This window comes from Thermobia domestica, chromosome 15, assembly GCF_964235325.1.
Source record: "Thermobia domestica chromosome 15, izTheDome1.hap1.1, whole genome shotgun sequence".
Lineage (NCBI taxonomy): Eukaryota > Metazoa > Arthropoda > Insecta > Zygentoma > Lepismatidae > Thermobia > Thermobia domestica.
In genome coordinates, this window is record NC_137468.1 from 23,693,553 (window position 1) to 23,762,045 (window position 68,493).

Consider the following 68,493-nt stretch of genomic DNA (forward strand, 5'->3'; position numbering starts at 1 on the left):
TAACGAAAAAATATTATTAATGTTTAAAGATTCGCAAGTCATTACACAATACAGGGTGAGGCAAAAGTCCAGCATCACTCTTTTATTTTTGAAACGGCTTGAGGAAATAGGACGAAACTTTGGACGTAGGTTATTGGGGTAGGAGCGCACCACGTGGTATCATTCGTCATCATGGTGACCATTTTGAAAGCCGCCATTTTGAATTCAGATCCAATATTTCAAAAAGAAGAGGGGCAAGCGACACCTTATTTTAGGCTAGAATTTTCCCAGAAATACGAATCTCAAGTTATTTTTCATTTAACTTTAATCAATAATAAAATTTTGTGAAGTAAGCATTGCATATTATATCATGTAATTGTTTTGATTGGTCTTTTCAGGTGATGTAACATAGCTTTCATTGTCTCACTCCTGAACTTCTGCTGTTTTCTGTTATTGTAAGATGAATCATATATCTGTTAAATACGTTTCTGTTTTATTTTTTGGATCAAATACAATTATATATGTGTGTTTCAAAACAACAATCAATATAGAACATATTATTATAGTTATTTAGTACAAATTAAATATACATGAATAACATGTAAATTTCAGTTGCAAAAGATGAAAAATGCACCCGTCAACACTTTCTATTAACACCGTACTAACGTGCTTACAGTGAATTAAAACAACTGCATTATGACAAAGTTCATATTGAGAACTTGTTTTCAATACAGTTTTTTATTTGATAAATTCTATAATATAAATTTATCAATGTATCTTGTAACACAAATCCTAATAATCTTTTGCCTTGCAATCTTACCTCGAATGTAGGCTCGGAATAGATGACAACACTTCTGAAGATGATTGGCCTAATTTGAACAACTTAATTCAAAGGAAAATTATATTTTCTTTGGGCTAAAGAAACATTTCTTCGAATTGTTTTATGCACTTTGAAATTACTTGAATAAGGAATCATGCACTTTAATCAACAACTGTGCAAATATGGTAAATATACAATATAATTAATCATAAGTGGTTACTAAATGGTAATTCTTACTAAATGTTTTAATTCAAATTCATTGGAAAGTACTACTCCATATACTAACACATTATGATCTAACTAGATCGTAAAATCCCAAATCTTATTGAAAATAATATATGATAAAGTCACAGACGGTAACAGAAACTGTTACTACTTACATCAATATCTAAGTGTATAATGTAATAAGCATTTGAAAAATTAATAGTGTTTAACTTAATAATGAAACTAACTGTATTGTACCTGTATATTTATCCAGTAATATTGTTTCAAGAACTCTTTTGTTCCCATCATCCATGACGATATACGGAGAAAAATTACCATCAGGAACACACATAATTAATAGTCGAAATTAAATATACAGAATATGATGGTGAGGCAAATAGAGGAGTTCTTGAAAAAAAATTATTGGATAAATACTCAAACATGATTAAGTCAGTTTTATTATTAAGGTAATAATAACAATAATATGCCAGACACTCTTCTTATTAAATATTGTTTGTCAAATAATGCTTGTTATGAAGATAATATTCCCCATAACGTAATTACACACTGTTCAACTGGTTAAATATTCTGTTAATAAATAGAGAAGTTCAAGGAAAATCTCAAGCTTTCAAATAAAGGCTTCTCACCAAACAAGGAGCAACAAAACCGTAAACAAATGAAGTTCGAAACAGGTTTATTTTGTTGCTCGTAACATGGGGATGTTTACTAGTAATACCATTCAAACACGCTATTTCGAAAATTACAGGAAGTGTTAAGACTCTTCCACGCGCTCACCTATATATGTTTAAAATTTTGCAAATTAAGCACTGTCGCAATCTTACGGTATAACTCACGCATACATACAAACTACTACAAATTTTAATAACCAGTTATTTCCGACTATTGGATATTGTTCAGTAATACATCTTCAAACTTTAGAATTTTATTTCAAATCATGTAACTCATAAAAGCAAAAAAATTCAAATTATTAAGTTATTCATCTATCATAAGTACTAATACACTGTGCAGTAAAACTTTAGAATTGTGTGAAAAATGTGACAAAATAGACAGGCGCAAAGAGGATCCCTTAAGATGGTCTACATTTTATAAGATAAGGTTCTGCTGACGTTAGTTTGAATCTATTGACTAGATTTCTTACTTATGTTTATTCGTCTTGTTTCAAAATTGATTGTTGTCCAATCTGTGTTCAACTTGTGTCTTTCTGTTCGATTCACGAAAGTCCCTGACCTGTACTCGGTGATCCAAATATAGAAAATTCTGACCTGGGTCAAAAAGTTATTTTATTTTGAACATACTATGTAAACACTTATTACGGCACATAAGGAAAATATTAATAGATACCATCCATTTAGTTTTCTTCCTAAAATCTATTCAAAATCTGCAGGAATTGGCATTGAGCTATCCCAAAATCCAGGCGGTAGTATATCATTGCTACATAGTTCTGTTTTTCTATTTAAAAGTACAGATTTTACTTCACATTTACTCATAGATTCCACGTTATTATTTGAAGGTCTTGGGGTTACAACAGGTTCCTCATGAACAATAAGAGATTGACCTGCAAAGATACAACAGAACAAGGCATATTACTAACCCTTCAGTTATCGTGCTATGAAAATTTATGGCAACTACAAACAGTGAAAATTAAGAGATTTTAAAAACTGCCATATATGACGTCCATATGTATCTTTCAACTTTGGATTGTGAACTAAAATTTAGACTTAGTTCTCTACAAGATACATATTTTCAGTACATCCACTGAAGTTAGAGCTCTTGTATTACTTTCAGGGGACAAGAAATGTCTGTTCACCAAGTTCCTCAGAGACGTAGAATCTCAACAAAACCGAGAACTTTCCAGCAGAGAAGGATCAAATTTAAGTTAGCATTAATTAATAATGTGATGAAAACGCATCGCCACAAAGGCATGAATACCACAAACCACATAGCCTTTGACCTTCTAAGAGTTGTTGCGCCAGGAGGCAGATTAATTACTAAAGCATTATTTCCAAACATTTCCCTTCTATAATCTATTTTATGAAATAATTCCACTAATATTACAGATCTGTAGTTGTAGTTATTATTATTATTATTATTATTATTATTATTATTATTATTATTATTATTATTATTATTATTATTATTATTATTATTATTATTATTATTATTATTACTCGTATAGTTGTTATTACTGCATTTATAGTAGGATATATCCTACTATTGTACTTAGGATTTCTTTACTAAAAATAATTTTAATCTGGCAAAACAGTTCATCCTTTAGTCATCTATTTTGACATATTTTAATCAAAAAAAAAAACTTTGATTTAATTACCTACAGCATCACGTCAACGAACTATGACAAATCCTACAACTGTTGTTTGTTTCTCATCGAAAATGTATACACAAAACCAAATATTCTCTTGAACTCTCGTATTCGTACATCAATCAGATCAAAATGTATATGCTTAGTTACCAGTGTCTTAATGCATTGCTCCAGAATCTAATACGGGAGAACACATCATAATGAACAGTGCTATTCAATACAACGTGCTATGCTTTACATTTAGATTCCAAACTCCCAGTACGAAAGACAACTTCTAAAACATCAATTCCATCAGGTTTCAGGAATTTATCCATTTTACTTGAATATTTTCTTTGCGCATATTTCACAATGCTCATTATCATAGCTTGGCTGACATATTGTAATACTTGGCTTGCAGGAAACACACATAGTTGACTCCAAAAATGACCTCCGGAAATTTTATGAGTTTATTCTCCTTGAAGTTGGTATTGCGCCTAACTTAAACATTGCCTATGTGCTACATTTTTCCTTACTTAATCTACTTACATGTATTGCATTTGTGAACATTATGTTTATTATTGTGACAATTCCATATAATGGTATATGATATTCGTGTTATCGTGATACCCTAGTAGCCCTTCTAATTCTCACAGGGACATGAACTATACCTCGTTGGAAAGCTTATAGAATACAAATTCCGGCGAGGTAACTTTTGTGTCCGTCGTGCCCAACACGTAAAAGAAGAAGAAGAAAATAAAAAATGGAAGAAAAAATTTGTGGGACACTGGCAACACTGTTGTTTGTCGTACGCCGGAAAAAATAATTTCACATGTACGCCATACATTATCAACAATCATATCAAAAAATGAACGGTGTAAATACAATAGCAAGAGGGATAAAAATTCGGAACTTCATACTTTCGATGGCCACTCATCTGTACTGTATATATTTTTCGATGGACTGTCGTTACGTTGGCAGCCCTAGCGACGCCCCTAATAGTCACAGGGACATGAACGATATCTCGTTGGAAAGCTTATGGGACACCGATTTCAGAGATGTAACTTTTGTGCCCCCTGCATACGACAAACAATAGTGTTGACAGAGTCCCACAAAGTTAAAATTAATTTTTTTTAAATTTTTGTTTTCTTCTTCTTTTACGGGTTGGGAATGAGGGGCACAAATAAGTTACCTAGTTGGAATCTATGTTCTATAAGCTTTCCAACGAGGTATATAGTTCATGTCCGTGTGATAAATAGAGGCGTCGCTAGGGTGCCAGACAACGTGAAGGTAGATGGCAAATATACAAAGAGAGTGGAGAGCGGTACGAGCTTCCGAATTTTTATCTCCCTTGCTATTGCGCCTATGCCCTTCATTATTTTTATATGACTGTTCCCAATCGCTGGCGTACATGTGAGAGTTTTTCCTGCGTACGACAAATAACAGTGTTGCCAGCGTTCCTTAAAATTTAAACATATGGCTTTCTTTTATAACAAAATATACACTCTGGAGAAATGGGCAAATCAAATACCTCCCATTCACCCCTCGTACGCCCAATGACCAAATACAGGGTATCACTAGTTAATATATCCATTTACTTATACTGATACCAATTTTTATGCTTATAGCTCCTTTTGGATACGTTTAGAGACAATTTGAATTTGGTATTAAGGATAACATTTTTTGAAATGCATCTTTAGTTGTAAAACCATTATCATATTTTTAATAAATGTGATCGAAATAAAAATATAATATTAGCATTGCAACAACTTTATTTGCACTTCCTTCATCTGTTGAACATTTGTGTTCCTGATGTTAATCCAGCCAATTTCCAATGACAAATAACGCCCACATCTTCATGTGTTATTTATTAACACTTCTTCATTTCACAAACGAAAATTTCCACTTTTTAAACTAAATTGAATCACTTGAGGCGTAACGTATCGTAACTGTTGCGTTAAAGTTTGCATATCAATTTAAAAAGTAAATCTAATACTAATTGTTTGTTCTTAATTATTGCAATTGGGTATAATTTATTTAGTCACTATCGACTTCTTCGCAGTAATATTTTGTTACAGGATTTTTGCAATTGTCCTTATAAGCACAATAACTGCAGCAAGATGACTGCAGTGGAGAAACTTCAATAATACAGTTGAGCAATGTATCTCTGTACATGTTGTCGGAAACAGTTGGAGGTTCACGGTAAACATCCAATGTCATTCCTTGGTTTCGAGTGTCAAAAATATATTTGTGAAGGCTCCAGTCCGCAGAAGGGCAGTCAAATCTGCCGTGCCAAACATTTCTTTGCCACCACAATCTGTTGTTACGAGAAGGGGAACCTGGATCGACGCTCGTGTTTACTATTGCGATAATTCTGATGTAGTAAAACGTGTTGTTAACTCATTTGAATTACAAGATGCAAAGCAATCCAATGTGCCCAGGATCTGTTTTCCGACAGTGAAGTAGAGTGTCAATTGGCATATATAAAATCGAATCTCGGTTTCCTGCCTACATTCATCATGCCTCTTCAGGAAAAAGGTGCTTCTGTTGCGAAATCCTTACTTGTAGTTCAAGAAACAAAAGCGGCGTTGGAAAAAGTGTCAGGTGATGTTGGCAAAAGTATTGTGTGTAAATTGAAATGCATGCTGGAAACCAACAACAGATTCAATACTTTGTGCGCAATTTCAAGTTTACCTCAAGGTGAAGTGTTATCCTCTAAAGTTGAAGATTTAACCCCCAATGACATGGTTCATTTCAAGTATGCTCCCATAGCTTCTGTTGATGTTGAAAGGAGCTTTTCCAAATATAAGAGTGTGCTAGCGGGCAACAGGCGCTCATTCACTCAAGAGAACTTGTGCATGCTTACAGTTATCTACTGCAATGCTAAATAAGGGATGAGCTAAATTGTGTGACGATTACAAAGTTCCTGAGTTAGTTTGTTGTGTAACAGATTATAAAATGTTTATATGTTGTTTAAATGGATATAAGCCTATATATCTGTAATGCAAATAAATAGAAAATGCTTAGCTATTTACTAAATTTGTCAAAGTTTAGTTTTAATAGTATATTATTGCTTAATTTTTTTTAACCAAAGACAAAAATGTTCAATGGACTGCAACTAACTGAAACAAAACTTTTGAAAATAAGTGAGAAATGGTAATTAAAATCCAATAGAAATTCAAAAAGTGTTAATGTTTAATAAAATAAATGTTTAAAAAACACAAGTTTTAAGGTCAATTTTTGTGAATTTTAGGGTCATTTTACAGGAATGTTAGTGTCATTTTATAGGTCACTTTTTAGAAAATTTTAGATCAACAAGATCCGGACCCTGCTTATCAATAAATTATGGTTTTGTGGTTTAAAGAAAAATGTTTACCTCCTTCTTCAGTTTCACAAATGTCAAGCAATCTTTGTCCTTGGTAGTATACTTTCTTATAGGCAGCAGACCTGCTTACAGTTCTTGCTCCACACCACGCTGAACACCAGGTCACAACAGAAGTAAACACTGCACCTCCAGCTACTTTGATCATTCCATTATACAGCAGACTTCCAAGCACTTGTTTATTCTGCAAATAAATATCAATCAATCGTAAGTTTCACGTGCTTATATTCATACTTGTAATATCTGTTGATTTTATCAATTACATTAATGAACCATGTGATCATACATAACAATATTGCAAAATAAACTTGTGTTCACGTAACAGTTAAATACTTATAAATAGATAAGCTTATTTTCTTTCTCAGAAGCCAATTAAAATCGCTTCACTAACGTGAGGTTTTATTATTATTATTATTATTATTATTATTATTATTATTATTATTATTATTATTATTATTATTATTATTATTATTATTATTATTATTATTAGATTTCTAGAAAGTATTGAGCGTTTGAAGGGCAAAATTGTGGGCAATTTGAAGGGCATATTTATTGTTATTTGAAAATAACATAAAACTACATATCCTACTCTGTACCATTTTGTTCGATGGCCTTCTGTCATTTTTTCCTGTAATACATTAATCCCGTCCCTATGGAAGTAATATTGATTCTGATCAAAAAATTGTGACACGTTTTCACAGGCCCGAGTCTATTGTTATGCTCGGCGGCAGCAGCTCGGGATGCACGATGCCCTTCGAATCTCAAACGCACAGAATAATCTTGCTGGGTATCAGTACAGGCTTTGTCACAGACTGTGGAGCTTCTCGTTTTGACCATGATCTTTCAAGCTTATCGTAGTCGTAGATTATCCACTTTTCATCACTTGTGATCAACCGACTTAAAAGTGGTTCGAATTCGTTACCGTTCAGTAGAGATTCGCAAATAGAAACTCGATTGAGTAAAGTTTTTAAGCCTGATCTTGTGGTACCCAAACATTGAGCTTAATTTTGAATTGAATTGATTTTGAGTTTAACGTCCTGTTCATCAGCAAGGCTATATGAAACCTGGACCTATTGATTAACGTGGAATCCGAACCACATAAGCTCCCACCGGGAATCGAACCCGAGTTTCCCACACCAAAGGCGAATAAGGTAATCGCTTAGCGACGAAAGAACACACTCGAGCTTCGTTTTGTAGCCATCTTTCTCCAAATGGCTTAGCATTGTTTGGTGATGTATGTTTAGGCCATTTTGGTCATTGAGGACGTGATGATTGCTTATATGCCGGTCTTGGTCGACTATTGCCAGAATACTGTCCTCTTTTTCTGTGATTGATCGCCCACTGCGAGAAGCATCTTGGACATGGAAATTTCCAGGACGAAAACGACTGAACCATCTCTTTTGATTACGTATCTTGCCCATAAACAGCTCAATTTTCTTCAAGGACCTGCGTAGCATTTCTGCCTTTATCGAAATAAAATTGTAAAATATAGCGCAATTTTGCGGAAAGTTCATTTATCATTTATCTTACTTTGATTATACGAATTGCAATAGCTATTTCTAGTTTCCACTGTCAGCTGTCAAATGCCATTAGACTTGACCCATTACAATTCTTATACCCTGAGATTTGGGACACTAATGCCATCTCGTGCACAAAAGGCTCCATATGTTTTACACTATCTGATATTATTAAACTTATGGCTCAAGAAATCCGAGCCAAAAGTTCTTTATTGTTCACCGTAACATTAACATTCTCCTTTGCTTACTTAAGAGGCTTTCTCCCCAGGGATTGCATGTTGCCCATGTGATCTGTTCATTTTAAACATCTCGATTAATTCCCAAAATATATTCGTTGACAGATTATATATTGCAGACGGTCTTATTACTTATTACTTGTCAAAAACATAACTTCATTATTATATAATCACATTAGGCATATTTAATTTCAAATTAGAGAGTGACATCCACTTTGTAACAATACAGAAGCATTTCAATTGTCTCGAAAATTAAATGTTAAAATGAGCATTTGTTATTGAGTTTGTGACTTACGACTTATTCTTTAGTTTCTTCATCTTAAAAACCTCAAAATAAATAAATTAAATTAAATTATTTATTATGATCATCATGATTTATTTAATACCATGATAATTTATTTATTTTGATATTATGATCGTCAAAGTCATCTGGGAATATGCAGGTGGACAGCTTCTTTTTAAAAATGACTCCATTAAGTTGAAAATATTTGCGGATGGATTTGCAAATCCTAGAATAGTACTGGTCAGACGCGCACACAGAAATTTTTGTTGGGAGGGTTCCAAGATTTAGGGAGGGAGGTTCAATACTACAAGTCACTACGTCTATATAGTATTGAACGGATATTATTCTGCTCCCGAAAAGACGGTAAGTAATTGTACACTCCGCATCAAAAAAATTGCGACAGCTAACGCCGTGCATTTAGGCCACCCAATATACAATTTCTTATCCATTAATCGTGTCAGGTAAAGAGACCCCTCTCTCTCCTTTCTTCTCTCCCATACTAAAATTAGCTAACAACATGAACGCAATTCTAATTTCAAACTACACATGCATTAGTTTCGATAAAATGAAATAACAAAACCGAGACGAAACAAGATTCATACGTTTTTTTAGGGAGAAACTGAAACACACACAATGAAAAATTGAAACCAATGGATATATATTACACAGAGATTCAGAAATGTGGCAGAGCGAGAGAGACAGAGGGAGAAGAGGAGAAAAGAGGGAAACGAAAAGGAAGAAGGAAATGTGGAATTCAAACGTACTAAGAAAAAAAACCTAACATTATAAAGTTCCGTTTCCGGAAATCCAACAGTAATATTGAAATAACGTTTGTTTTTACCATTTACTCAGAACTATTCGAATATATAGAGGATGCTTTACACATTCATTGAGTAACTTTCATATAGGATAGCATACTCAATTTCCAGTAGAACTGCAGATCTCCGAGACACATCTAGGATAATGTCAAAAGTTTAACACACAGGCTTTGTTTCCGCGTGGTTGGATTGCAAATTCGGTAGTGTTCATTGGACGTACTGATCCAAAATACATTCTAATAAACCCAGTAGAGAGCGTTAGTCATATTCTCCATTTCAGACTACGAATGCAAACAACACAAAAAAGAGAAAAAAAGAAAAGAAAAAGAAAGAGAAAATTGAATGAGTGCTATTTCACTGCTAAATTTCTATCAGAAATATTCTATATTGAAAGTCCAAACTGTATCGTAATGAAAAATTACAAATGTTCGAAAGGAAAAGTTTATGTTCCTCATAGATGTAGCATGTTTCAAATTTCAACGTGAATGAACACATTGGGATGGAAACAAATTTTATGTCCAACTAGTATAAATAAAATTTTGTTTTCTAATAATCAAAGAGGTTGACACTCTTTAGTCTTTTCCGAAGATTTATCTGTTCCGAACTTCTGGCATCGATTTCCTCTCTTGCGGATATAACGTTTCGCACAGATAGAATGAACAGGTTAGAGCTCAAACAGGTCATCGCGTCAGTCGGATGATGTTGGTTAGGTTATAGACCATCACTGGGTTGAGGATTGAAACCCGTAGTGACCCGGTAATTCGACTGAGTCTCGCTAACCCAGAGGATAAAAAGATTTTACTTGCATTTGAACAGTATTTCTGTCAGAGATGACCAGGACTGGAGATGTTATCCCCAGAGCACGAAAATCACGACGCCGAAGTTCCTTGTTAATTAGATTTTCTTGCTCCGTTTTAACTTTGGAGCAAGGAAAAATGCGTGAGAGAGAGAGAGAGAGGGAGGGAGGGAGAAGTGAAAGATACAAAGACAGGATAGAGAAACATCACGAAAGAGAGAGAGAGAGGGGACGAATATAAATATGAAACATACTTATCATTACAGTGTGTGATGTAGAACGCACATATTGTTTACTCGAATTATTGCCAGTGATGTGTTGTAAGTTCTCCAACAGAAGATGAACCTCTGTTTGCAGCCATTATTTTATGCGAAGAAATCATACTACCTGATGATGGGGAATCGAACCAAGATTTCCCATTTGGAAGTCTTACACTTTACCACTACACCACCGATTGCTTTATCGAAGCGCTGTTTAACAAATGGTGTAGTGTTTCTTTCTGAGAACGATAACACGTGAAGTGTATACTACAGATCAATGATGTGTTTGGAATATCTTGGTAATTCCCTTGCCCTTTCCCAACCAACATTCGTAAATCATCTCTATCATGATACAGGTGTTAGCTTCCACATTCTTAAGTATCGCTTATCCAATATGATAAGTCGATTCTACACAATCACTTTGTAAAAAGTCAACTTTGGCGTGAACAAGATTTGAACATATGTTAGATGGCTGTATTATTCATAACGCCAGTACATTACCCTACGCTACCCTATAACCCGAATATTACTTATTTTAGCCCTGATCTTTGGAACGAACCGGCTTTTTCCTGTAAGGTTATTTGAACAAAATTCCTTTATTCGACGCCCTAGAGAGAAATTAGTGCCTACTAATAAAGGAAAAACGTACAATCCAGGAAAAATTAAAGTAATAAAACATATTTTGCAGTAATTTCGCCGTACAAGTTAAAAAGTACGTGAATTATATATATATATATATATATATATATATATATATATATATATATATATATATAAAAAATAACATTTATTATAAACTGGAAAGTAACTATGTTTGTGACTCCTAATCTCTTAAACCACCCAACCGATCTCGATCAAATTTTCAACATAGATGAGGTTTAGGACTAAGATGGAATTTCTCTATTTATTTTTACGATATAGCTTAGGGGATAACTCTTGAACAAAATAATCAATGCCAATCAAATTTTTAACATAGATGAGGTTCGGGCCTGAGATGATTTTGATCATTTCACTTTCACGGAAGAAATTGGGGAGAGGAATGGGAGAGGGAGATATATAAAAATAAATAAAACTTAATGACTCTTGAACCATCAAACCAATCTTGATCTAATTTTCAACCTATATGAAGTTCGAACCTGAGATGGTTTCCGTCATGTCACTTTGACGGTGTATCTTAAAGAGGGGGAGCGACATTTAAAAAAGAACGAAAAATGACCGGTATTAGTGCCGAATCTATAATTTTTGAAGTCGCTGAGATTAACAGTGACACATCTGATGCTGTTTAAATCCAAATTCAAGTCCGCAACTTGGAGGAGGGGGAGGCATAAAAATGATCGAAATAACCAATATCAGTGTCGAATTCATAGTTTTTCGCCTCGCTGAGATAAAAAATGACACTGCAGATGCCGAGCCCCACAACATATGATGGGGAGGGGATATATATATAAATCATCGAAAATGACCGACATCAAAGAGCGCTTCAGTAACAGTAAAAAGTGACTGAGTCATGGGACATATTACTATTTTTTCTCAATTTAACCCAGCGAAGCGGGTAATTGATGCTAATAATAATAATAATAATAATAATAATAATAATAATAATAATAATAATAATAATAATTGACAACTACACTGTGAATGTGAACATTTATTATTATTATTCACGTACTTTTCAATTTGTATGGCGAAATTACTGCAAAATATGTTTTATTACTTTAATTTTTCCTGGATTGTATGTTTTTCCTTTATTAGTAGGCACTAATTTCTCTCTAGGGCGTCGAATAAAGGAATTTTGTTGTGCACTTTGGTGCAAATAACCTTACAGGAAGAAGCCGGTTCGTTCCAAAGATCAGGGCTAAAGTAAGTAATATTCGGGTTATAGGGTAGCGTAGGGTAATGTACTGGCGTTATGAATAATACAGCCATCTAACATATGTTCAAATCCTGTTCACGCCAAAGTTGACATTTTACAAAGTGATTGTGTAGAATCGACTTATCATATTGGATAAGCGATACTTAAGAATGTGGAAGCTAACACCTGTATCATGATAGAGATGATTTACGAATGTTGGTTGGGAAAGGGCAAGGGAATTACCAAGATATTCCAAACACATCATTGATCTGCAGTATACACTTTACGTGTTATCGTTCTCAGAAAGAAACACTACACCATTTGTTAAACAGCGCTTCGATAAAGCAATCGGTGGTGTAGTGGTAAAGTGTAAGACTTCCAAATGGGAAATCTTGGTTCGATTTCCCATCATCAGGTAGTATGATTTCTTCGCATAAAATAATGGCTGCAAACAGAGGTTCATCTTCTGTTGGAGAACTTACAACACATCACTGGCGATAATTCGAGTAAACAATGTGTGCGTTCTACATCATACACTGTAATGATAAGTATGTTTCATATTTATATTCGTCCTCTCTCTCTCTCTCCCTCTCTCTCTCTCTCTCTCTTTCGTGACGTTTCTCTATCCTGTCTTTGTATCTTTCACTTCTCCCTCCCCCCTCTCTCTCTCTCTCTCTCACGCATTTTTCCTTGCTCCAAAGTTAAAACGGAGCAAGAAAATCTAATTAACAAGGAACTTCGGCGTCGTGATTTTCGTGCTCTGGGGATAACATCTCCAGTCCTGGTCATCTCTGACAGAAATACTGTTCAAATGCAAGTAAAATCTTTTTATCCTCTGGGTTACCGAGACTCAGTCGAATTACCGGGTCACTACGGGTTTCAATCCTCAACCCAGTGATGGTCTATAACTTAACCAACATCATCCGACTGACGCGATGACCTGTTTGAGCTCTAACCTGTTCATTCTATCTGTGCGAATTACGTTATATCCGCAAGAGAGGAAATCGATGCCAGAAGTTCGGAACAGATAAATCTTTTGAAAAGACTAGAAAATGGTAACCTCTTTGGTTATATAAAAACAAAATTTTATTTATACTAGTTGGACATAAAATTTGTTTCCATCCCATAATTCAATGTATTTTATTCAAGTTGAAATTTGAAACATGCTACATCTATAAGGAACATCCAATCTTTCTTTCGAACATTTGTAATTTTTCATTACAATACAGTTTGGACTTTCAATATAAGATATTTCTCATAGAAATTTAGCAGTAAAATAGCACTCATTCAATTTTCCCTCTCTTTCTTTCTTTTTCTTTTCGTTTCGTTTCTTTTTTTGTTCAGTTTGCATTCGTAGTCTGAAATGGAGGATATGATCTACGCTACCTACTGGAAACTGAGTATGCTATCCTTTATGAAAGTGACATAATGAATGTTTAATACATCGTCTATATATTCGAATAGTTCTGAAAAATATATAGAAACAGACGTTATTTCTATATTATGATTGGATTTCTGGAAACGGAACTTCATAAGGTTACGTTCTTTTCTTACTACGTTTAAATTCCACATTTTTATTTGTTCTCCCTTTTAGTTTTCTTCTTTTCTCGCCTTCTCTCTGCCTCATTTCTGAAGCTCTGTGTAATAGACAGTGGCGTATTTAGGAGGGTGGCTTCCGGGCTTAAGCCCCCCCCGAAATCTTACTTAGTAAAGTAAATGAAATTTCTTGCAGAATTTTCACATTTCCAGACAAAGCCCCCCACCCGAAAGTTAGCAAAGCCCCTCCCGAAACAAAATCGTAAATACGCCACTGGTAATAGACATCCATTGGTTTCAAAGTTTCATTGTTTTAATTTATCCCTACATCTTATGAATCTTGTTTCGTCTCGGTTTTGTTATTTCATTTTATCAATACTAATACATGTGTAGTTTGAAATTAGAATTGCGCTCATGTTGTTAGCTAATTTTAGTATGGGAGAGAAGAAAGGAGGAGAGAGTGTCTCTTTACACAGAGATTCAGACAATCTCTTTAGCTGACACGATTATGGGATAAGAAAGTTTATATTGGGTGGCCTAACTGCACGGCATTAGCTGTCGCAATTTTTTGATGCGGTGTGTACAATACTTCCACCTATATTTTCAGAAAAAAATATAGAACTAGATTGTTTTTATAAGAGAAAGAATACAGTCGAAGTGTAAGATCATATTTTCATGCTATATCAATCATTCCCTTGTTAAGTATAGTTTTATTAAGAAAGTATAGAAATGTATGTTGTTAAGAAGTTTTTTAGGGGTCCGGACCTGTGAACCGCCGTAGGTGCACCCCTGTGCTGCCCCACTATCTGAAGAAAGCATATTTTCCTAACAAATAAAGGTCACGTTTGGGTGAATCGAGTTGCTGCCCGAGATATAGATATGTGATAGAGTAGTACTAAATGTGCTCAATATGTCAGGGAAGTTTTAGGTGCAAAGCTCAAAGGATTTAGGAGAGACAGCCAAAGGGTAGGTGGTTGAACCAAACGGTAGGTTCCTTGCAGTAAAACCAGCCGATTCTGCTAATATAATCTTAAAATCATTTGCTGGTAAAACAGCGAACATGAACAAGCAGGATCTTAAGACTTTCTATTCGGACGTCATGTGGAAAAGCATCCCAGGTTGTAGGAAGGAAGTTCTCCTGTTAGTTGATTCATAGTCTTCAAACAAAGATGACGGTCTTTCGTCACGGTGTATACCAGAAGGCTTTGCATTGATCAAATGACTGATATCTGGTGGATGTAGTGGCATGATTCATGCTCTGAATATTCACTTCTTCCGTCCATACAAAGCCTTTGTTCGTTTCATCACTGATACAACAATAACAGAAAGGAAAGTGAATATTTGGCATCGTGACAGGTTCATACAACTACAATCGTTCACAATTTACCAGTTCAGTGCTCCTTGTTTTCGCAACGTGATTTGATTCGCTTTCTATAAGGCTGGATACTTGAATGAGGAGCCTGAAAGTTGACTCGTTCCTTACGATTACCGCTTTGACAGAATTGTGAACGACAAATGTTTCAAGTTCGACTTGATTGCGTTTGTCAAGTTTACTCACTGTGAGCAGAGTATTTGTGCGAGGCATACACTCTTTTCTGAACTGCATATTGATTGTAGTAATTGGTAACTTTTCTATGCAATAACAAAATTACTTTGAATTTGCAAAGCAAACAACTTTCTCTTGTGTTTCATCACTTAAATATGCTGGAAACACGAACATAAACTAGTTTAGAGAGGATAAGACTTCTCTCTTATGTTTTGGACTATGTATTACGAATATAACATGTACCTCCATGTGATGTTCTAGTGGCTGTATCTCCTAAATCCTTTGAGCTTTGCACCTAAAACTTTCCTGATATATTGAGCACAGTTAGTACCACTCTATCACGTCTCGAGCAGCAACTCGATTCACCTAAACGTAACCTTTACTTGTAAGATGAAGCATAAATATAATCTGGACCACTTCAGTAAATCAATAACTTGGATTTCTAAAAGTAAAAATGTTTATTAAGATTTTGAACTCTATGGGGTCCGAATTTTATATTTTTCTAGGGAGCCCTCTTTATATTTTCCTATGAACCAAATATTAATGCTTGCCCTCACAGGAAAAGTTCCAAATTATGGCGATGTGTGTATAGTGCATTTACCAAACAGAAGTGCAGTTCGGCAAATTTCTTTCAAGTTCCCATGTTGATTTGTACTACAACTGCATCCCTTCCTCCTTTCAAACCTCGGGGCCGCGGTGGCTCAGTGGTAGAGCGTTCACCTCTGGTGCTTGGAGTCCCGGGTTCGATCCCAGCCCCCGCCAAGTGAACTTTGTGGTGGACAAACATCGCGTGCGTGGGTTTTCTCGGGTTCTCCCGTTTCCTCCCACTTTCTTCATTCCACCATTTCATTCATTACTCATTATCACCGTCTCCTTTAGCCTAACCGGCATAACCGTGGGACGTAAAACTCAAAGATTTCATTTTCCTTTCAAACGTCTTTTGACCGCATTTGCGGAATTACAACGTCGTAACACCCACTATGTCTGTTCTTTCTTCCCAATACTATGGCAAATATGAAACAGATGTCAGGCAATATAAGAACAAGGAAGCTGGTCTTGAGAACAGGGAATCGAGCGCTAACTTAAAGAACAGCATTTTGAACTGTGGCAACTAAGACTCCATGTGGATTTGACAAGAGACTGTCAATTGTTTGTAATGAGGGTTCTGGTTGGCTATTTAGTTATCGGGAGTATTTTCCGCAAGATCCCACGGACAATGACGCACGAACCACGAGTCAACATACGTAAAAGGTGGCATTCTTTATACTGTATATGAACTGCGCTTCGGTTGAAGAAACGAACTATATAATTGGTGTGTAAAATTTCTTTTAAGAGGCTTCATCCCGGCGAAATTAAAATACCGCTAATTTTACAGTAATTATGTGATATCTTCAAATAGATAAGAGATAATTGAAATATGGAACAAGAGCGCCCTAGACAATATTATTTTGCGTGAGGTAGTGTTATCACAAGTCACCTAGTGGCTTTCCGTTTTCAGCTGTTTAGAAACGCGAAAATAAATGCCGATTTTCAAAATGGCTCGAAATCAAAAGCAGATAAGTGAGTCGTGATAAGGGTTTCTCATGTAAAATAATATTGCCTAGGGCGCTCTTGTTCCACATTTCGATTATCTTTTATCTATTTGAAGATATCACATAATTGCTGTAAAATTAGCGGTATTTTAATTTCGTCGGGATGAAGCCTCTTAAAGGACATTTGGAACTGTGACAACAAAGACTCCATGTGGAGTTGACAAGCGACTATCAATTGTTTGTAATGAGGGTTCTGGTTGGCTATTTAGTTATCGGGAGTATTTTCCGCAAGATCCCACGGACAATGACGCACGAACCACGAGTCAACATACGTAAAAGGTGGCATTCTTTATACTGTATATGAACTGCGCTTCGGTTGAAGAAACGAACTATATAATTGGTGTGTAAAATTTCTTTTAAGAGGCTTCATCCCGGCGAAATTAAAATACCGCTAATTTTACAGTAATTATGTGATATCTTCAAATAGATAAGAGATAATTGAAATATGGAACAAGAGCGCCCTAGACAATATTATTTTGCGTGAGGTAGTGTTATCACAAGTCACCTAGTGGCTTTCCGTTTTCAGCTGTTTAGAAACGCGAAAATAAATGCCGATTTTCAAAATGGCTCGAAATCGAAAGCAGATAAGTGAGTCGTGATAAGGGTTTCTCATGTAAAATAATATTGCCTAGGGCGCTCTTGTTCCACATTTCGATTATCTTTTATCTATTTGAAGATATCACATAATTGCTGTAAAATTAGCGGTATTTTAATTTCGTCGGGATGAAGCCTCTTAAAGGACATTTGGAACTGTGACAACAAAGACTCCATGTGGAGTTGACAAGCGACTGTCAATTGTTTGCAATGAGGGTTCTGGTTGGCCATTTAGTTATCGGAAGTATTTTCCGCAAGATCCCACGGACAATGACGCACGAGCCACGAGTCACCATACGTAAAAGGTGGCATTCTTTATATATGAACTGCGCCTCGGTTGAAGAAATGAACTATAGTGATGGTAATGAGCAATCCAAGAAAAAACGACTTATAGTAAACCTCCAGAACAGGGTGCATACATATAGGAGTAACAATAAAAGAAATAATAATACGAAGAATCAAAGTTGTCGACTTTGCAAAAATCTGATAGGCTGTAACTATGTAGTTACGGAATAGAAGTGTTAAAGTAAGGTTACGTTTGCATTATACGTACCTCTACATGTAAACATAAAACATCCTCTCCAGGAAGAATTTTCCCAGCAAGCATGAGTTCAGTTAATGACGGTAGAGTTTTCTTACTCTTGTGAAAAGAGTAGATTTGTTGCCATGCATTGTTAGCACTAGTGTTGCGCTTCTTGGATCCTCGACAATATTCAGCCTCCTTATTACTTTCCATATTTTGAGAAATGGGATTTTGCTCAATAGTTGTTTCCTGTACATTTGTTTCTAAATTCTTTACAGCCATAGTTTCCGAATTATCTACTTCCATTGAGTTGCACAGTAGAGAAATGGATTGATCTGGTATCATAGATGGTTCTTGAAGATTCGAAGTATTATCACATTTACTTCGGGTAGTTTCATGGTCTTGAGGAATTATGTCTGACAGTGTAACTTGAACACCAGATTCATTCGATCCACTATTGCATTGGCTTTGCTGAGATACATTGTCTTCAGAAAACATATCTGTAGGTATTACTTCAGTTCCTGATTCAGTCGTTCTAGGAATGGCGGTTGTTGTAGAGGGACTTCGCATAGTAACTTGAACCTGTGCATCGGTTGGAATGGATGATTTCGATAATGGTGGCATTTGTGTCTGTGATGCTCTAGTGACTTTATGTGGTAGAGGAGACAGCGGACATTCCGTGTATTCAGTTTCTTCAGAATCTGAAGTGTTGAGTGGTGATATCTGAGTCCCTACTTCGTTCATAGTACTAGAATGCTTACTTGCGTTCAAGGCTGTTGGATATTCCACTCTGGAAAGATGTGTCTCTTGTGAAGAAGAATGATGCTTATCGCCCTTGTAACGTCTTTTTATGGGCCGTGACTTTGCTCTAACATTTCTTACACTTCTATTGATATTCTTTACAGGCGAAGTGTTATTCTCCGAGTCTGAATCATCTATAGTTATTACTTCACACCTTGATGAAGGTCGTGGGGAACTGTATGTTACCAAGGAAGAGTTTTCATCTTCTTCGTTCATCCAGCCTTCCAAATGTTTAGATGATCTGGAAAAGATTGAGAGTTATCAATGTAAATAAAGAAAACATTATTTGGCTAGTACGTTACAATTCTAACTTGAGTTCATTGTCATCTTTAATCTATGCTATAACTAAAATTCACTTTATTCCTTTCTTTCCTTTTTCTTTTTTTCATATGAAAAGCGATATTACCTAGCGAAAATACAGAAAATTGTTTCAGGTATATATGATAACGAATTCATTTTGTAGTAGCAGCACGCGTGAACACATCAACGAAACTTTATGCGGATAGTTCGAAAATGGCGTGCGTTGACTTATTGGGAGGACGGCTGTTGTGCGAGTGGTCATATGGCTCCGAAAATTACGGTTTCTTGGGAGATCTAATTTGTGTCCTTTTCGACACTGCTTATATTTGTAGCCAAATAAGTAAACTGTATGAATAAAGGTGTCTCAAAGAAAGGCATTAACGCTGGCTTGAATCGCAACAAAACGGGCACCTCTGTTATTGCAGAGCTTTCCAATATTCGTCATTGTAGATATCGAATGCCCAGACGTACTCTCGTTAGTGATGTATCGCTCGCGAGTGAGCCGACTCTTCTGACTAACTCTTTTGGATGAGTGAGTGAATCGTTGTTCACTAGAAATGAGCCACGATCCTTCGAGAGTCGTTACTCTTCGAGAGTCATTGTTCTTCGGGAGTCGCTGTTCTTTGAAAGTCGTGGTTTTTCGGGAATCATGATTCTTCGGGAGCCGTGGTTCGTCATTGTTTTTCGGGAGTCATGGTTCTTCAGGAGTCATGGTTCTTTTTGAACCACTGTTCTCTAGAAGGGACGATTCTTTAGGAGTGACAATGTTTGGAGAACGTGAATCTTGTACGTCACTCACTCGCGAACCACCCTCTTGTTTTTTAATCTTGTTGGTTGATTCAGTCAGTTGCTGTTTTGGAGGGGTAGTTTCGCTGGTTCTCACTATGGCGAGCGCCTCTTCAGTCGAGTTCGGGAAATGTTCGTTGCCTTAGTGTATTTGCACCTCTGGCATGAATAAATTTAAAAGAGTACCAACACTATAAATGTTTAGCACTTTGATGTGGCAGTTGGACTCACATTAATATTTTTCATATAAAGCGTAAACTTTTAACTATCAATTAAAATCGAATCTGTAGGTCAAGTACGTAAAACCCCGAAAGAGCTGATTCTTTCCTGTTCCCTGGATCCGCTCTTGCAATCGCACGTAGACAATTGAATATTCAGTTGAGAAATTAATGGAAACGAGAGCGCACCAGCAGTAGAGATTAGTTACTCTGCGTTTGTTCGTACTTCAATATTGTGCAACTCTTAGTTTTAAACAATAGTATGTGTTATGCAATTCTTAAGGGAAGTGGTATGTTAAAATGAGCATACGTAATTTAAATAAATTCGTAATAATTACAAAAAAATTTTAAATATAGCTATTATATAATAAGAGAGAATTGATCCTAATTGTCTTAGTTCATTATTTTCGTTGCAAAAGGTAATTTCAGCTTAAATAACGAAGGCCTACTTAAGGGCATTTTAAGATATTTATATAATATAGAACTATATGGAAATTCTTAAGACTGTGATGTACAAAATTCAAAACGTATTTCCCGGAAGTTGTACCTACAACATAACTGAATTTTATGGAAGCACACACGGTTGGGATGGATGGGACCGATGCCCCTGTTAGGGTTTTTTGTACTTAAAACAGTTCTTAAACCGCAATGTTATGTTATTGACACAATACGTCTATTATATAAAAATAACAAGAATCTTGTAATCATGCCAAGGAAAACATATGAACCGTTTAAAATTAATTTTTTGATATAGTTATTAACACCTACTTCAAATTCAGTTTTTATCATGTTACTTTGATTTGATTCAGGTCCGTATCCATGGGGGGCACGAGGGCCGGGCCACTTCTAAATTTTTACTGTCTCCCCTAAAATTTTCATGGTAGGCTTGCAAATGACCTATAATATGGTGATGAACTATAATATAATTGGATCGTCCTCCCTAACATCCACCGAGCCCCTCCTTACATTTTTGGGCTGGCTACGGGCCTGATTTGATTTGGTTTTGAGTTTAGCGTCTTTTTCAGTAGCGAGGCACTATAGCTCAGTGGTAAACTCACTATCGCGGCACTATAGCTCAGTGGTAAATCCCCACTGGTGCGTGGGGTCCCTGTTTCGCTCCCCGGCCAAGTAAGTTCGTGGTGGATATCATGTCCGTGGATTTTCTCAAGTACTCAGTTTCCTTCCATTTTCTCATTCCACCAATTCTTCCATCATCATTCAGCTGCTTTAATCATCGTCTTCCTCAGCCTACAGGGCTTAATCGTTTGCCATTAAACTAAAATATTTCATTTTATTTCAGCAGCGAGGTTATATGAGACGTGGACATACTGAAAACGTGGAACCCGAACCACATGAACTCCCACCGGGAATCGAACGCCGGATCTTCCACGCCAAAGGCGGGTACGCTAACCGCTTAGCCACGGGGGAACTCGTTACTTTGATTAAAATGTGTTTTCTAAGGGGGATTTGGTCGCCAACATTTTTAGGAAAAAATGAGTTTCTCACGATGTTGTAATAAAATTATAAATAATATTTTTGGCATTGAATTTAAAGTTGTAACACTTTTGCAGTAATTCTCAAGTTGTATTGCTATAGCATTGAGTCTAAGGTGTAATATTTTGCATTCCGTATTTTGATTCATTTAGGCTGTAATTTGCATTTGTGATGTATTTTCACACTTATTAATAGTAATTTTATTTAGTCTAATTGGTATGTATATTTTGTATCTGAATTGCATTTTTGTGTGCTACATCTGTTAATTGTAATTTGCATTAGATTAAAAGTGTAACTTCCTGTGATTTTTTAAAGTTAAATTTGTTAACAGCAGTATGCTTGTAATCTAAAATTGGAGTTATACCTTTTAAATTCATTTTATGTAATGCATTTAGTGTGATAATACAATTTCAGTTTTTAACTTCCCCCTCTCCACGTTGTAAAAATATAAGTGAGTCACTGAATCGTTCAAATGAATCGATTCATTTTAGTGAGCGAACTATTGAGCGGCGATCTCAGAGGTGAATCGGTTTGCCCATCACTAACTCCCGTTGTGGTTCAAAAAGTACGTTTCTTGAGTCGGTATGGAAAGCCACCGTCTCTAAGAACAATAACAAGGGTAGTACGACGTACCGCTGCAACCGCAAATCAAATAATTGCACAACATTTATGTCTCGTAAAGAAGCATTAGGCTCGAATTCATGTTCTTCGTCCCTCGCGTGGAGAGGAAAACTAAAAATCGAAGCTGTACGAACCCCATCATGTAGAGTAGTGGTTCTCAACCTAATTCCTATCACGACCCCCATTTTATCATATCCTCTTGCCAGCAACCCCCCTATAATTTCTGGTTTGTCATAAGCTTGTGTGGGATATTTAATATACCTGTTGCGGAGATCTCACGATATCCATCAATTTCTATAATAGTAGAGTCCATTTCGTATATATAGTGAATACAGTGATTTCCTTAAAAGCGAATGGATTAAAACCAAATTTGGTCAGTTCATTCATATTACAAACATCAAATCCGATCCGTCATACTGTTTTGAAATGAAGGCCGTTTGAAAATTTTAAAACTTCATAACGCCTTTAATTTTGGATTATATGATTAAAAAAATAAAGTGATTTCTAATTTTGGTTTAGAAAACTTGGTCAGTTGTTAAGAAAGTTATTAAGTAATTTAATTGACTTGATAATGTGCGTCACGAAGATTGAATTGGACATTGCCGCACTAGTGAAATCACACCATGCCCAGGTATCTCATTAGCTTTCAATTTTAATTGTATTTCAATATAAGGGTTTTGTTGCATTTGTATTTTTCTGGTATTTCAATATGCAGTTCTCATTAGTTTCATATCGTATCTCTTTCATTTAAATTAATTTTTAAACAACTCTGCACCTATTGAAAATGTTTAGTAGGTCTTAACAGTATGTATAAAAGTAAAAATATGCCTATCAGAACAAAATTCAAAATAATATTTAAAGATATTTTCCGGTATCTCTTACGCATATCTTCGCGACTCCCAGGTTGAGAAACGCTGATGTAGAGCATAGGTGAAAGCTTATATAGTGGTTCTGGGCGAGGCACGAGATATACGTATCTGTTTGAATGTAATTCAAGGATATACTGAGCAGTGAAGTTATAACTAGTATGAAAAGAGGGAGATAACGGAAATATTAAAGAAAAGAAAAGGCATGACGCAAGTTGAGTTTGCCATAGATAAGATCATAAGAAATGAACCAAGGAACGGGGAAGTGAAGTTATCAAATGAATTAAAAAAATGAAAATTACGAACTTTGGGATATCATTTTGAAATTACCGAAATGCAAATCTCAGGATAATATAAGATCTCGTAGCGGTGGATAAGGAGACTGATCGCTAAATAATAACGACGGATTTAAAGAATAGAAGACTGGACTCTCTTCACCTTCCACAGACTATCTTCTAACACTTTATAAACCAGTAAAAAACAAGACAACGAGAAAGGCAAATCTCTAATAAACCTTCAAATGTTTTCGTTAGAGTTTTCCCTAAACGTGCACACCTTTTGATATTTACTATATGTTCCATTGTTCAAACGGTGATGAGGTATCACAATACCAAAGTATACTATCCGCGTCATGCGCCTTACTGCAAAATTCGTAAGTTTCCTTAAGAAAATTTCCCTCGACTGTCACAAAATTTTCCCTTTTCTTATCAATTTTTTCCCTAATTTGTTGAGAGTCCAATTCGTATTACAGAAGTTATGTGATAAGATTAACTGGAAGTGCAAAATACATTTTTGTTCATTTGCTTTCTACTCCTACTATTCTTGCTTTTTCCTTCACTTCTATTTATTTATTTATTTATTTATTTTTACAAAAAATACAAATACAATCAGTCACACACACTATTGCTATTGTATTAGTTGTATTGTAATGGTTTATTTATGAAGAACACAGAAAAAATTAAGCATTTATATTGCTCAATCAATCAGCGCCAGAATTTCTCTCGATTTTCACGTTTTATCGAAAAAATCCTTTTTCCCTTTCTACTAAATTTATTGATGAAATTTCCCTAAATTAGGGAAATTTCCCTCAAACTACGAACACTGCTTACTACCTACAGCAGAGCCGAAAGTTTCTACGCTTGTTCCCAAGACAATATGCAAGATTCACATTTATGAAAAACTTCCATGCCAAACTAAAATCCTCCCCCCCCCAAAAAAAAAAAATAAAGTTTCGTTTCCTTTGCGTAGTGTGTAGTTCAATATTTCTCTGTCTTAATGCTTCCTCAGACAGTTTGAGGTCTTCGTTTGAATAACTTTTTATCAGGCAAGAGATGATACACTATTCATAATTAAGCAAGAGGAATTTAAGAATCCGAAAAAAAAAAAAATTGGTAAAGTTTACATTAGTTGAAACAAATGTTATAACTGTTGAAACTCCCTTAGTTTCATTATTCATCCTTCAATTCCCTTAAGCTTCAAATAATGGATTGTCACATAACGTTGAGAAGTAATCCCTGTCCAATATTTAATTTAATTTGATTTGATTTTTCACATTAGCGTCCCTTTCAGCAGTAAGGCTATATGAGACGTTGACCTATAGCTTAACGTGGAATCTGAACCATATGAACTCACACTGCGACCTCGTCCAATGAGGTAGCCTCGTCTATAATTCAGCTCTTTACAATGCTTTGTCTACTTTTAGTTTACTTTAATGCTGGGAACATCATATCATTCAAATCTCAGTAGATCTCTTGGAAAATCAAAATTCTAATAACTTATCCCTTGTATAGTAATTTGTTTGTACTTGTAAAAACTATTATATCCGTATTGACACGTACAGACTTATTTTTTAAAAGCCTACTCATTCGTTAATTTTAAAAAGCAATAGTTTTGCTATAGTACTTAGGAAATTTTAGTAAAATACTTTGGCTAGAAATAGATATCTTAATTGACAACACAGCGTCATTTTTAATTTTATTTTGCTTTTTAAGTTTTTTATAAAGCAGCCGAAATTCATGGATAAAATTACAGATCCTTTCAAGGAAATATGGATGGCCGGAATTTTTTGAATAAGACTATACTTATTATCTATTCATCTTCTTGCTATTACATTCCTGTTACCTGCTTCGTAAGTGTTTGTGTCCTTTCTGCAGGTGATGAAGTAATTTCTCCGAAACTTGAATTATTTCAATCAATCGTTTCCTCATTGATCCCTGTAAAAGGAAAGATAACGTTATTCGCCTACTACAAATTCGTAGCAGGAAATATACTTATATATTACTTCATATTTTAATACTATTTGACACACATAATGTTTTGTAATATTTGTTCCATGAATCGATAGTTGTCGTATTAGTATTTGAGTAATATTGTACAAATACTGTAGTTTGTTGAAACCTAAAAGTCTTGTTTCAGAATTCGATTAATTTCTAGTTGAGAATAATATCAAGTATAAAGCTGTAAGAGGATCTCATTGGTTTTCATCCCAAAATTGCTATGGTGATGCTGAGACATTTCGAAATGTAAGTTTGAACTTGAACGTGTCAGGTAAAAGGAGTAATACAGATGTGTTACATGCCACTTACGATATTCATGCAAAGCAATCAGAATGCATATTGTAAGGTTTCATACCCTCACGTGTAGCACCTATAATAAACACATGCTTCGATCACGAACACTTGTTATTGTGTTCAGAACATAAAGACCAGCAGACGATGGAAGACGGGTACGAAGAAGGAACGGAAGAAAACCGAAGATAGCCGATCTCCCCTCAAGGACCTCTTCTTCATTAGGACGTCTATAAAAGAAGACTGCAAGAAGACGGAGGCATCAGTCTACAGCTGATCAATAACCTATCAACACCCTTCTACTTGGGCCGCAATGAGCTATGGAGAGTTCCATTAAAACCTTATCTCTAGAGGCTGCAATCAACAAAGGAGTTCCTGTCATAACCTAAGACTAACTGAACCTTTATTCCGAAGCCATTACTGTGTGTGACGAGGACTCATTGAACTCTGAAAACATTTAGGAATTTACAAAAAAAACTTTGTAAAACTGTTATAGAGATTTATTTTATAAATAAACAAGTGAATTACTTTATGTCCCAACAACCGAAAAAAAAACATTGCAATATATACCACAGATCTTGCTATTTTTTCTCACATTACTCTCAGTAATTCCAAATAATGTACGACAGTTTGATATAATAATCGATTAATGAGTCATATGGGGAAACTATGAGACACAGCTACGACGATAAACAATGATCAATGAAATGATACACAGTATATGAATACTGGTAATGAATTGAAATAATATAAAATGATTTAAGGAAATGAGTTAATGAATTGATTCTTATAGATAGACATGGAACTCTGCGAATTAGTGTCTTTTTATGTCCGAGGGTTGATCAAAATTTCATTCGATATTCAATTGCTGAATGTTTAATTTTCTAAAATGATCGTGATTGACAAGTCAAGAGGAATAAAGGAGAGGTCTAATCTATTTAACGTTGCATATGCAAAGCATAATCTACTTTATATGGTATATATATGTTCTGCCCAATCGTCAGTGACAGAGATCTCTAGAAAAATCTAATTTTTGAGGAACATTTTCTTACGATTCTTTAAATATCAGTCTGTTTTAGCATTAATTATATATCTGATCAACCAAGGAATCTTCGTAGTGCTACCGTCCCCTAACATTTCCCATTTTCCGCCGAAACGTTCTGTGTTCACTGTTGCCAAGTCTTCCTTTTGCCTACTTTGGACCTACCTTGAAATGAGATCATATCTAAGAACTCTGTTGAAAGCATGTATGGTAATTATACGCTGTAGAAAATCTCTTGGACACCCATTGCACATTGATGAATTATGTATTTTTGGATTGATTTTGATGTAAGGATTATCTCATAGTTTGTCGATGTAGTTCATTAACACCATTCCGATTTCATTAACACTATTATGAAATCTGTGACACGCTTTATTTTTGATAAATTATTGTCAACTCTGAGACACCTTCCGACAAATTATTGTTCTCTTATAACTCCTTTTTTATGTTTTCACGAAGTTTTGCAGTTAGATGGAAGCCTGCTAGTGATCAACAGATATCAATTAATGTCCCTACGATAGAAGATACTCTGCTTTCAAGTCTCAAACAGCCAGATTCTTCACAGTTCCTAAAGTCTTCACAAATTTTTCTTATATTTTTTATAAATTATTATTTAGCTTCTGCAAAGGGTACAACTTTTGAAAGCAGCCCATCTAAAACTTACAAAATGCTATTAGAAAAATTAAGAGTGGTTTCCAAGAAATTTTACAGTCGAGAAATATGAGTCTGATGGTATTGTGGCTATGTGAAACACATTCTCAAATTTCTGATAAATATAAGGTCCTGAAATTAGTTATCTTTGTTGTCTTTGAGTCACTTACTTAAAAGGAAAAGTAGTGGTTGTCAAAGAGAGGATTTTACTATTGGTTTTACTACTTCATAAGCAAGAGATACAGAAAATACAGTTTATATTAGTTTATCAAGAGTATAGCTTTAACATAGTATTAACAATTTAAAAAAATATAAATATTACATACTGAGGAATTTTTTGCGGAGAGAAGTTCTGTAACGTTAACTTTCACAATTGTCAACCACTTGGTTAGTTTTATTCTTCGTGCAGTGGAAATTTGGTGATCGCTTCCCTGTAACCATTCCAGAACTTCATCTTGCACTGCTTGCAATTTGTTCATTATATTCTGCAACACTTCCCTCAGCTGTTAAAATAAAATTGAGTTAATTAACTAAAATCACAGTTTGGCCATGATATTAAAATGCTAAATAAGTAACATTTAATGTATAAAATTAAATAAAATTAAATCTTACACTCTAAGTCCCACAATCAGTGTTTCTTTCAGACATGTTTTTGAGGAGTGCTGCTTTCCCGGAGCTCTGTGAGAATCCCCCGAAGGAGACCAAAATAATACGTCTATAATATAATAATAAATAGAATAGTATCATGTGAAAATAATATTGCCTCTCCGAATATTATGAGTGCCCCCCGGAACATATTTTCTGAAAGGAACACTGCCCACAATTACGCCCTTTAGGCTAAGGGAGATGGGTGATTAAGGCAAGTGAATCATAATAAAAGAAATGGTAGAATGATAATATTGGAGGAAACGAGAGTAGCCCGAGAAAACCCACGGATATGATGTTGGTACCACAAACTTACTTGGGCGGAGTCGAACCAAGGACCTTACGCATCCGAGATAAGCACTCTACTACTAAGCCACCGTGCCCCTCATATTTAATGTATAGTAGTCTTCGATTAAGATTTAGATGCTAAGAAGCAACTTCAATTTCAGAATCCTTATAAAACTTTCACTATGAGGTACTCCTCTAATTTTTTATAAAATTTCTAAAGTTATATTTACATAACGCGATTTCTGACGATCGCAAGCGATTTGTCCTTGCTATCCGGATTCATCAAATCACATGAAATTTAGCACCAAAAAAGAACCACAAGCAATAGAGACCTAGGCGTTCCTAGCAGGCCCATATCCAGGGGGGTCTAGCCCCTCCTAAAATTTTCACGGTGGGCTTACAAGTGAATTATGGTGATGAACTATAATGTGGTTGGATCGGGCCCCCCCAAACTTCGACCGGGCCCCCCTAAATTTTTGGCCTGGCTACGGGCCTGCCTCCTAGTGTATTAGAAAGGAACTGTAAATACAAACAAACCAAATGGCGGCACAAACTTCTAGATGTGAAAATATATCCATACTTTAAGAGAAATATCTATGGTTCTGCATGGTAACTAGGGAGAGTCATTTAGAAGGTGGAAGACGGGGCAATTTCCCCCCTGAATTTGAGTATGTATATCAATAATGTAACTTATGCAGTGTACTGCTGGGGTAGGCATATGTGTTAATATTAAGTATAGCAGAAAGTCGTAAGTTTAATATAGAAGGTTGGAAATTGTTTGTTTGTGTACATGAGTAATGTCGCCTAGATTATTGGTGAAATCGTTAAATTCTGGTTCCCTCTGCATTGTTCCGAAGACCTTCATACATAGGTATAACTATAGGTTGTGCCAAATGTGTCTGTGCACATCTAATAAACTGCTTTGATTCTATTTCTCCTCCAATTGTCATGCATTCTAAAATTTTGTCATCCGAAATTTTTAAATTCATTGAATTAATTTTTATTGTTTTTAATACGCTTAAAACTCAATAAAATGAGCATATGAGAATGTTATAGTGAGAGAGAGGTTTTAATAACTTTAGTACACTCCTATATGAAAAGTTCTCCTTTAATAATCTTTCTCCATATCCATATAAAGTATTTTGATTTAATAACCCTTATGAACAACTATATGAATAGTTTTGCTTGAATAACCTTTGTGCATATCTATATGATAAGTTTTGCTTTATGGACAGGGAGCTAGCACATGAAAAATCACGCCATAAGGTATAAATTGTTTCACCTCCATGTCTGTGCGGGTCGGCCGAAACGTAAGAAAAACTTTGTCTTGCGTGCCAAACCGGGGGATTTTGGCTACAGTGAGACCCCGAAATTTTGAAAAAGGGACAAAATTTACGTCATAAGGTACAAGAAAAAACTTAACGGGGTTTGGTGCGGAAGGATGCCCAAAACTAAAAACAGATACAAGAAAATAAGGTACAAGAAAAAAATTATTTCGCCAGTTTATTATTTTCCATGTGCCAATCACCAAAACACTTCGTAAAACAACATGATTGGGGCCAAATCCCCTTAAAACAGGATTTTTTTAAAAATTGGCTAAAAATTACGTTATATGGTACAAGAAAAAAAAACTTAACTGGGTTTGGTGCGGAAGGATGCCCGAAACTAAAAGCTGGTCTGTAAGACAAGATTTTCGGGGGCTTTAGTCCCATAAGACAAAAATTCAAAATTCGAAAAAGGGCCAAAATTTATGTCATAAGGTACAAGGAAATTTCTTTCGCCATGTAGTTTCTTTCCATGTACCTATCACCAAAATACTTCGCTAGTAAAAAAAAATGGGTTCCAAATTCCCTTAATACAATATTTTTTAAAAAAAGGCTAAAAATTACGTCACATGGTACAAGGAAAAACTTAACGAGGTTTGGTGCGGAAGGATCATATCAGAGTCTACATGTTCATATATACTATGTGAAAGTGGAGTTCTTGCACAAACTTCTGTCAAAGGGATCGTTTCTGACAGATATTTCAATACATCCAAACTTCTCCATTCTCTTTTTGCAGTAGCATTACAAATTCAATATATCAAACATTTCCTCAATCGCTCTAATACAGAGATTCCACCTGGATTTGTGGTCTATTTGATGAATATCTATCATGATAGAGATTTTTATGCAGCAAATAAATACCCAGAAGAAATTAAAGAATTTCTTGCTGAATATGAAGTATTCTGCAATGCTACACGCACAGGTGAGCATGGCTGTACAGCACAATTTTGGTTCATGTACATAGATTACGTAAATCTATTCCTTAAAATGTCAAGATTTGTAAGAATGAATGATGTAGACCTCTTTACTTTCTGTTTGCCAATGATGACAAATCTCTTTATCACAAACTATTCAAATTATGCTCGATTGATGGTTAAATATGAAGAAAACTTGAAAAACATCGATGAGAAGTATCCTAAGTTGAAGGCTCAGCTTCAAAACTGTGGACTGTCGGTTAAACGCTCAAACATATCCTTTGTTGGTGCTCCACTTGATCAAACCTTAGAACAAACCGTAAACAGAGACTCAGCAAGCAGACTGACAGGGATTTCAGCGATGACAAATCAACCTTTGGCTCATTTGAGTTTCACTGTGAGCAGAAGTATGAGATCAGAAATTGTTACTATCTGAAAGAGATGGCAGAATTAAACATTATAGTGAACTCAGAAAACTAGAATTCTTCGAGACAATTCAGATCTCCAGGCAGTATGCCATGCAATTGAGGGATCAGCTAACCCATTTACCATCGCACTTTAGGATGATGTACTTTACAATATTAGAACAGGTAAAGCAGCAAGTGATAAAACAAAAGAATATCTCCTGGGAACAATAGATCGAGGAAATCAGTTGGGCTATAGAATTATATCTTGTGTTATTAATTGTAGTTCTTTTTCTTGAGTAACGTGAATTATCCACACAGATCTGAAATTACTTTTTGACTTAAGATTTATGTATATGCACTTTATGTATAAAATCATAAATCATTTTGTCTCTACTTAAGAGCATTAGTTTGTTTACTTCCTTCTGCACTGAATATTGCCAATAGATACGTAATATTTTTAAGAAGTCATATTATTTATAAGTACAATATGTTTTGTCCTTACAAACACACAGTAAATATAATCATCGCAAACTTCTCTCTACACACTCTCTGATATCAAAAGTGACTTACTGATAATTTGTCAGTATTATAAGGACAATTTTGGTAAAGGCAAGGGTAAACTGATATTGTACAATATAGAGCCAAAGTATACGTGCCCATGAGATAACGCGAAATACGGAAGGCACGAGTAGAAATGATGAATATGACTTCGCAACCTGTCACCAGTTCTTATTTACATTTCAATATCCTTCGACACCAAACCCCGTTAAGTTTTTTTCTTGTACCTTATAACGTAATTTTTTACCTTTTTTTCAAAAAATCTTGTATTAAGGGAATTTGGCCTCCATTTTTTCGACTAACGAACTGTTTTGTTGATAGGTACATGGAAAGAAACAACACGGCGAAAGAAATTTTCTTGTACCTTATGAAGTAAATTTTAGCCCTTTTTCGAATTTTGAATCTTGTCTTATGGAGCAAAAGGTCCCGAAAATCTTGTCTTACGAACCAGTTTTTAGTTTTGGGCATCCTTCCGCACCAAATCCCGTTAAGTTTTTCCTTGTACCATATGACGTAAATTTTAGCACTATTTAAAAGAAATTTGTCTTAAGGGGATTTGGCCCCAATTATTTTGTCTTACGAAGTGTTTTGGTGATTGGCACATGGAAAGGAACAAAATGGCGAAATAAATTTTCTTGTACCTTATGACGTAAATTTTGGCCCTGTTTCGAATTTTGTCTTATGGGGCTAAAGTCCCTGAAAATCTTGTCTTACGGACCAGTTTTTAGTTTTGGGCATCCTACCGCACCAAATCCCGTTAAGTTTTTTCTTGTACCTTATGACGTAAATTTTGGCCCTTTTTCAAAATTTCGGGGGCTCACTGTAGCCTAAAGCACCGGTTTGGCGCGCAGGACAAAGTTTTTCTTACGTTTCCGGCCGACCCGCACCAGATATGGGGGTGAAACATTAGTAATCTCTGTGCACATCCCTATGAAACGTTCTGGTTACATCTAATCTCTCAGGAGTGTACAAAATGAAGTTGTAGCTCGGTTTTCGAGAGGGAAACACATGTTCATAAGGACATATACCTTAAATTTTAAATAAACTACTATACCTTTTCGCGTTGAGTATTATGTCCTGATACTGTCCCACTGCTCATTTCTTTATAAGACAATCTATTGCGTTGACGTTTATTTCTGCTTTCTGATGTATCAGTATGCTCCTGCTCTACAACCCTACTAACTGTATTTCTTCGTCCTGAAATACAAAGAAATAAATGCAATTTTCAATAATTTGTTTTATATATATAAGAAAACTTCGAAATGAATGGTACAGTTAATATTGTCTCGGAATTAACAAGGTCATCTAATGTTAAGACGTAAAGCCTTACATGGAAATTCGTCTAGAATTTATGCTCTACTGGTGTAAAATTATTATAACACTTAATATACTTGAGAGCGGCACTATACAGATATAGTAGAGCTTTCTCGTGGCTTAACGGTTTGTCCGTTAGTGCAGGAGGCTGAGTTCGATTCAAGCAATATATATAAAGCTGTTGTAAATGATCTTCCCGATTTCAAAGTTTAAAAACTCACCTTCATTTGTTTACAATGGCATGCAACTTATCAGGGAGGGGTGAAAGTGGATCTGAAAAGGTACGGGGACGCATGACGCCACGCCGTCCCCCGTGCCTATCTTTGCTCATTGTAATTTTTTTAGAAATTAGAGGGATATTTTCTGGAAGTGGGGAGACGACGTCCTCCTGCGTTCCCCTAACTTTTACCCCTGCAACTTATGTTAAATGAAAGATAAACTATTTTTAAAAAAAATACATATGTGTTATGTTCTACGTCAAAGATCTCAATATGAATCCCTTTTGTAATTCGGCATCGGCACACATTAATCCGATAGTCTAATTCTTGCCACACTCTTTCTAACATCTCAGAGTTCATAGATGAAACTGCTTTCACAATGCACGATGATCAGGTAAATTTTTAGGTAGGGGTGGATGATACATTTGGTTTTTAACGAAATCCCACAAAAAAGTCACACGGGTTCGGCCAAGAAATGCGAACCTGATCTTTACGACTAGCTCGTCTTATCCATTGATTTGGTGCTACCTTCTGTTGAGTTCTATCCTGACATCACGATGTCAATGTGAGGGTGACCCATACTCCTATAAAATAAATTTTCCATATTCTCATATCTGCGGGAAAAAGATATGTCTGCAGCATGTGAAGGTAGGAAAGATCGTTTACAGTGTCCTCTCTGAAACACACAGATCCATACACTTTTTTACGGGTGAGTGCACAAAACACGTTCACCTTGGGGGAATAATAGATAATGTTCTTCATAGCCATGAAGATTTTCCAAAGACAAGATCTTCGTATTTTGTTTGTTTACTTTCCCCAAAAACTGGAAGGTAGCCTCATCACTAGGGCCCGAAAGTTGAGAAAATTCTTTTTTACGAGTGCCCGAAGACGAGGCTTAACATATGTTCATTTTGGGTCACTGTAGCCCAGTAAATGGTGGATTTTATTTGTCTTTTTATGTCTTTTTTTGCCTTTTTCGGCGTTTTTTTTGTTTATTGGTCTTTTTAAAGCTTTTCATAGGTCTTAACGTCTTTTTTTTTTTTTTTTTTTTTTTTTTTTTTTTTTTTTTTTTTTTTGCACTTCATCTTTCCACAATAAATTTCTGGCCATTAACTCGAATGGCCAACCTCTTAAAAATTTTTTCTTTAGTAAAGAAAATTCCAATGATAAGACATTCTTCAACGATAAGACCAGATCTGCAACAATCACAAGTCAGATGAGGAGGCGTAACAATGTCCTTCAGCAAGGGGGTGGTGAGGGTGGAGAAAGTTTTCTTATTTGAGTTTGTACTTCAGTTTGTGGAAGAAGGACAGACCATTAGGCTACCAGAAGCTTGTATTTCTTGAGCATTATATTCATTAAATATGTAATTCTAATTAAATTGAATCTTATTTTTTAGTAATTTTTTCCAATTTTTAGGTTCTTTTTCAGATATTTTTTGGTCTTTTTATAAATTCTTTTTAGGTATTTTTTTTTAGATCTTCAAGTTCCGAGCCCTACTCATCACTAAACATAACTCGCATAACTTTTCACATCGTAACTCAGAACTCACGTTTCTTAACCTTGACATTAGGTTTAAGAACCTGCAACAATTTTCATCGGTATGGGTGAAATTTCAAACGTTTTCGCAGAATATTCCATACTGTTGTTTGCTTCAAGTTTAATTTCTTGCTTGTATGAACTGTTTGTTTTTTATGATCTGGCTACAGTCGCACGCACAGGATCAACGATCAAGTGTTTCCTCATCAACTTCCGGCCGTTCTGTTTAATTTTTCTTGCAGATCTAGATAGACCAACTTTCTTTAAGTTGTCTGTACCGCTTCCGAATTGTGTGCTTACTTGATGGATCTAACCCGAACTTCGACCTGAAATTTCGTTGAACACTAACAACAGACTGTTTTACGTGAAACTGGAGAACACAAAATACACTCCTGTCTTTGTTTTCTTGCTGTTTTAATTTACTGTCGCCCTAACGGCGTAGTGCATAACTAAACATCAGCTATGATAGCCAATAAAATGTGTTGAGTTTCTCTTTCAATTTAGCATAAGTTGCATGCCATTGTGAATAAATAAATATGAGCTATTACTGCAATATAAATATATAAGCTGGGTGAGAGTGCTCGAAAAATATGGAAGAGGTCGTTTTATGTCAAAAAGGGTAACTTAATACATATTCTGTAGTTTTTTTCATTTTATGCCTAATGTATAAACAACCCATTTTGGTGGTGGTAAGCCAACTCTTTACTGCATATAAAAAATAAATCCATGGAACATAAGAGCTAAATGCAAGTAATCTTCCAGGGCGAATTTTGAATCTCTGGGAAAATCCCCTGTATTTATAACTCTACGAAACTATTTGCCTTATGTTTCAGTCTCGATACCGACAAGAGAAATTAAACTTCAAACAAATGAAACACATAGCAAAAATAACATTTAGGTCCAATGCAAGACTAACTCTACTACTTTCTACTCTCTTGCCAATAGAACGTATGTAACCTATTCATACGTTCTATTGGCAAGAGAGTTGAGAGTAGCTGAAATCTAATACGTAAAATATAGAATCAAACTATTCATACTCCGAAGTTGGTCTCAAGTATGTTCTGAAAGCTAATTAACCATCCCCTTACACGATTTAATGCCATAAATTACATAGATTATTGCATATATTAATATAGCATGCATATATAACATGATTTTAAGTCATTTTTTTGTTTAATGTCCCACGATTATGCACTGCAGCTCAGCGGTGCAAATCTGTCTTCAACATTGGGGGGGTGGGCAGGTAAGACCGTTCATTTTATTTATTATTATTATTATTATTATTATTATTATTATTATTATTATTATTTTTTTTTTTTTTTGGGGGGGGGGGCGATGTTCAAAATATTTATGAAGTTGAAGAACAATGCTGTGGAGGATCAGGGGAGCTGATTTGTCTTCAACATTAGGAGATGGGCAGAATTGAGGGTTATTCTTGGGGGATGAGACTCATATTACGGTAGATGAATCTGATTTCTGAGGTAAACCTGTTGGATATTAAATATCAAGCGATGTCTCCCCAAGAAACACATTTCAAATCGGATTATTGGGGAGGGGACAATTCCCCCAGTTCCAAGATTGAGTGGGACATATCCCCCTCTTCCCCCCGGGATTTGCGCCAGTGCTGCTGCTAACTGAGATGAAACAATCATATTGGAGACAAAACTCAAAAATGGAGTTCATATTGGAGACAAAAATGGAGTTCGTATTTTGATGACAGGTTTACTTTTTCATTTAAACAGTGGCGGGTCTTGAGGTAAGTGACTTCGGTAAAAAGTTAAATTTCATTGCTCCAAACTAAGGGATATTATATACAAGAGTTAGAACGGTATGTAAGGTTTCTTGGCTTATCTAGAAGCATTCAATTTGAAACTTTTAAAGATGTGATTGTCTTGAAGATCTGTCACTAAATCTAACAAGGGAACCTTCCGAAAATGATAGCTGCAGTGAAAGGTGTGGCCTATGCCAATTGAAAGAGCTGTAACAGAGATGAGCATTCCCAAAAAATTAGCTGCCCATAGCAATAGGCTCAAGAAATATAAGGGGTGGAAGTTCGGGAAACAGCAAGGCTGGACAAGGGGGAAAAGTGCAAATTCCACGAAAAAAAGGGGGCACGGCAAAATACAATGCTGACAAGTGATGTATAGAAAGGGACTTGCCACAATATGGAACAAATGAAGGCCGCCAGTGGGGTTAACAGTGTTGCCAACTGCAATGAAAAGTACATGTTTGCAAAGAGCACTATATGAAGTGAATGCAATATTCAGTGTCAACCTGTCATGTAGAACATAAGATATGGCGTGTCTAATCAGTGGTACAATCTAACAAAAGAAAATAGAAAAAACAGAAGTACGAAAAATACGGAAAAAACGGAGTTGGCCATAATGCGCCACATTTGATCAGGGCTGTACATATTAGAATGAACAAAACAGGAAGCACCGAATATGCAGGAAACCGACGTACCTAGAGTCGAAAAGAAAAACGAGTTCCAAAGTTGGCAACACTGGCCATGGACATCCAGACAAGTCTAATATAGTTAGGCCACTCGCTTCAGAAAAAGAAAATTCCGGCAACAGGCATCACTCGGAATGCATCAATGTTAAAGTGATTGAGGCAATGTCAAGTCGGGGAACATGAAATGGTTGGGTTGAGCCAACAACCGATAATAGAAGTAAACATTGTGTCATGGTTGGGTCGTATGTGGGAATATGCAGGGTGTCCCACCAAACTTTGTGACCTGAAAGATTTGAGAAACGAACAAAAATGTGACGGATCCAGTTGGGCAGGAATGTACCATTGTCAGGGGGTGATAAAAGTCTGTGAGAAGCAAGTGCCCCCAGGATCCCCAACATAGGGCCCCAGAAGCCAACTTCAAATTTTCAAATGGAAACAGGGACCGAGTGTTACCTTTCTCGATTGATCATGGAATGTGCAACAACATATATAGGAAACATTCGTTATATGAAACATGTTTTTCAAACTGGCCGCCACAAATATGTGCTGCCTTAACATGGCATCGAATAATGTGATCTCAAATTGCTGCGAAGCAAAAAGAGATTTTGCAAATCCAATTGCACAGGAATGTACTCATGTCGAGGGCCAAGAGAACTTTGTAAGAAGCAAGTCCCCCAGGGCCCCCATCATAAGGCTCAAGGGTCAACCGCAACATTTCAAATGGGAACAGGGGCGGATGATATTTCTCTGGATAGATACAACACCGTCTATAAAAAAAAAAAAAAAAAAAAATTTGCTATATGAAGCACGGGTTTCAAAATGGACGCCAAAAATGCACGTTGTTCTTGTCACCCAGCAGATATTTTTGGCGGCCATTTTGAAATCCCATATAGTAAATATTTCTGATATGCGTTGTTGCATATTCCAAGATTTATCGAAAGAAATATAACTCTACCGATGGTGCTATTTGAAATTTTTAAGTTGGCCCCTGGGACCCTATGATGGGGCACTTGCGTCTCACAAAAGTTTGTCGCCCGCTGACATGGGTACATTCCTGAACAACTCGATGTGTCACATTTTTTTCGCTTTGAAACTATTTCAGTCGCAGAGTTAGGTGGGATACTCTAGATATAACATATAGGCGGTGATAGTACTGCAGACAGCAACACACAGCAGATCAAGCCTTTGATTATATTTGCTTTCTACAGGTGTGGATATGTGATAGAAAGACCACCAAAGGTTCCGACACCTCTAGAGTACTGTTTCGAGACATTCACTGGCAATCATTGTACCATGTGTGACGGATTGACAGTATTCCGCTGTGCTCACTGCAAATGTATCTTCTGTTTGGACCATAGTCTCATCGAACAATTGCACGTACAATGTGGACGAGCATGTACAAATGATGCGAAGGCTAATGCCTGTTGCCGGAATTTCCTTTTTGTGAAGCGAGTGGCCTAACTATATTAGAATTGTCTGGATTTTTATGGCCAGTGCTGCCAACTTTGGAACTCGTTTTTCTTTTCGACTCTAGGTACGTCGGTTTCCTGCATAGTTGGTGCTTTCTTGCTTTGTTCATTCTAATATGCACAGCTCGTGATTAAATGTGGCGCATTACGGCCAACTTCGTCTTTTCCATATTTTTCGTACTTCTGTTTTTTCTATTTTCTTTTGTTAGATTGTACCACTGATTATACACGTCATATCTTATGTTCTACATGACAGATTGACACTGAATATTGCACTCACTTCATATAGTGCTCTTTGCAAAACATGTACTTTTCATTGCAGTTGGCAACACTGTTAACCCCACTGGCGGCCTTCATTTGTTCCATGTTGTGGCAAGTCTCTTTCTACATCACTTGTCAGCATTGTATTTTGCCGTGCCCCCCCTTTTTTGTGGAATTTGCACTTTTCCCCCTTGTCCAGCCAGCCTTGCTGTTTCCCGAACTTCCACCCTTTATATTTCTTGAACCTATGGGCAGCTAATTTTTTGGGAATGCTCATCTCTGTTACAGCTCTTTCAATTGGCATAGGTCACATCTTTCACTGCAACTATCATTTTCGGAAGGTTCCCTTGTAAGTTAACACTTTCGACCCTAATCCTGAGTAGGACTTGGAATAACTTACTAATGCAAACGGAAGAAGCCAGAACATAGCTCAGTAATATTGTAGCAATTCTAACCAAACAATACCAACAAATGAATTGTACTTATCTTAAGACATAATATCTAAACATTTATTTTCCATATACAGGACCCGACAAAAACATCTCCCTATTTTGGAGAGGGTCCTGTGCGAGTTGTGGCGGGAATACGGTGGCGGAGGGAATATCGATTGATAGCGGTATATATACCATTATCAGTAGTCGGAATGGCGTGGCGCGGTGAACATCGTGCGTTTTCTTGTGGAGGAGTATATTCGGTGTGGGGGTTCTGTGATTACTACCCCACGGGCATTTAGCAATCGGTTCGGACTTGGCCGACATGATTCTGTACCGGATAGAAAAACTAATCAATTTTGGGTATTAAATTTTGGTGCAACAGGTTCTGGACTGACAAAAAAAAAAAAAAAAAAACTCCTGGAAGACTTCGGACTGTAACAACGCTGGAAAATGTGACTCGTGTCCACCCAGCAATCTCCGATTTTTTCTCAGTGAAGAACCTGTTGCTCTAAAGCTTGGTACCCAACCTTGAATACTTTTCTATCCGGAACAGAATCATGTCGGCCAAGTCCGAACCGAATGCGAAATGCCCACGGTGTAGTAATCTCAGAACCACTATTCTGAATATACTTAACAAAAAACGCACGATGCTCACCTCGCCATGCCATTCCTACTACCGAAAATCACATGTATATCGATCAATAGATACTCCCTCCGCCACCGTATCTCCAGCACAACTCACACCGCGCCCTTTCCAAATACGGGAGGTGTTTTTGCCGGACCCTGTACTTCACATGCCCACATTCTTTCCTGCTACTTTGACACATATGTTTTAAAATGCACTAAACTGGTAGGCAGCTGGAATTTGTTATATAAGCCTAGGAGCGAACGAAACTGTTAACGAATTTATGTGTGTGCAGTAAAGGTAGATTCAATATGGCTTCTGATAAAATTTATACTTTATCAAAGTTAAATTTTTTTTGGTACAATCTTTCCAGTGATTATTTCGTATTGATGTTAATGATAATGGCAACTTCACACTTTGTGAATTCACCGTTGATAATTTATGTATATACGTACCTCTAAGCTTCACAGTAGCCACATTGCGTTCACTGGGTTTTGAGACTATCTGCCGGGTCTTTGGTCTTCGTCTGCCCTTCTTTCTTCTTCTTCTAACTTGCCTTGTGTCTTTTGATACATTTAAACTTTCATTAAGAACTTCAGTGCTTATATCAGCATCTGCACTATTATTTACCAGTTTGTTTTGAATGTCACTCACTGTAACATTACTCTTACCCATTTCGTCATTTTGTGATTCTACTTCAGGAAAACTTGTACTAATATTAATATCATTTGTATTGGAGGATATATTTAGCATCATCTGTAAGTCGGTTAATAACTGATTGTCAACAACAACAGACGAAAAGGTATCATACGTTTCCTGTGTTGACATGAAGATGGAATCAGTAGCTTGACACGTTTCTGCCGATTGTGAGTTAGGAACTACTTCCGTATCATCTATAGGAAAGTAATCTGCAAATAAATCTGGTGTAAGCTGAGTGTTCTCTTTAGATTCCATATTCTCATCCGCTTGTAATGCTTGACTCATCTTGTCCATAGGACTAAAAAGAGTAGCGTCGGAGTCATACGTCTCATCGTCGAAAATAGCCTGTTGAGTTGTTTCTTCACTATTATCTATTGACATCTTCCAGCTGAGTTTCGGTATGACCGGAGAACGAGGCATAGTAGCATCAGATAACCTAGAAATGAAAGACTTAAATTAATTGTCAACCAAATCCACAGTCAACAGTACTAAGTGAAGCACAGCCCCACAGTAAATTATCCCTATCTCTGTAAATTATGCTAAACACTATAGTACTCGCGCCGAGTCGTGAAGATTGACCTAGATCTACCGATTTCACCACCCAATAGAACGCGAGGGTATGTTCCGGTCGTCAACCCCCACCCATCAAATTTTGTCAGTGTCGTCTCTCGCGCTACACGGAAAACATCTCCCGAGAGTACAGTGTTGTCGGATTGGCGTCAAGTTCCGTTTTGTTAATTCTTTTTTGTTGCGGTATATTTGCGTTGTTACTATTCGTGTTATTGTTACCGCTTTAGAATAGTTGTTACAGTGGTTATTGTTGTGCAGTGTTGTTATTATTGGTAATTTTTAAATGCCTTTTTTATATACTCATTTACTATGTCATCAAAGTTTGGCAACATTGTTGGAGAATTTCAGCTGTTTGACTTTTCCCCAAATGTGCGCTCGGGAAGCGGCTCCACGAATTGTGCCGAAGTTTTCCGATGTGTTAGAGTTCAAGCAAAATATTTCTATGATTGGTTTAGAGCCCAAGCTTCACGACTCGGCGCGAGTACTTTAGCATGAAGATGAGAAATTTATTTTTATATACAAAACAAGACGTGAAACATAGTAACGAAGAATCGAGATTAGATGTACATTCATGTCCAAAATGATTGTCGCATACCTATAACTGTCTTCTTGTAAGAATATAATGTGATAATGATGTTGCAGGGCATTTTTAATACTGATACTACGTGTATAATCGGAAAATGTATATTTGTGGTAAATTTCATAGGAAAAGAATTATAAATATGAAAATTAGAATGAGTAAAACAAAATATTGCTAAATGGACAAGAAAGTTTTATTTTCGTTTTATTGTTCTTATTTACTGCTCTTTTAACATGAAATTTACCACATACATGTCTTTGCCGATTATAAACATACAGTACTAACATTATAAGAAATACCGGGCGAATTCGTTATCAAATTATATTCCTACAACAACATATTTATAGACATGCGACAATAATTTTGGATATGAGTGTACATGTTTAAATTCTCGATGAGACTAGAAACATGGTAATTCTAGTCTCGTGGGCAACGCTAGTTACATTGAAGTTTTAGATTTAAAACACTATTTTTAATGTTATATAATTAAATAATTTAAAAATTATAAATTGATATACACTGTAGGAGAATTTATCAAAGTTTAAAGATACACAAGAAAGTGCACGATAAATATATTCCAATCACAAAAGAAAATCGAAAAAGTCTTTGTACTTTTTTTTTTTCGAATATCTAACACATTTTACCTCAAAATTGAAATATAGGTTAAATAAGTAGAAGCTTTGCTTTGTTATAATTAAATACAGAGCGTTCAAAAAGTCTCTATACACCTGGATCGTTGCAAGTCTCATGTTTGGAGGCTCATGGGGGACATTTCCAACATTTGCTGTGAAAATGTGTGTGTATATGCTACGCCCTGTACATAGTGCTTTTATGCCATAAAATATAATAAATTTTGAGTAAAATAATTTTCTCGTTGCTTTGAATATGTGACAATTCAGGTGTATAGTGACTTTTTGAACGCTTATAAACTAATTACGTGCTGAGCAAAACTATATATTTTCATTAAGATTCAAACTAGATGTCTGATGAAGCCAAAGACTTAGTTGGCGAAACTGTAACACATGTTGAATTTTAATGAAAATATATAGTTTTGCTCAGCAAATAATTAGTTTATATGAAATATAGGGTATACTAAATGTGATTTATATATATATATATATATATATATATATATATATATATATATATATATATATATATATATATATATATATATATATATATATATATATATATATATATTGGATAATTTTGTTAGAAACAAAGTAATAAGCTCACATAGAATTTGATTTAATCTTTACAATACTGTCCTTGGCTAGCAATACACTTATCTCAATGTTGAATTCATGATCGGAAGTCTTTCTGGAAAGCTTTCGGAAGGGCGTTCAGCTGCTCTGTCGTAGCGCTTGCAATGTCAGGAATGGTGTGAAAACGTTTTCCTTTAAAAAAATAAAATGAAATTTTTGAATTTTACGTCCCACGGTTATGCCGGTTAGGCTAAAGGAGACGGTGATGATGAGAGATGAATGAAATGGTGCACGGTTTTAATTTTTGGGAAGAGCTACAAGTTGCATGGTGATATATCTGGAAAGCATAGCGAATTTGAACACAGAATTTCGGTCCAAAACTCGCGGATCAAAAGGAATGTGTAGCACGGTGTGTTTTCATGGTGAAGAATGAAGCAATTTGCCCATTTAATAGGCGGTTAAAATGCTTTTCACGGATCCGTACGAGATGTTTTGTTCTTCGGAAAGCAATCAAATAGTAATTCGTCTGTTTGAACAAATCATTTGTGCCACTGTTTGCACGTTTTCATCTGTTTTTGATTTCGAAGGACGTTTCAATCATTGTTCATTTTCAATTGACTCTTTGCTGCTTTTGAATCGTTCATATTACTTGTAAAAGTCTTCAATGCCACCGTTTCATCGGCATACACTGATTTTGACATTTCGTGAGCTTCTTTGGCACTTTTTGTTTGCTGTTGAGAACAAAATTTAATGTTGGTGTGCGACAGACACTCTTAACATGTCCTCACTCTTCTACCTTTGGAAGCCAAGTACAACTCGTTCAAACTCGATATTGACTGTACCAAAGGTTTACGCTACCGGACTAACTAGTTGAAATGCATACAACATTGAAAGATGGCACTGTGCAACTATATTCACCATACTTTTTGATCATACCTTGTACGAGGAATGAATCAAGGCGCACGACAGTGCTCCAGCCAATTTCTCTGGTTGAAGGACGCAGTGAATATATTACACGAAGGAATTTAACATTTTGCGAAAGTCCATAACTTTGCTTCCATTGAAGATGGTGCAACGAAAATTAGTTCCGTCATTAACCTTTACCAGGTCATGTCTATTTAGTATAAAGTTTCACTGGAACCGTTTAGGAGACAGAGGGTCATGAAATCCTGAGAAAGCCTAAAATTTTGGGACTCACTCGTAAAAAATATAGGACACTTTTTGCAGAGTCAAAATTTGAAATTGGCACATGCGTAGGATTTGTTTTACAAATAAAGAAAAAAATCTGAAAACTGAAAATTTCCCTTTAAGAAAGAAAATTAGGGAACAATGCCAAAATTCCATCATTGCACTCAAAGCCTAAAGGATACCTTCTATACATATACAAACTTTAAATTTCGCACAAAAGTATGGTTTGTGGTACAAGTAAAGGGAAAAAATTGGAAAACTAGAAATTTACCCCTCTAAGGGGAAAAATGAGGGGGCAATGCCAAAATTACATCAATGGACTCAAAAGCTATTGGCTACTCCGTTTCCACTAGAAACTAGAATATTGGCTCAAGTGTGGGGTTTGTGATACAAGTAAAGGGAAAATCCAGAGCCTGGAAATCTCTTCCTCCACGGGAGAAAATTAGGGGACAAGGTCAAAATTAAATTACTCAACTCAAAATCTATGGGATATTTCTTGTACACATAGAACTTTGAAATTTGACACAAATGTAGTATTTGTAATACAACTAAAGGGACAAATCCGAAAACTGGAAATTTCCCCCTCCAAGAGGAAAAATCAGGAGCCAGGGGAAAGTTATATTTTAACCTACTGTTACGTCATTTGATTCAAAACCTATGGGATACTTTCAGTAGCCGTGGATACTTGAAATTTGGAACAAACATAGAATGGGTGACACAAATAAAGGGAAAATCCGAAAACTTTAAATTTCTACATCCAAGGGATAAGTGCAAAAATTACATTATAGTTACGTTACTTGATTCAAAACCTAGGATTTTTATAGGGTACTTCCTACAGACATGGGTACTTAAAATTTGACACAAACGTAGGATTTGTGGTAAAACTAAGGGAAAATCCGAAAACTGTGAATTTTCCTCTTCATGGAGAAAAAAATATCAGGAAAGAGTACAATTAAAAGCATTGATTTAACATGGGACATAAATATTTTTCATTATATATACACCTCGCGCTTGTGAAGCTACAGGGTGATTTAAAAAAAAACACGAGTTTTATTTGGGTCTAGAATTTCTAACTGAAGTCCGATTTTCATACGATTTGTGCCAAATGATCAAGGAAGGATAGGAGATTTGTGGGACTATGTTTACTGGTTTGAATTCATTCGGGGTAATATCGACCACACCTCATGAAAAACAGCAAATATTCGCCAGTGTACCTTACAACTGGAATAAGAAGCGATGCGGTGTGGAGATTCAAACTTCTTCGTTAGATGGCAACCTCGCCAAAGTCAATAAGAAACAGGAAACTGGGCTGTTGTAATGGGAACTCTGCTGTACAGTTGTGTGCTACTGTGTGAGTATATGATCATGACACAGTGATAATAATGTACTCTTTGCAACAACATCAGTTTATCGTTAAAAGTTTTTGCAGAAGGAATCTGTTATTGCTACGCAAAGGTCGTTTAGAAATAGATTTGTCTCATGTTCTGCCCCAGACAGAAACATAATATGGTCGCTAGTGAATAAATTGGAAGAAACAGGATCGCTTCTGCAGTGGTGCCCACCCCCCCTTATGTCCATGACGCACCCCCCCAAGTGTCTATCCGTAGGTGTTCTTCCATGAAAAAAATCTTCTTTTCGATTAATTTTACCCCCCCCCCATCAAACATATTTATATGGATTTTTAACCCCCCCACAATATTTCAATGACGCAGTTTGCGTCATAGCCCCCCCTTGTGGGCACCCCTGGCTTCTGAGTGAGACAGGGAAGTATCGGACCCCGCAGGCAGGTGTTATGGAACGTGTCAGTTATCGACTAATTCGGTCACCCAACAAATCTCTGCGTCCTCTGTCGCAAGAAAGGGGCTATAGCCAAGCCCGTATCAAGGGGGCCGGGCCCTCCTTAAATTTTTACCGGCCCCATCTAAAATTTTCACGGTAGGTTTGCAAAATGAACTATAATATCGTGATGAACTATAGTATGGTTGGATCGGGCCCCCTTAACTTCTACCGCCCCCCCCCTAATTTTTTCGGCTTGCTACCGGCCTGGCTATAGCTATTCAATATCTGATTTATGGGTGTTGCCACTAACATCTAATTTGTATTCTCACTAACACTTAATTTGTATTCTGCAGTTTCGTTTCAAAAATCCAAAACCTCATTCCAATTGTAGGATACACTGGCGAATATTTGCTGTTTTTCGTGAGGTGTGGTCGATATTGTCCCGGATGAATTTAAATCAGTAAACATAGTCCCACAAATCTCCCATCCTTCCTTGATCATTTGGCACAAACCGCGTGAAAATCCGACATTAGTTAAAAATTCTAGATCCAAAAGAAATCCGTAAGTTAAAAAAAAAAAAAAAAAAAAAAACTGTATTTGTAAAACATGGCAAAATAGCTCAGGATATAACAGTTAAATACGTTAGCACAGCTGAACCGATGAAAGTTCCATGCACATATTAAAGTTATAATCGATATTCTTGCAGATTGTTTGATTATTAATATAATAAAGTGCCCCATGAACTTTATTATATTATGAACTCCTATGGGTACAGTTGCATTAACGTATTTAACCTTTACGTTCAATTGTTGTGCCATTTTTCAAAAAGAAAAAGAAAGAAAAGAAACAAAGAAAGAAGAGAAAAAGGAACATTATACGACTCATCTAATGAAAAGTGTTTATATCAAGGATGTTATAAATAGAGGATCTGCCCATATGTATCTTCATCCTATTAAATCGATGAAGCCAAAAAACAACCGAGCATCGGTACGTCTGATTGGCTACTCTCGTTTCTGCCATCGTCTGATTGGCTACTTTCGTTTCCGCCATGATTGTTGGCTCAAAACATTGCGATCCTATTGGGCGGAATGGGCAGAGTAGGAGTGGCGAAATTGTGACGTATGGTTTCAAGATTTTGTTGAAAGGGCACATCCTCTATTTTATAAGATCCTTGGTTTATATGGTCTATGGTAAATCGAAGCCCTAAAGCGAATAGGAGAGAAGAGGACGCTTTAACCAAGCATCCTTCGTCGGAAGACCAATTAGATTGGGTACATCTTGTGAAGAAATTTCTTCTTATTACTGCTATAGAAGGAAAGATGGAAGGAGAGCGAGGAGTAGGAAGAAGAACACAATTGATCGATGATTTGAAAAATAGAAGAAAATATTGGGAGTTAAAAGAGGAAACTGAAGATCGACAAAAGTGGAATAAACACTTCCAGGTCCAAACTTAAAAAAAAAGTCCCAGAACCTGCTAAGAGGCAGAATACTTCTTCTTCTTCTTCTTCTTCTTCTTCTTATTATTATTATTATTATTATTATTATTATTATTATTATTATTATTATTATTATTATTAATAATAATAATAATAATAATAATAATTTCCATATTAACTACATGCACTGTTCTTTCTCTTATGATCCTTCCTGAATAATGAATATTTTCCTTTCTTCCTAATTCTACTAATTAAAATGTTTTTATATCACAAATAAGCAGTTACAAAATGTTTTACTACACAGTTAATTTAGTCATATCTTACATTATTTTCAACACATTTTTTTTAATGTATCTGTTGTGCGTGTTATTTCTACGCTTTCTGTATGAGAATTTTAGAAATTATTTCGAAATACACTGTATACGAGCAGCTATCATTAATATAAGAGGAAGCCAAATGAAACTCGCCAGAAACAGAGAAAACGAAGCTGTCCTATCAACGTAGGCACGTATTTGATAACAACGCGCTGGTAACACTATGAGCAAGCGCCCTTCCAGAGAAAGAGGGGTGACTAGCGCGCGTACCTTACTATGATGAATTAATAAGTTCGTCAAGTTGGTACACAACAGGACCCACTTTTCCTCGCACTATTGTTGCTGAAAGATTATATGGTTATAAAGAATAGACAAATAAGGGGCGCACCTCGCATGTATCATAATCATTATAATTTATTTTTAACTTTTTTTTTTATTTGTAGGTTAGGGACGTTTTTCCTTCCACGTACGTTATAACATTAGGAACGTGCTCAGTGTGCATATGCGGAGCTATGGAGGGCATTGCCCCCCAACTTTTTGGCAAAAAATAAAAATGCAACCTATAAGATCCTTCAATTCTCATTTGTATTTACCTTGCCCCCCAACAGACAAAATGTCTGCCTCCCAGGAGACAATTCCTAACTCCGCCCATGTCAGTGTGCCTGTACATAATGGCAGGCTTGTATACTTGAGGGAGTGAATTGAAATCGTCAATACCAATGAATATATTAACACGCATATGGTTGTGACAGAAGACCAAAACCAAGAGTCGAGGTCTCGTAACAAATGTTTATTCTCATTCAAGATAACGATAGTTCTCACATAGCCAAGCACGCGCCATTTAGAGATGACCCATACAGCCTACATCCTTGTTCTGTTCCCAATTTCTCACCTGATTTCCATGTATTCAGAGAGCTGAAGAACAGTTTGAATACGTTCTAATTTCCATCACAACAAGATGTGCAATAGCTGGTGAATCATCGATCATCGACTGTATTCACCACCAACGACAAGAATTCTTGAGCCGAGCCATGACATTGGGAAAAGTGTTTATCAATGATGAAAGGTATTACCAAGTTTGGACATCTCTTTCCTTCTAGCGACTTCCACAGAGTTTGATTTGACCCATCCTTCTGAATAAATTAAGTAAACAGGGTGAAGCAGGGATATACGCAGGGTATTGGACATGGAGTCCGGACTCTCTCTCTCTAAAATCCTGACTTTCAGGATTTTAGGGGTGATTTTACAAACTTTTATTTAATTCATCCTCACATTAAATTTGGATCTTTCGAAAAGTTTTGGACCACTCCCGAAATAAATTCCTGCGTACGTGCCTTGAGTGAAGGGATTTAATAATTATGCATAGGTTAACACTTACCCAGGAAGTATTGCTCTATATATAGGATCTTCATCTCCCGCAGAGTCACTGACTATGGTATCTACATTTGATGTTGACATCTGTGAATAAAAAAGACCACAAAACATTACGAAAGCAAACTTAATTTGGTTCGAGGTGCTTGTTGATCCAAGTAGAATTATAAATTCTGCAAATAACTATTTACACCGGCAAAAACGAGTCAAATCGTTTGCAGGCAATTCCAATTCAGCAAATCGATCGACTCAACCTATTTCATGGTCCAAAATTCATTTTTTTGATTGTTTATTTAATTAATTTTACAGCTGCTCATAAATATATTCTTGCAAAGTTAAAACACGTAATTTTCATATACTTGAAATCAGAAGATTCTCACGTTTACTGAAAATTATTTATACAAAAGTCTTGTCCAGCAAAACAAAGTTTTTCAAACTGAACCTCAAATGTCTTTTCCCATTCTTGAAACTTAGTCAGATTAACTTTTTGCTTGGGGCTCAGCATTTCAAAATAAATCTGATAAGAATAATGGAAGATCTTTTGGTAATTGTTTAGGAATGGGGGGCCAAAATTAGTGAAAAACAGGATGATTTACAGGATAAATCAGTTGATAGTGTTGAGAAAGTATCGTACACATTTTTTTTTTTAAAGGCAGTAGGTAAAGGTAAGTGGAAGTGAATGCCCACTTTATGTCAAGTGCAGACGCCAACGAACCCCTGCAAGGCTTCTAACCCGTTTCTACTACTATTACTACTACTATTACTACCCGTATTCTTCTTCCTCCTCCTCCTCCTACTACTACTACTACTACCATTACTTATACTATAGATCCTAATTTAACGTATGAAACCATAAAACGACCGAATCGAAATATCGCAAAAAAGTAGGTGAAAAAGTTGCCTTCCCCCCCCCCCCCCAAAAAAAAAGCTAAACAATAGCCGAACTTTTAATCTCTTCTATCCTTCGCAGTAGCAAACTCTATTTTCAGGGTATATAGAGAACAGTGGTACAAAATTTCTACTTCCTAGAACGAGAAAATGCTTAACCTCCTTTATACCCTATTAGATGCTGAATTTCACAAAATCCCGTCTTCTCTGTAGTCTAGAATTTAGGAGAACATTTGTATAAAAATCCAATTTCCTACGCCCAACGGTTTCGAAAATCTGGCAAAGGTTAAAAAAAAAAATCGCCTATTCCCTTAGATTTTGTATTTCGCAAGACCCTTCCGTCTAGGGTTCAAGGAGAAGATTTACAGAAAATTTCATATTCCTATCCCTTATAGTTCCCGAGATCTAGTGAACAACGAGAAATTATGTCAAGTACCCTCTTATTCTCTCTTAAGATTCGCATCGTGCAAATCTCCATCATATCTATAGTCTCTGATTCAAGAATAGTGATGGTTGATTGGTTGGGAGTTAACATTCTGTTCAGCACAGAGGTTATATGAGATCCAGGGCCAGCTCTAAAATATGTGCAACACGTGCATTTGCATGGGGCGCCAAGTTTTGAGGGGCGGCAAAATCTGTCATAACTATATTTAAAATAAATATTTCTTGTTGGAAACAGATTTCATGATGATGGTAGTTAAATTTACTAAGCTGACTTTCTATTTGAATACTACATTTATAAATCATGTTTAGGTCGCATTAGTTTAAGGGCATATAGACAGTGCTAAAGCAAATGGTCAAACAAATCCCAGCATGAATTACTTGATTGTTGCCAAATACAAGAACTTAATTCTCAAGCAGTACCGAATACCTGTTCCATTTAGTTAGTTGTCATAGTTTTGATGTGAAAACTAGTCTTGTCTTTGTCACAAACGAGTTCCTTATCATTGAAGGTGAAAACAAGTTTTTTTTAAATTAACAACTGTAGAAAAATCAAGAAAAAAAGATAAAAAGCTAGTTGCACTGGGATTACAAACTGATATATTGAGATTGATGCATGATATTGAATTCTATGAAAATGATTACCATCTTTCCTCTGCAGGTGTGTTTGCTTTACCTCACTAATGTAATAGCTTACTATTTAAAGAAAAAAACAGATACACAGGTCAACGTGGGGTCTGAATCACATGAATTCCTATCGAGAATTAGATCGGAGAACCGAAGGCGCGTATATGCTAACAATATAGCAATAGGGAATTCAAGAACTGATTGTTTCAGGGAATGATCCAGGCGAATTACCCGTATGTTAAGAAATTTTCCTCCCCTTCGAACCATATCTCCAATCATGCTAATGTGGACTACCAGTATTTTTGGAGTACTACTTTTTACGTCAGATATGTAGAAAGTACCCCGGGGATGAACCTGAAATCACCACTGAAAATCATTTGTACAACATTTAAAATGTCTATGCCTAACAGCTTCGGAAATCTGGAGATGAGTCAGTGAATTTACTCCAGTAAATATAATAACATTCTGGCCCCTTTGAGATGAAATGGATAACGTAGATTTCTAGCCGCGTATTCACGTCTTTAATTCTGTGCTTCTAAGACGAATTCTAATAGTAGTAAGAATCCCATATTTATTCTTTATCTTTAATAAAACTTTAAGTCACAAATTAACAGTTGAAATTGTTGACACTTCATAATACGAAAAATATAAAACTCGTGTTTAATATATCAAATATAATTTTAAGCATAAACATGAAAAACTATTTATTACATAATGAATAACAAATTGAATTTGTACGTTCTAAACATATACTAGAGATAATGCAATATTTGTTTTGTGAGAAAAGTTTATAAATGCTTCAAATAGTATCGGATGTTATTGATGTAGTTTAGCATAGTTCACTTAATAATTTTGATAATTAGATCTTAATGTATTGAATTGTTATGAATCGGAAGAAAAATATATTGTACAGATTATATTGAATATTGTTGCAATCCATAGCAACACAACGAAATAAAATATTTTTCTCTTTATTAAGTAAATAACAGTAATAAAACCTTGGAATTACCTCTGAATTAGGGTTCTTTTTCAAGTTCAAGTCAGTGGTAACAGATTTACTTCAGAGATAGATCTTCGGAACTCGAAAAAAAATTCCTAAATATTCCTAGAGACTTAGTATCTTAGATATTCTGCTTTTCAAACATGAATGTTTAGTTTCCAATTATTTTCAAACTGCAACTATTTTCACAATTAATTTGAGGAAAAATAAAGAAGATAATGTATCAATATTTCACTCATTGCTCCGAAATTTCCCTCTTGAAAATATTCACATTTGTATGTATACAGAAATATAGCAATACGTATGTTCTATTAATCGTTGGAACATTTAAATTAAGAAGTGTATACTATATCTTAATAGTTTTTGATAAGTTTACATTTGAGATTTATACCATGATATTCTCTTTCGAATTTGTTATAGACATTTCATGACAATTTATATCTAATATTGAGAAATGTAATAAAAATGCTGCCTAAAGAGTGTATACTTGGGAAATAAAATCGTGCTTTACATATCAGATATACGTTTCAGGTATACCATTATATATACCAAAGTAAATGGATACTACATGAGTAATGACGGCAGCCATTTTGTGGGTAGGGGTCTTTGTATGTGTGAAAAATTTTGAAATCTTTTCATTCCTTCCAATTCAATTTTTTAAAATATTTTTAAAAAATTTTTCTCGATTTGTTCATAGAGAATTGGAACAAGTAGCTAAAAAAAAGTTAAAAACCCTATCAGTTTGCAAAAGTATTTTTGCACGGACTTGTATCTGCAACTTTACATAATTTTGTAGGTGTTGAAATTAATTTTTCCACATTGTTATACAGAGCTAGATTTGTATAGATTGAATATAACCCAGCATACACATGCATTTTAAATAATTTGTACCTTCAAAATCTTTTAAACTATTAGCAATTTTCTACTTTTTTCAGGTACTCTTTCACCAATAAATTTTGTTTCTTAAGCCAGTACAGTGTTATAACCTGGGTGGGCGAATAGGTTATCAATGTGATGTGAGAGGTTCTTTTGATGTCATGTGCCGTGTATCTTTTGGGGAAGTGCACATGTGTCGGTTAAGAATATCCATCGAAGCATTACTTACCTTCTGGAAGATTGTATTATAATCTCCGTGCAGGTTTACAACAGCCTAGATCGTCAAATTGGAAAAAATCATTTCACTCGCTTTTCTTGCTTTGCGTGATTCTCTAAGACATTTTGCATGCTTATCTTTTTGGCACATGAACAAATAATTGCATTCAGATTGATAATATGCGAGTAATTTGTTTCGGTCAATTAAAACACACACCAGTCTGCGCTAGGTAGTCACTACAAGAAATAATTGCATCTAGGCAGGGCAAAGCTGGCAGACCCACACAGGGGTACATCCGTAGAAACATGATGGGCAGTGCATATACGCATAAAATAATGCAGAAGCACTCATCTGGCTGTCTAGGTGGTCAGTGTAAGCAAGATGTTTATTTAATTGAGTTCAAGACAGGTAGAAGATGGTGTGTCCACGCGAAGTAGCACTCACGAAACGACAGTCGTCATGTATATAAACTATTCTTTTTATCATGTTCTGTCACTACTATAAACTTCTTCCCCTTCTGTAACAAATTTCAGGTAGCTCTAACTTTCACTTCAATTTTATTTCGGTATTTGCAGCATTTGCTAATTCATCCATTATTCACAATTTCACGATCTACCAAGGATGTTATAAATATCCTTACGATCCACTTGCGATCTACAACACCAGTGTTGCCAGACTTGGTACAATTGTACCAAATTCAGCCCTTTCTGTCATTCATCGGCCCGTTGGTACCACTTTCAGCCCCTTTTGTGAAAAAGTTGGTACAATTCTACCAAATTCAGCACTATTTAACAAGTACTTGCCACGTTTTCAAAAGTGTCAGTACGACTTTTCCTACATCTCACGTTACTCATACTGTGTGTTGAACTTTTTAAAATGCTGTTGAGCATTCGTTCTGTGATATTGCACCACATAACGATACAAACTTCGTACGGAAAATTCGAACTATACAAGTAAACAAATGACCAGCCAACAACCTCTGAGGAAAATAGGTTATATGGGACTCAGAAATAAGCTTTTTTACGCCAAAAATGGCTTGATTTTGAACTGTTAACCTACAACCCACATTGTAGATTTTAAACCTCTTTTTATGTGTAGGATAAGTGAGTTATAGTAAAATTTGAAATGTTGAATTTAATTCGCTGAAGGTTAATAAGAAATATACATGATTCTAAATTACAATAAAATCCATCCACAACTCATCTGATTTGTGAAAGTCATGAGCTATATTACCAGCAGAATTGAAATAAGTCGTCAGCGATGGCGCCGCAGCTAGCCGAGACGCTGGAACTGGATACACCATCGTTGGATTGTGGATTGGCTGTGTTTGTGTAGACTGCCATTGTCCCAATTTACTTTTCTCGGCAGGTGAAAGTTCTTACAAACACTTTTTATTTCTCCGTACACCCAAATGAATCATCATGATTGCATTGAGAGTTTTAAAGCTAATTAGATATCCTATTTGTTTCTTTTAATAAACAAAAACAATCTCTGTGGCTTGAAGAACCGAACAGTTTAAAATTTGTATTAGAAAACTTTCATTCTTACAATGAAATGTGAAAATTAAAATAATTAAAAAGTCGCAAACGAGGCCGTTACGGGAACGACATTATGAGAAACAAGTGTTTGTTGCGTAATAGAACACCCTCTATCTAGAGAAATCAATTAATACGATAATATATAATGAAAAATAGGCTTTTTTTTTTAAAAAAAAATTACACTTTATTTTTAAAGAATAAGTAGTTTTAGAATTAATTTAACGGCTAATCAAAAGCCAAAAATGGCAAAAGAGTTTCGTAAAATAAGCTATATTTAAGGATATAAGCATTTCGTAGATTTGTATGGCTAAATGCCTCTCCAAATAGGCTAGATTTAGCCAAAAATAGGTTAAATTGGAATCACTGCAAATGACGCTAGATGCGCGCATCTACGCCGCCCATAAAGGAGATGAGAAAGAAGCTGTGTGGTGTAAATTGGAGTGCAATTATTGGAACAAGGTGCAACAATTTATATTTTAATATTATAACGCACTGTTCACATACGAACTCAGAGATAATTGATTTGTTCCTCGTTATATATATGTATATATATATATATATATATATATATATATATATATATATATAATATATATATATATATATATATATATATTTCATATATAGCTATAATATCGTTTTCGTTTATTGGTTACTTTGAAATAGAGGCGCGTTTAGTTTCCTTACAATACATACCAAAGATGATAACTGTTTTCCCTTCTAATTTGCGGCGACTGTTATACTTCCTACGTGTGAGAAAAATGCCATCTACTTCCACGGTTGTTTCGGCGTCCTCCTACTTGGATTTTTTTAAGAGCCTTTCTTGATTTGGAGTCTTGCATAGGGTTGCCATGTTTCAAAAACGCAAATTCGGCATGTTCCACCGATGTCCGTTTTGAGAGGTTTCACTGTATTACTTAGTTTAATACTAATAAATGCTCAAATGTGTAAACTTCCTCTATTGAACTTACTACTGCGAAGAGCTGATATTATTATTATTATTATTATTATTATTATTATTATTATTATTATTATTATTATTATTATTATTATTATTATTATTATTATTATTATTATTATTATTATTATTAGTAGCAGTAGTAGTAGTAGTAGTAGTAGTAGTATTGCAATAGTTGCACAACAAAACATACTGTTTTCTTTGAGTTTGTTTAAAAATATACCGGTATATCACTATTCTGAGAGCACCCCCTTTTATTTTGAACACCCCCGAAGTAAAAATTTCTGGTGTACTTACTGCACAACACTACGGATTGAGCACGATATATTCAATATAATCTAAGTATCACCACCGATGAACATTTTACAACCCCTCCTTAAAATTATCCCTAATAGCATGTTGGTTTGCAACAAGTCTTTCACTATATTTGATTTTAACTTACTAGACTTTCCTTGCACTGTACACCTGCTGCAGGCTTTTTGAAAGATTTACCCGCAAATGTCGTAATTTGATTTTTACTTGCTGTATTTTATTTCCCTCGGAGGCTTGCTGCAACTTTGTAGCAAGTGTGTCAGTTCTAATTTCTACCAACAGGTGGCACAAAAGTAATCTTAGAAATCTCCCCACCAGGTCGCAATTTGTAGTAGGTGCGAAGTGTGTGAAAGGAAGTGTGTTACAGCAAAATAATTTTTAGATTATTTTGTCACATTTACAACGAGATACTTTGTATAAATTGATAATTACTTGTATTTTTGGGCAGAAAGTGCTTCTACATAAGCACTATACCAGTTATAATGTTAATTTAAAAATAACAGAAGAAGAATGTTTTTAATATATGTAAGAAATAGACATTATTATATAGTTGGTTGCTATGTTGTTGTTGATGGATACCTAACTAACATGTACGATTGTAATACAGTCTATGTGCATATTCGTTCAACGAGAATCAACGAATAAAATTGTTTAAAACGTATCATCGTTTTGTAATTCCAATATAAAAGGTGAGAATACTCGTAAATATAATCACGGAAGATATTTTAATGTGTAAACAATTACTACCACTCAAGATTTACTGATATTATTAGCCGAACCAGGTTGATGACTACCTTTGGTGAGTCGTTATAAAAATTTTGGTTTGCCGAAACCCGGGACCCTTGTAAATTCATATCCCGAAGTAAAGTAAGGGTGAATTTACTTCTGTAATAAGGTTAATGATTACGAACTTGACAAGACTTAGAAGTGGTAGAATAATCACACGAAAAATGAACGGTGAGGCCATGGAGAAGGAAACCAGTGATTGTGATAACGGTGAACAAAGTGCAGCACCAGGAATGACATTAGAAGACCGAATTTTGCTAGCCTTACAGCGGCAAGAACAATGTCGAAAAGATGATTCGGAAGCCATGAAGCGATTAGAACAAAATTTGGTTCAGATGTCCACAGAATTCAACAGACAATATGAGGAATTAAAGCAGACGATGGAACAGAAGTCCGAGGAATTCAACAGACGATTGGAGCAGAAGTCAGAAGAGACGAAACAATTTATTATACAGGTGATGAATGACATCACCGCGCAGTTTGATGAAAAGTTAAAAGGAATATCTGAGGATTGCCAGGATAATCAAAACCATCTAATCCAAGAAGTCAGTGGTGTAAAAAGGGATTTGGAAGTAATAGAATCTTCTGTACAGCAACAAAAGATTCAGATCACGGATAACTCCAACCAGATACGCGCGAATACTCAGTTGATAGCTACCTTACAAGAGAAAATCAGGACACTACAGATCAAGGACAACACATACCACAACAACATGGTTAATGATCGTGTAGAATTCCCTTGTTCACAAGAGATGACTTCGCCTTCACCCGTATCTGATGAGGACATTATTTTGGAAGAAATTCATCCGAGGAGTACCGATGTGCAGAAAAGAGATGGTGCAACTACACATCACGCCATAGGTAGGAATTGTCACTCAACAAGAACACGGAATGATAAAAGGAAGGTAAAGTTAAGTGTAAAGATGAGTGAAATACGTGCTATGAGTAAGTTCAGTGGTAAATGTAATGAGAATGCTACTTCTTTCCTAGAAAAATTCCAGGATGAGTGCAATATAATGTGTATAGATAAATCACAATATATGAAACTAATCCCTCATTTATTACTCCCACCATGTTCTTTATGGTTTAAAGCAGTGCGAGATCACGTCAGTACGTATGACGAGTTCAAGGCAGCGCTAATCGCAAATTACGAAAATGACTTTTTGCTTGCAAATAGAGATGCCACAATTAGAAATCAACAGTTCAATCCTCGTTTGCACAAATCTGTTGTCGAGTTTGTTGTAAATACATACAACGAATTAAAAGTCGTAAATCCATTGCAATCAGAATCTAGAATCATAGCATCAATTCGAAATTTGCTACCGTTTAAGTTACAACAGATCCTGTTTTCTACCCAGTGTATGAGTTTTAACCATTTATTAATGCTTGTTCAATGCTATGAAACTCAATACCATGCTCTGAATCAACAACCTGGAGTAGGTAAAAGTAAAAATAATTCAGATCATTTTGTACCTGTTCGGAATCTAAATATCCGTAGTGTGAACGATACGGAACACAACCTAAACCGAGTAAATTCAAGCCATCAGAATGAGCAAAATAGGCAAAGCTATGTAGGGAATCTGCCTAACCTAATTAGTCGTGGCAATCCTTATGTAAGACCATATACCCAAAATAGGTTTAAAAATAGACGAAATACATGGCGAAATTCCAGGAATACAGTAAATTATGAGGATAGACGTAATCGGGGGTCAAGAGATGGCACTTTGCATCAAAATCCAGATGTTGATGCAATTCCTGTACAGAACAGTAATACGGGACATAATCATGATTGTGCTGTACAATGTACTTTATTGGAACCATACACGAGTATGAATTTAAACTAATTGCAGCTGATGTGGTAGGGGTTAAACCCATATCAGCTATAGATTCTCATGAACATTTATCTTCAAATTTATGCGATAACGTCAAACTCACGCCAGCTATTGATTCTCATGAACATTTATCTTCAAATTTATGCGATAACGTCAAACTCACGTCAGCTATTGATTCTTATGAACATTTATCTTCCAACTTACATGTTCATGTTAATGACGAAAACGACCTTTTACATGACGTATCTGTAAATAATTATTCGAAAATAGCAGTTAATAGATGTCAGTACCAATTTATGCCTGTAGTAAATCGTTGTTGGTCCAAAGACGATACTGTCAATGATGGTTTTGATGTTGAAGAAAATTTTGTATTTTTAAAATCATACAGTACAGCTAAAATAACTGTCAAAATCAATGGGTTAAGCACTGAAGCTTTACTTGACACAGGAGCAAACGCCTCTTTATTATCGTATTCGCTATGGAAAACAATTACTAGTAATTATTTGAATCCTAAGTTACAAAAGGCTGAGAATCTTATTATAGTTGATTTTACCGGTAAACATAAAAAGAGAGTAGCTGGAATTACTCGTGTGACAATAGCTATTCAAGGTTTTGAAATATCAATCCCTATTCTAGTAATAAAGGAACTGAATGGAAAATATATATATAAGGGTGTCTTCTGTTTGTGTAGAAATAGATTTATTTTCTTCCTTTTGTTCGCTCGAACGTAGGTTGCGTTTAATTCTTGATTTTTATTCAATTTAATTTTCTTTGATTTTCATTAACCAACGATAATTTTCCAATGATTTTAATTCTTTCTTATTAATGTGAAGGATTATAATTTAATTCATGATTGATTAAACACAAAAATTGTTTACATTATATTAATTTGTGTTGAAACTTTATTGTCAAAAATAAGTATTAATGGAATAAAAGATTTAGTATAAATGTATTCATGTAAAGAAAACTAAATAATGTTATATATACATACGAGGGTCGATCAAAATGTATAGAATATAATTAATGGAATATCGTTCTTATAAACGGACCAGTGGTTCTTAAATATAAAAACCAAGCTCCCTTGTAACTTTTATATTCAGTCCCATCGTCGGGCGACATTTTTATACAACGAGATACTTTGTATAAATTGATGATTACTTGTATTTTTGGGCAGAAAGTGCTTCTACATAAGCACTATACCAGATATAATGTTAATTTAAAAATAACAGAAGAAGAATGTTTTTAATATATGTAAGAAATAGACATTATTATATAGTTGGTTGCTATGTTGTTGTTGATGGATACCTAACTAACATGTACGATTGTAATACAGTCTATGTGCATATTCGTTCAACGAGAATCAACGAATAAAATTGTTTAAAACGTATCATCGTTTTGTAATTCCAATATAAAAGGTGAGAATACTCGTAAATATAATCACGGAAGATATTTTAATGTGTAAACAATTACTACCACTCAAGATTTACTGATATTATTAGCCGAACCAGGTTGATGACTACCTTTGGTGAGTCGTTATACATTTTGCTGTTGCAGAATTTTAGGCCATATTGTCATTTTCTTTGATATCAATTGGATTCTTGTTTCTTGCTGGTATGAGTGTAAGTTTGCATGCAGTACCTTCTGCAAGCGTTTCACTTCCATAAGTCTTGGGTAAGTCAGCAGGCAGTGGTGAGGTGTGCATTAACCTTCTATACCTGACTTAGACTTTCCATTGTAAAAGAAAAATGCATGTTTTACTATTTCTTTTACAAGTACATCACTTGGTCTCGCCAAGTGGTATATTTGTATTATAGTAAAATAATGCACTTTTCTTCTGCAATGGAAGTGCAAGCTGTACTCGCTAATGCATGCCTCAATGTGATATCACTAGCAGAAGACTTGCAGAGGAAGCAAAGTTCTTGCTGCAGGCTTGCTATGCTAATTTCCCCACACTTGCACCAGACTTGCAGTGCAAGTATATACCTGCAGAAGACTTACTATACTCGATGAAAACCTGCTGTAGACTTGCAATGCAAGTATATACTTGCAGAAGACTTACTATGAACTTGCTGTTGACTTGTTAGGGAATTGCAGTGCAAATGGTATGCTTGCAGAGACTTGCTTTCAACCTACACAAACTTGCTGCCAACTTGTTGTGCACTTGCAGTGCACGTGATATTCTTGCAGATACTTGCGTCAAACTTGCACTAACTTTCTGCCGACTTTCTGTGCACTTGCAGTAGGCTTGTTGTGCAAGTAAACCCCTTTCAGAAACTTGCTTTGCAAACTTACCATATACTTGCACTGCAGGCGTGCTGCAAGTTCGAAGAGCGTCAACTAGGAAGTTTGCATTAAACTTGCAGACTTGCATCACAAGTCTGCTGCATATATGACTTGGATTGCATATATGCTGCAAGTTTGTTGCAAGTCATTTTTGCTATCTGGGATGTGTTCAAGGGTTTTATTCTCGACTCGTGTGTGACGTCAGATAGAAGCGACGGATAATAATTCCACGTGTGGCCGAAGTCACCATGGAATATTCCAAAACACCAAATCAGTTAGTCCTCCAAAGACCTCAGGAAATCCAGTACACATGTCCTCATGACCACTAGGACATGACCAAGCATTCTCCTGCCTGGGACAGAAAACTTACTAAAAACACAAGCTTGAAAGGAATTCCAAGCTCAAAGTTCTCCTGGACATAGATTTAAAACATCCTTCAAAATTAGTATAGGTGACATTACCAAAAGATACCATGAAACATGACTTGTGAAACACACGAGCAAAGAATAGACCATTGACCACATACGTAAACTAAATTAAAGCAAGAAAGCTGAATTGCGCGGAACTGAATAACAAAGATACAATTAAGTAAGCAAAGGTGAAGAAGAGGAATGTTGCTGGCCAATGTTTATTACCATATACTTACAAATCATTAATTCTTTCAATATTCATTTAACAGCAATAGTTGATAAATCTTGGCTAACAATAATTTCCTGTAGAAACGACAGAGATAGATGAACTTCCACGCAGACGATGAACTCAGTATATTGTAGAATTAAAGTATGAATGACTTTCCTGTGTGTATTTGGACTTCAAAATAAAGACAAAAATATCCTTGTCCCTTGATCCTTGGATGGTGATATGTAACACAATCGGGCCCGCGCTAGTTCCGGCTAATCTACGCTCCAGTGCCGTTTTAACAGCATATTCGGTTGTAGAGCAAACAAGTGTGTTGTGGTCGTTATGACTAAATTTTGCTTCTAATACATTCCATTTGCTCCTAATTAATACGTGAAGTCCATGGAGGTACCTGGCCAAGTGGTTGTGGTACCGTTAAGATAGTTCTGCTACTCTCGGTTGTCAAGTACACACAACAACATATTGCAATACAGGTACCTCCATGGACTTCACAAGGTAGGGTATGGCCTCTTCCTAACAAGTAAATGAATAGTTTGTTTTAAGTTTCCAGGCATAAGCAAATATTTTTTGAATTTAATGCTGCAGTAGTTGCTTTAATTTTTTACGTTTACAACTTCTGTTGTAAAAATAGATATTATGTCCAGAGAGTATTCTGCACACCCCCAAATTTCCTCACACACACCCCTGGGCGTAAAAATATTGTTTTCTTTGAGTTTGTGTAAGAAAATTTATATCATTATTCTGGGTGCACAGCCCCTTTTATGTTGAACACCCCACTAAGTAAAAGATCCTGGCGTTTTTTACTGATTATGGCATGGGATACTACCGTAAATTCCGAGATGGTATCAAGTCCGAGCCTCAGTGTGACTTCTTTGCATATCCTTTCTCTTATTATAGCTACAATAAATATACAAAACCAGAGGACAAACTTTTCCCTCTCCTGCGAAAAATCCCGTGGATGCATTTTTTTTCTTTTAATCAAGTCAAGAAAACCGAATTTATACTAGAGCGTACTGAATACTTGGCTGCTTATGAAGGTTTGTCTTCTAACTAGAATAATCCAATGGAAAATATGTCATCATTTTCCATCAGCTCCTTAAGGTTTGTAATCGTCTTATCATTATTTCATTTTGTCTGCAGTCGATAATGATTCCAAGCTGATTATATGTTTCATCAGTAGCTACCTACGATTTTCTCACTAGCGTACATCAGGTTTTCCTGACTTGACTTATTTTCAAATAGATACAGTTGTTAAGAAATCTTTGAACCAATGAATTCATATCAATGTGCATTTCATTATGTCCTACAAATATAAATTTTTCGTAAGAAATGATACGCATGTGTTATGTTTTATTCAGTCATATTAATACACAGTGCAAGTAGGACCTATTATTTTAACCTTAAATTGCAAAATAACTTGCGAAAGTCAATTCGTGTAAGGCCAAATTGACAAAGAAACTACGATATTTATAATTATTATGACATTTAAGACGTCATTCTTTTATATTTTCCATTCGATCCCAGCTCGCGCCAAGTGAACTTTATAATGGACAAACACCATGTGTGAGATTTTTCTCAGTGTTCTCCCGTTACCTCCCACTTTTTCATTTCACCATTTCATTCATTTCTCACCATCACCGTCTCCTTTAGCCTAGCCGGCATACTCGTGGGACGTAAAATTTAAAGATTTCATTTCATTTCTTATATTTTCCACAATATAAGGATTGTTGGAAGCTTTTGCTAAATTTTTAAAACACGTCTTACAGTATAATTGTTATTGTATGCATGGCCGCCCGCAGAGTGGAGCAAGAGGGTCAGTTACATCTCTTATATTTTCGAAAAGTGTTCAATTCTTCGAAGTTCATGTCAAAACTTGTTAGTGTTTGGTAATGTGAGGACTGTAAATGCAAGTTTAGGTTTTATTTTAAACAACTTTTCAAAATTTCAGGGGGTAACTAAAACAAGTAGCATTATAACTATGTCCTTTTCAGGTATAATACACTAATATTGCTAGTTGTAGATTTACATAAATGTAATTTTGTACTGAAATGTACCTTATATATGTTTAGTCTATTAACTTTAATGCACTATTTAAGCGCATATTTTGATTACCATCCATTCTGACTGCAAAATCTCTATTAAACTTTTGAAATGAAATGAAAATGATATTTTTGTTTATTTGACGTCCTAGGTTTTGTTCTTAGAAGATGGATGGTTAATGAAAGGGAGTGATTAGGAAATTAAATTGTACACTACAGGCGCACGCGCTAACCACTAGACCAACAGGAGAGCTATATGGACAACCAGGGCGAGAGTGAACACTTTTTGCAAATCAAAGAATTGCGGTGTAATGGTGACAGCGAAAGACGCAGTATTTCTTTGATATGAAAGCCTGTTATCTCTAAAAACATATACAGTCTAATTACGACAAAGCAAGCAAAGGATACAGAGGAATAACATAGTTTTGGCGAAGGAAAAATGTTCTACTCTTGCCCCATGTGGTGGGGTAAGAGTAAACAACGGTTGGAGCAACACTGTACAGTCGAATGAAAACATAGAAGCGTAGACATAAACGCCAAGAAACACGTTGAATCATAGATGTGTATGTACTGGTTAAATGGAACTACAGGAAGTTATAAAATACCAAACATATTAGTGTCAAATGGAAGTGCCAACAAAAGTTACAGTAATATATCATACATGTTATAATGACAAAATATGAAAATAGGAGGAATCAGCTCAACATTCGTCACAAAACTGTTACGTGCCCTGCTACATACGTACACAGACTTCCTTTGATGAAAATTTGAATATTGTTCGTGAAACTACTCATTGCATATGATACAGGAAATCTATATTTCAACGTTTGGGGTATCTGAAAAATAGTTCCCCACAGAATGGTACAGATCCATGGTACAGATCCATGTCGTCTGGTACAGATATATTTGACTGATGAGTGATGCTTTGTGATTGGTTGGATGACTTTGATGGGAATTACTTGTTTGCTGTTCCTAGCTTCTTTTGTGTTCCAGCGCAACATTGCCTGTCGACATTCCCATGCGGTATGGCATGTGCTCAGGCTGTGAAATTCTAAACGATAATGCAAACGTTTTGTTAGTAGTCTATGGCCGCCAATTTCTCTTACTTCTGCAAATGCCTTTTACTCAATGTTACATCTTGGCTCCTATATTTTCTTTAAACAACTATACCACAAAGGACAAGAGTGAAGTTCACGCTTGCCCCGTACACTCTTGCCCCGCCTCAGGCATCTTCCAATCATTGCCCACCATCCCCCGTCTAAGCACTTTTTCCAAGCAAAATGTTCCCAATAGGGCCTCGCCCCACCTAAGACCAGCCCTGGGTGAAATAACGGATATCACCTACAAAAACCAAAATATACTGAAGCAAAAGTTAATAGCGACTTAATTTCTTTTATGGGAGGGAGGAACTTTTATTGCAGTGATTGTAGTGTCTAAGGAATGCCTGGATTATGCGCATACCCACCGCGTGTGCTACCTACGGACGCACCCGTCACGAGCCCACCCGTTTCGCCCTTTCTTAAACCAGAATAAATACAAATCTTGCTTGTTACAAACTAAACAGGTACCTTCGTGCTTTTGTTGTTTACAATTTTATGATATATATTTGCACGCATATTGTAGATATGTATGGAATTGGTGAGTGGCATACTAGTAAAGATGCATAACAGTCTGTTTTAGGGCGTCTGCGACAAATATCATTGAATAAATCTGCATGTATAGGCAAAACAGTTAGGTCCTCCTAAAGCTATTCAGAACCGACGAATGCAACGCCACCCAGGTGCTATATCATTATATGGGGCATAAATTTGTAACACTTACGGAGAAAATATATTACTTGATTTTACAAGTCAAAATATATCTAAATATTACCTCTCACATATAGAATAAAGTGGAAATACGTAATGCAAAGTGAGCTCTCCCCGTTACTTAAACCTCTGCCCTATCTGAGCGCCGAAATGACAACTTGTACCGATCGATAAACGAAATATTTAAACTAATAAAGCAGATATAAAACATCTCAAGCAATTTGTGTTGATCTTTTACTTGTGGAACACAACTAAATTTTGAGGGGTCCAGCCCCTGTGCGCTTTCCCCTAGCTTCGGGTCTACCTCACCAATGTTGTAATGTATTGTAGTTTAAGTAATATAAAACTATTATTTTCGATATACAAATGAACAACTGCTCCCTCCACTCGCCCTTCCAAGAAATTAAAGCTGGAGTCGTTCGTCACTGCTGGAGACAATCGAATCATCTACGAGGTGCATTCAAGTTATAACACATAACTTTTTCCCTCAGGACTGGTAACAGATAGAAACGCGCTCTTGTTTTAAAATTCGCGAGCATTCGTCAATGCATGCTAGAGATGACAACACCGTACGGCACATAGAGCTCTAGCTGCAACGGTTAGAGTAACGACTTCTTGATACTTACGATACTCATGATATGGCTATGTTTTCATTACAAGAACAGCGTGTAATAATTTGTTTTCTCCATTTGTGTGCTGTGACACCGCTTGAAATTCATTGCTAGTTGAGGAAGAGATATGATGGTGTCATGGATGTATCTAATGTGCGTTCGTGGGTGTAACAATCCAAAGAAGACAGAACGTCGTGGGACAACCCTCGCACAAGCCGGTCTGACGACATGATCGAACGTGTGGAGAAAGTTATTTAGGAGGATTGTCTAATGAGTGTGGAATACATAGCCTCTAAAGTTGACATTTCCATGGGATCTGCGCACACGATTCTGCATAAAAACCTGAAAATACGAAGTGTCCTGCAGATGGGTGCCATGAACGCTGACGGATGACCACAAGATTGCGTGTGGCATGTTGACAGGCAATGAGACTTTCTTTTCATCGATTGTGACAATGGATGAGATATAAATGCCGTTTTTCAATCTTGAACGCCAGTCTGCTTAATAGAAGCATACAGATTCACCGCCACCCAAAAAAATTTCGGGTAATCGCTAGTGCCGAAAAAAAAATGGTGGTCATGTTCTGAGATAGCGATGGAGTAATCTTTAATCCTTCCGTTTCACAGGACACTACAGTAACAGGTGCATCCTACGAAGATGTTTTCAAGAAGAAGCTCTTTCTAGTATTGCGTGAAAAATGGCCGGAAAAGACTGCACTTCTGTTCTTCCATCAAGACAACTCACCAGAGCATCGGACGAACTTGCCGCAGCTGTTTCTTCGTGACAACTTCGAAGTGATTTCTCATGCTCCCTACTCACCTGACCTAGCTCCTAGCGAGTTTTGACTCTTTCCAATTATGAAAGACACTCTCCGAGATCGCACATTCACTAGCCGTGCCGCAATTGTATCAGCGATTTTCAGATGGTCAAAACATACTCATAAAGAAGCGTTCACTGCGGCCAATGAAATCATGGCGCCTACATTGCAAAAAATGTGTACGGCTGCAGGGAGATTACGTCAAGAAGTGACACAAGTTTCATAGTTTTCGTGTGATTAGTTAGTGAGAAAAACATAGGAGGTGTTATAACTTGAATGCACCTCCTAATACAAATATGGCGCGGGATTATGAGGTATCCTTATTATGTGGATTATAGTACTTTTTAGTGCAATTCCATAATATGGGAAAATACAATGTGGTCCAAAAGTGTGGAAACACCCTAATAAGTGGTAAATGCTGGAACATATAACCAAAGTAATAATGTTGGTGAGGAATAGGGATGGGAAAAATGTTTGAGGACACATCGCAATGACGTTCGCTATCTTGAATTTTTACGTAAAAGTTTTAAATGGAAACCATAGAATCCCACATTTCATTTTATTAGTAAATTTTAGTAGGATATTGCAGACGATTTTAACCACCGTCGTCCGGAAGGAACTAACATCAGCAATGGTACTGTATTTAAAGTGATGAAGAAGTGCCAAGAAACTTGCTCTGTGGCAGATTGATCCAAGACTGGTAGACCACGCTCAGTGACAGACGAGGCAACAACTGCGACAGTGTTGGCATCATTCAATAGAACTCCCAAGAGAATCACGCGTAGTGTAGCCTTTGTAAGTGTTGTTAGTCGCACATCACTCATGCGCATTATGCCAGCGAAAAAGTGACACCCTTATAAGCTGCAACGTCACTAACACTTTCCAGATGACGTTCCAGAACAATCCTGGAATTTGCTTCATGAGCCAAAGAGCAGCTAAAACAAAACTTCACATACCTCTAACGTATCGTTCATTGATTAGGCAAATTTTAACCAAACAGACGCGTGGTACTGGTCGGATAGTAATACGCATTTTTTCGGTGCTTCCGCAGGTGTTCCTGACAAGGGGATAATGTGGTGTGGCGTTGGGAGGACTTGCACGGGACTCTAACGGGCTATGATTATTGTGGCATGTTAGAAGACGACATTGATGCCATCACCGCTGTCGGAGAATGGGCCATTTCCTATGTTTTTCCAGTACGATGGATCCCCACCCTATTGCGGTACCTGGTTGATGAATACCTTGATCAGAAGTTTACTAATGCGTAGATTAATCGGCCAGGTGCTGTGGAATAGGCCCCTCGTTTCCCTGATTGACGCTACTGGATCTGGAGGAAGTCTGTTGCTTATGTAGTGAAAATTAGGGATGTTCAGCGTCTCAAGGAACGAATTGTGGACACATGTTCCAACATTACAGTCTACACATTGCACAAGACTGCGAACTCATAATGCATCTGTATCGACCGGAATGGGGAAAATATTGAATATGTTCTGTAACAGTGTGTGGTCCTTACCGTGTGACTAACCTCTTTCGTTGGGGACACAAGAAAGAAACAATCATAACTTCGTAATCGTTAGCGCTAGTGCAAAAATAACAGTGCCATTTAATCTCTAAAAAACGTTTCTAC

General features: G+C 35.9%; 1 protein-coding gene across 1 annotated transcript; it reads right to left on the reverse strand.

The window, feature by feature from the left end:
* Window positions 1-496: 496 nt before the first annotated feature.
* LOC145672118 (uncharacterized) lies at window positions 497-52,188 on the reverse strand. The gene is made up of 9 exons (XM_081741396.1): window positions 52,160-52,188; window positions 49,202-49,281; window positions 40,505-41,184; window positions 32,790-32,932; window positions 27,925-28,101; window positions 25,460-25,551; window positions 18,283-19,294; window positions 6,694-6,883; window positions 497-2,579 (listed from the first exon to the last, which is right to left on the reverse strand). Exons 2-9 carry the CDS (start codon window positions 49,279-49,281, stop codon window positions 2,392-2,394), a joined length of 2,562 nt encoding a protein of 853 aa, XP_081597522.1. The 5' UTR covers window positions 52,160-52,188; the 3' UTR covers window positions 497-2,391.
* Between the last annotated feature and the right edge of the window lie 16,305 nt (window positions 52,189-68,493).

Coding starts and splice junctions, on each gene's coding strand:
- LOC145672118 (XM_081741396.1), bottom strand. CDS start 49,281: ATGTCAACATCAAATGTAGATACCATAGTCAGTGACTCTGCGGGAGAT. Junction 25,552..27,924: donor TCTCCGCAAAAAATTCCTCA/GTATGTAATATT, acceptor TTCCTTTTACAG/GGATCAATGAGGAAACGATT. Junction 19,295..25,459: donor CACAAACACTTACGAAGCAG/GTAACAGGAATG, acceptor AATCTTTTCCAG/ATCATCTAAACATTTGGAAG.